The sequence below is a fragment of the Quercus lobata genome, chromosome 2 (assembly GCF_001633185.2).
Source record: "Quercus lobata isolate SW786 chromosome 2, ValleyOak3.0 Primary Assembly, whole genome shotgun sequence".
NCBI lineage: Eukaryota > Viridiplantae > Streptophyta > Magnoliopsida > Fagales > Fagaceae > Quercus > Quercus lobata.
The window spans coordinates 69,246,591-69,317,793 of record NC_044905.1 but is presented as its reverse complement, the minus strand read 5'-3'; the positions used below and the strand labels follow the sequence as shown (position 1 = coordinate 69,317,793).

The following is a 71,203-nucleotide window of genomic DNA, read 5'->3' as shown; positions in this document are numbered from 1 at the left end:
AGAAAATCAAAATATATAAACAACACAAGAAACAAAAATCAAAACAAAAAAAATCAAAATCACAAGACGAATCATGAGAGAGGGACAGAGAGAGATCGGTTCATGGGTGCGACTCGCCGGTGGATGATCGGTGATGAGGGAGGGGTGGATCGATGATGAGAGAGGGCTCGGCCTAGACAACGATGTCGTCGATCTCAAACGTGGGCTAATGGTCGGTGACGGCTAGATCGATGACGTTGAGCAGTGACGGCCAGATCAAGAGAAGAAGCGTTGAGGAAGAAGAGAGAAAAAAAAAAAAAAAAAGCTTGGTCGGAGTGTGATCTGGGCGGTGGGGCGGCGTGATCTGGGTGGTGGGGGCGGCACGATCTGGGCTGGCTAGAGCTTGGCTGGTTGAAGGGGTGTGCTCTCTCTTCTTGCTCTCTCCCTCTCTCTCTCTCTCTCTTTGTCTGTGAGGGTTGGAAACCATTTGAAGGTAAAATAGAAACTGAAATTGATTTCTGGCTTGAGAGGGATATTTTACAGTCAAAGTTTAAATTAATTTCCGTTGACCCTATTTTCCTATGCTTACCAAATACATATAGGAGTGTAAAATGATTTCCTGAAACCCTTTTCAGCCAAAACAAACGGACCCTTAATTACTATATTAAAGTATGTACTATATAGTGAAAATGCTAATGTAATAAACATTCTCATTTGCAAGAAAATATTATCTTGTTGATTCAGGGTGTCCTATAAAGAAAGGGTTACTTACACCATTTAAGGGAGAAAGGTACCACCTCCCCGATTTTCAGCAAGGATGAACACCACAAAATCCAGAGGAGAAATTTAATTATCTCCATTCATCACTTCGTTCTATCATAGATTGAACTTTTGGAATTTGGAAGAATAAATGGAGAATTTTGAGAAATATTTCATCCTATGATATACGCATTCAAGAATGCATTATTGTTGGTACAATGGTTCTTAATAATTTTATTAGAGCACATGAAGACAATGACATTGAATAAGGGCTTTCTAGAGGGGGCACATGTCAAAGTAGCGAGGGAGATTATTACGATGAAATAACACATGTGATCTCTTCTTTAGATAAACTTGAGATGAAAGTGGTTCGGAACAATATCATAGCATCAATATGTGGGATGCCTCCATCCTAGGACTTCCTTTATTACTAATGTTGTAATTACCATTCATATTGTGGTATTTTTTTGTCAAAATCTAAAAACTTGTGGTTATAATTACCATTAACATTATGTTATTCTTTTTTGGTAACCATAATTGATAGCTTTGATGAAATATGTATCTTAATTATGATACACAAACTTGATAGTAAATTAATATCTAAGACAAAAAAAGAAGAAGAAGTTATTATTATTGTTGTTGTTGTTGTTAAATATTTGGCTTTCATATTTGGAAGTCACTTTGTATATTCAAGCATTATAATAGGGTTCAAATTACACAAAAAATAAAAAATAAAAAATAATTCTACAGTAATTTCAGCACTTTCAGCTTTAGCTAGCAAAATAAGTGAATCACAAACAGACCCTAAATATGTTACTCTTATTTACCAAAAATATTATAAATAAATAAGATGCAAAATTGTTGCATCTAAACGCATACTAATGTTCCAAATCTATCAAACCAAAAAATAAAAAAAAAAGTTTCCAAATTCAGGTAGAACTGTACCATGATTACCAGAGAGTTTTCATATTATTTTATCATAAAGATTTTTTGAAACTTTATTTGGATAAAAAACAAAAATCATGTTTTTGTTTTTGGGGGTTATTTTATTCCGGGAAGTACCGTATCTTCACCCAACCAGAAAAAAGTGAAGGGAAAATTAACAAATCTCTACCAACTTTAGTGTTAAATATATTTAATGGAAAAAAGGTATAATTGAGCTGAATATAACCTATACTATATGGTTGTTGGAACATAAGGCATAAATAATGAAGACAAAAAAGACACATCTAAAAAAAAAAAAGAAAAAAAGAAAAACCAAACGAAGAAGAAAAGGATATAACGTTTACTTGAGCACCAAAAAGTCCACGCGATCCAAAGAAAGACTTCTCTACCTCTAATTGGCAATGTCGAATGACGAAACAACAACTCTAATCTAATGGCTCGCTAGTCGCTATCTAAATTTCAGTAGCCAGCCGAGCCGAAACAAATAGACAATACTTTGTTGTTATTATTGTCATTTGGTACTTTTTACTTTGTTCCTATTTTTGCTTTATGGGATTTGATTTCAGAGTGAGCTGTGTTGTTATCTATTTTTAGGTACGAGTATTATTCCTATTTCTTCAGAATTCAATTGTACTTCCCTTTCATTGTGGCTCAAAGTTTTTTTTTTTTTTTGGTAAAAAGGAGACTTCATTCACAACTAAAAAGAGAGCTCAGGAACAGAACAAAGCCTGCTGCTGTACACGCCTTGGCTATCAGCTTCCAGGCAAGAAAATAAGTCCACAGGAGGACTAGAATACAAGATGAAATCAACATCTAAATTAATGCCTAATTTTGCTAACCTATCAGCACTCCGATTGGTTTCCCTGAAAACATGTCTTACTGTTGTTTGGGGAATCATGGCAATCAAGTATCTACAATCCTCTAAAATAGGGGACTGCACAGAATTTGACTTACCTTGGAGGTTAATGACATCAACTATAGCTTTTGCATCTAGCTCTATGTTGACCGCCTGCACCTTCAGCTGATTACACAATATAAGGCCATCACGGAGAGCCCATAATTCAGCGGTAAAACTATTAGTACTGCCTATTCTTCTAGCAAAACCCCCAAGCCAATTACCTTCCTCATCTCTTAACAAACCACCACCTCCAGCCTTGCCTGTGTTCACCAAAGAAGCTCCATCTACATTAAGTTTTCTCCAACCATTAACAGGTTTTTCCCACTTAATTTGCTTCATGATCTTGTGCTTTGACATCAGCGGCTTACCAGCACAGTGGATGTACTCTACTGCCCTATAGATGATATCATCATCAATTTTCGGATTCAGCCTTTTGTTTTCAAAAACTAGCTTATTTCTACCTTGCCAAATCAGCCAAACAGCAAACATAAAGACCTGATTCCAAGGCGCTTGACCTGCCACACAGATATTCTTTGAGGAGCAATTACTCACTAACCACTCCTGAAGGTTGGAAGAGAAAAAGATGTTGTCCATAAGTTGCACACCCAATTGATGCCATATTTTTTTAACCACATGGCAGTCCCGCAAGGCATGCAAAATAGATTCAGAATTGTGGCTCAAAGTTCAAAAACCAGCTGCGGATGCAGAAATATATAAGAAAAACAAATATTTATTTTATTAACATATATTTGATTAATAAAAAAAATATAATGTGAATATGAATTATAATTAGTTTTCTCGTGATTGATTTCAATTTACTTTTCGAGCATAGTACTAGGATTAGTATAATCATCGTTATCATTAAGCTATTTCATAATTTTCTTTTAGAGAGTTTCAACTTATGACGTTTGCTTTTGATGATAACTTTTTATCATCAGACCAAAACACTAATCAGTTTTTGGTGTAGGCGGGGATTAAACCCCAAATCTCTTATACAACTATCTAGGGGTGTGCAGAAAACCCGCCAACTCGCCAAACCCGTTGGGTTGGGTTAAATTTTTTTATTTATTTTTTTTTTTATATAACTGTTCGGGTTGGGTTTGGGTCATAAAATTACAAACCCGCCAAACCCAACCCAACCCACCCATATTTTAATATATGTTTAAAATTGTAGGGCCCGGCCCAAAAATAATGGGCTAGTCTAAATTCAGGCATGTCCGAGGAGCGTCCTGTTCGAGGAGAAGTCACAGAAAGTATTATTCAGGCCCAACTACGATAAAAGAAACCTGTCCGAGGAGTAACTCCTCCTCGGACAATACGAAGTCCGATCAAAGACCACGCCCCTACCATTGCAGTTCATTCTCCCAACATATAAAAAGAATAAAACCCAAAATATCCCATGGAAAGCTGCCACCACCACATTAAATGTGCCACAACCACCCTTTTGGCCGCATTAATGAGGAAAAGACCCCTGAACAGTACTACCTTAGCCACTGCAACTCACAAGGGGGTGATAGGGGTGTCTGATGGGACATGTGCTCAAGTGGAGACTTAAATGATCAACAAGTGTAAGGTTCAGATAAGAAAGAGAGAGATATATAATGTGGTAAAGTCTCTCAAACAAAGGGAGGAAGAAAAATAGATTCTAACTGAAGAAATAGAATCTGTTGTTAAATATCCATCCTTGTGTTCTTGTTCCTGCAACAATATTGTCCATGTATCAGACCGAGCAGGCTCGCTGAGGCTAAGTTCTTTGACCCATTCTCTACAAAGTATTTGTTGTGGGTTGCGTCTTGGGCCAAGGCCTGATAGAGAGGGTTTGGGCCAGGAAAATCGTGCAACCACAAAAATATATTATATATTTAATAAATTTTTTTTAAAAACCAGTTGTAGAATACGTCCTCGATTTCTACTATTATATATAATATAAAATCCTATTAGTTCTTTTAATACATATTTAAATATATTATATAATTAATAAAAAAATTTTAAAAATTTTAGATATATTTTGTTTATAATTGAATTAGGAACTCATGTATATTTTTTTTATCAACTCAGTTAGATACTTAAACATATTTTGTTTACAGCTAAGTTGGAATATTAGTTTATATATTAATGTATATTTTGTTTATCAACTCAGGTGTTAAGTGTGATATTTTTTTTTTGCTCAATTTAATAATAATAGTAATAAAAAATTGTCCAACCCATGGGTTTAACCCGACCCGACCCAACCCAATCCATGTGTGTTTGGTTGGGTTGGGTTAGACTTATGTGATGGGTTGAGTTGAATTTTTTTTAACCCACCGTGGTGGGTTGGGTCAATAAATCTCTTTAAACCAACCCAACATGACCTATGCACACCCCTACAACTATCAGAGATTTTACCAGTTGAGCTAACTGGAATCCACAAGCTACTTCATAATTTAAGTTTTGTTATGAATATATATTTTAAACAAGTAAAAAAAATCAATAAATAGTCATTAATAATGAAGTTAAAAGATTAATCTAAATATAAGATATTGAAACAAGTTATTTAAATACTTAAAAATTAAATAAAAATAAATTAAACTTAGAAGTCTTAAGAATACGATCATATGCTTTAAAATTTTATAATGTTTTGTGTATGCCTTGATTTTGTTAATGATGTTGTATGGGTTTTTTTTTTTTTTTTTGTTGGAATTAACTTTAAAATATCAATCATTGTTTTTTCTATCTTATATCTCATTTTCAACTATCCAATTGCGAATATATTTCAAAAGACCTTAAAAAGTAGTATATAGCATTGTGATTTTTTTTTTAAACCATAAATTTTGGCACATTGGTTAAGGAGATATTTTGATAATATAACATGTTAACATTTTTTCCTTGATTACTTTAGGAGAGTTAAAAGTTATTTCCAATAAAGTAGTTTTGAATTTGGAATATAAATAAATACAAATTGGAGTATAATTTTCTTAACATAATTATGAGCTTTCTTTAGAACCTTGGGGGGGGGGGGGGGGGGGAATTGCCTCTTTCTCTGTCCCTAGCTTAATTTCAAGTGCCATTCAATATATAGAGAGATTATTTCAATATTTTAAAATATTGGTCTTTTGCTTAATCTTTTTGATATGCTCTCACATCCCAATATATATATATATATATTGATAAAAAGGGACCAAAAAATCAAGAAACTAATATGATATCTTGATTTTGATAAGCTAATATGATGTTTTGTTACTTAAATTTAACCATTGATGTCACATGATAAGCTGGGCTAGGAAATAATTCATGAGATGATGACATGCACTTTAGATTAGGGTTTAGCTTAAGGGCTCTAGAGTATTTTTTATTCCCCTTTTCGCAATAATTTTAGGGTCATAACTTTTAACATTGCTCATTTTTTAAAATTATTTTGTTATTGTCACCAATTACCTTTTTTTTTTCATGAAGTAATTTTTTGTTGTTGCGGTGGTTCCTTTATTGCCCATTAATTCACACGAGAAATTGACCATCAGGTCAAGTAGGATGGGTGCTTAATATTTGTTTCATCTTGTGAATTAGCCTCTAAACTTAAATCGAATGATTTAGGCTAGTGTCTTTTCCAAAATAATTTTTTATTTCTATAGTTTGTAACCAAGAGTCAAAGTCTCTCAATTTATTCACTTAGATTGTTTATAGGAAAGAATATTCATATCATTATTCATTTTCTTTATTTATTGAATTGATGTATTTTTAAATAAAATTTATTTTAATCGGGCTTATGGATTTTATCTAGCAAAGAATTATGTGATGAGTCCATTTGTGATTCCCTTAATCTAAATGATAAAATATTATAGTTAAACTAAAATGTAGTGATGAAATTAACTATAATCCCAAAATGTAGGAACCAAAATAATATTTTACAAATTAAATAAATAAGCTTAAACTTTTATTACTATTTTTTTTTGGTTGATGTGTTTATTAATCCTACTTGAGTATATTCCCTACTCCTAAAAAAAAAGGCTAAAATGCAAATTGCACATTCTAATTTTGACTGAAACTCATTTTAGGCTTCTAATTTAACTATTGTTCAATTATTGTGTATTCTATAAAAAAAATTTACCATTAAGTAAGCTATTATTAACTAATAAAAGATTTATAAAATATTTCTTTTAGTGTGAGATATTTTTATAATGATTTAAAAATATGGATGAGCTAAAGAGAATGAGGATGCAGGAGGTTTTTCTCAGTACTAAGAGATACTTGGGCATGGTAAGATTTCTTGAAACCTAACACTTTATTAACTCTTGTCACCGGTTTGTCACTCACTACATGTTCATCTTTCTTGACAGGCTCTCCGGGCAACCTATAGGATGGAGGAAGAAGTGCATGACAGGAGTAAGGCGGCCGAGAACGAACGCAAGAAGCGCATAACGGCCTCAAAAACTCTCGAAACTTCTGAAAAGGAACTTGCCAAAGTCAAGGATGACTTAACAATGACTACCCGCGAGAGGGATAACGTCTCGGCGGGCCTTGCTAGTGCCCAAAAACAGGCCAAGGACCAAACCAAGCGTGCAATTGAAGCCGAGGACTAGCTGCGAATAGCCAGAGATCTGATCGAGGATTTAAATAAACAGCTGGCCGTGGCTCTGCATGAGAAAGGAGTGGCAGAATATGCCCGTGATGAAGCCGTAAGGGCAAAGCAGGAGGCCGAGTTTGCCAGGAATGAGGCAGAGGCTGCCAAGAATACGGCCGAGGACGATAGTTACAACATGGGAGTAGCCGAAACCCAAGCCACCCTTAAGGCGCAGATTCCTGGAGTGTGCAGGTTTTATTGCTCCCAGGTCTGGGAAGAAGCATTGAAGCGAGCTGGGGTGGACGCTTCATCAGATTTGTGGAAGGCAGAGAGCGTATTCTACCCGGCGGCCATCCGCGAGACCACTTCCACCAGCTCTGCGACCACGGATGATCAACTCGAGGAAGAGGTCACCCCGTCGGAAAACTTACAAGCCAGTGGTTCCTCTAGCAAAGCGCCCAAAGAGGGAAAACTTCAGAATGTGATAGTGATATCGCAGCATGCAGATCCTGGGGCACCTACAGAGGTTACTGAGCCCAAGGTTGGCATTCAGGTGTCCAGTACAGAAGAACCAGCCACACTTGCACAGCCGCCACAGGCTATTCCCCTTGCTGTGGTCCCTCAGAGTACTAGTGCTGGCCCTGTTCAGCCTTCCCCAGAAGGAACCGTCATTCCGGGCATCGAAGCTGATCTTGTTCCCATCTCCCAAGATGTCACCGACAAAAAAGCAGAAAAGTAGAAGCCTTGGTTGGGCTTTTGTATTCGTTTCTATTTGAACGATTAACTTGTTTTTTTTCCTTTCACAAACTTCCTAATTTATTGATGGTTTACAAGCATTTGAACATGTATATATGAAATCTTGTTTTTCCTTTTTCCTTCTGATTACATCGTTAACCGCCCTCGTTGATGCGCACTATTTGCTTATGAACTCTGCGCTGATTCATTTTAACATGTACAAATAGCTATGCATGCAATACATTTATCATCATGTTCCCCAAACCCTAATTTACTTGCACCCACAGAGGCCTTAGATTCATTTCTAACCTTCGTCTTACGAAGATATAAGCATCATTTTCGACGTCACGCATAATAGCTAAATCTCGCTTAGTGCCTGGTTTTCCTCATCCAAGTAGTTGGATTCCCCATAGGCTTGAGTCCGAGGACCATGCAATGCCCTGGTTCTGTCCAAAACCTAGTTTTCCTCATCCAAGTAGTTGGTTTCCCCGTAGGCTTGAGTCCGTGGACCATGCAATGCCTTGATTCTGTCCAAAACCTAGTTTTCCTCATCCAGGCAGTTGGTTTTCCCATAGGCTTGAGTCCGAGGACTATGCAATGCCCTGGTTCTGTCCAAAACCTAGTTTTCCTCATCCAAGTAGTTGGTTTCCCCATAGGCTTGAGTCCGAGGACTATGCAATGTCCTGGTTCTGTCCAAAACCTAGTTTTCCTAATCCAGGCAGTTGGTTTCCCCATAGGCTTGAGTCCGAGGACTATGCAATGCCTTGGTTCTGTCCAAAACCTAGTTTTCCTCATCCAAGTAGTTGGTTTCCGCATAGGCTTGAGTCCGTGGACCATGCAATGCCCTAGTTCTGTCAAAAACCTAGTTTTCCTCATCCAGGCAGTTGGTTTCCCCATAGGCTTGAGTCCGTGGACCATGCAATGCCCTGGTTCTGTCCAAAACCTAGTTTTCCTCATCCAAGTAGTTGGTTTCCCCATAGGCTTGTCCGGACCATGCAATGCCCTGATTCTGTCCAAAACCTAGTTTTCCTCATCCAAGTAGTTGGTTTCCCCATAGGCTTGAGTCCGTGGACCATGCAATGCCTTGGTTCTGTCCAAAACCTAGTTTTCCTCATCCAGACAGTTGGTTTCCCCATAGGCTTGAGTCCGAGGACTATGCAATGCCCTGATTCTGTCCAAAACCTAGTTTTCCTCATCCAAGTAGTTGGTTCCCCATCCCGAGGACATGCAAGGCTAATCCAGGAGTTTCCCCATAGGCTTGAGTTCGAGGACTATGCAATGCCTTAGTTCTGTCCAAAACCTAGTTTTCCTCATCCAAGTAGTTGGTTTCCCCATAGGCTTGAGTCCGTGGACCATGCAATGCCCTGGTTCTGTCCAAAACCTAGTTTTCCTCATCCAGGCAGTTGGTTTCCCCATAGGCTTGAATCCGTGGACCATGCAATGCCCTGATTCTGTCCAAAACCTAGTTTTCCTAATCCAGGCAGTTGGTTTCCCCATAGGCTTGAGTCCGAGGACTATGCAATGCCTTGGTTCTGTCCAAAACCTAATTTTCCTCATCCAAGTAGTTGGTTTTCCATAGGCTTGAGTCCGGTGGACATGCAATGCCCTGGTTCCTGTCCAAAACTTAGTTTCTCATCCAAGTAGTTGGTTTCCCCATAGGCTTGAGTCCGTGGACCATGCAATGCCCTGGTTCTGTCCAAAACCTAGTTTTCCTCATCCAAGTAGTTGGTTTCCCCATAGGCTTGAATCCGTGGACCATGCAATGCCCTGGTTCTGTCCAAAAACTAGTTTTCCTTATCCAGGCAGTTGGTTTCCCCATAGGCTTGAGTCCGTGGACCATGCAATGCCCTGGTTCTGTCCAAAACCTAGTTTTCCTCAACCTAGTTTTCCTCATCGATGTAGTTGGTTTCCCCATAGGCTTGAGTCCGTGGACCATGCAATGCCCCGGTTCTGTCCAAAACCTAGTTTTCCTCATCCAGGCAGTTGGTTTCCCCATAGGCTTGAGTCCGAGGACTATGCAATGCCTTGGTTCTGTCCAAAACCTAGTTTTCCTCATCCAAGTAGTTGGTTTCTCCATAGGCTTGAGTCCGTGGACCATGCAATGCCCTGATTCTGTCCAAAACCTAGTTTTCCTCATCCAAGTAGTTGGTTTCCCCATAGGCTTGAGTCCGTGGACCATGCAATGCCCTGGTTCTGTCCAAAACCTAGTTTTCCTCATCCAGACAATTGGTTTCCCCATAGGTTTGAGTCCGTGGACCATGCAATGCCCTGGTTTTGTCCAAAACCTAGTTTTCCTCATCCAAGTAGTTGGTTTCCCCATAGGCTTGAGTCCGAGGACTATGCAATGCCTTGGTTCTGTCCAAAACCTAGTTTTCCTCATCCAAGAGTTGGTTTCCCATAGGCTTGAGTCCGTGGACCATGCAATGCCCTGGTTCTGTCCAAAACCTAGTTTTCCTCATCCAAGTAGTTGGTTTCCCCATAGGCTTGAGTCCGTGGACCATGCAATGCCCTGATTCTGTCCAAAACCTAGTTTTCCTCATCCAGGCAGTTGGTTTCCCCATAGGCTTGAGTCCGAGGACTATGCAATGCCTTGGTTCTGTCCAAAACCTAGTTTTCTTTGGCACTGGAACTTGGTTTTACGGGAGTTAGCTCCTCGGCCAAGCCCCTAGAATTATTCGCGCGATTAACGCTGACAAACGTAGCCCCTAATCAAGAAGCATAGCCCCTAACGGAACTTTACGCTGAAACTCTATAACCAATTGTTAGGAATAAAAAAGGAACTATTTCGACCTACCGCCTATGCCAACACACAAGCCTCCCCACAGACGGCGCCAATTGTAAGGACACGATTCGTGGCGGACCGTAACAGTGTCGGGTTCGCGCGTGAAAAGGCCCTAACAATATCATTTGTAGAGCGTGGGTTTGGAAGGCTAGGCCTTGATCGACAGGTGGTGGGTTTTTCATGGTGTTCGTACAAGTTTAAGTTTTCCTTCACTCCTGGAGTCTTTCTCCTGGAGGTGGGCTGGGAGGCTCTGGTTTTTGGCCATTTTTCCCAACCTCCTGTTGGTGCACCTTCCTTTTTATTATATAGTCCGTCTTAGTTGATCTTGACCCTCCACTTGTAGGTCAGGCAGGAGCTTATTTCTGTATCCATCCCATCAACCGTCCCGTCTAACTTTCTATTAGTTGCATGGATCGAAGTTTACACCGTCCAAACGTCTTTTCTCATTAATCAGCTCTGGGTATTGGCAGGTGCATTTACTGAAGAGGGGACGTATTTTTCTTGGTCCAATTTCACACCCTGCTTCCCTATGGGCCCCATTCCGTTCACATTCCCTTGAGGGGGCTGTTTGGGGATTGCCTACACCATGGTGTTGGTCTTCCCATTGAAGCTCTGGAATGCCGAGGACAGGGTAAGTTCTCAGCCGTTCCCCTTGCTACCTCGGCCACTGATCATTCGTCTTCGGCAAGATACCTCCTCGGCACGGGCCTGGGCCCAGATAAAGTTTGGGCCGGATTGCAGACCTCTCGGACCCACAGAAATAATTCATGAGATGATGACATGCACTTTAGATTAGGGTTTAGCTTAAGGGCTCTAGAGTATTTTTTATTCCCCTTTTCGCAATAATTTTAGGGTCATAACTTTTAACATTGCTCATTTTTTAAAATTATTTTGTTATTGTCACCAATTACCTTTTTTTTTTCATGAAGTAATTTTTTGTTGTTGCGGTGGTTCCTTTATTGCCCATTAATTCACACGAGAAATTGACCATCAGGTCAAGTAGGATGGGTGCTTAATATTTGTTTCATCTTGTGAATTAGCCTCTAAACTTAAATCGAATGATTTAGGCTAGTGTCTTTTCCAAAATAATTTTTTATTTCTATAGTTTGTAACCAAGAGTCAAAGTCTCTCAATTTATTCACTTAGATTGTTTATAGGAAAGAATATTCATATCATTATTCATTTTCTTTATTTATTGAATTGATGTATTTTTAAATAAAATTTATTTTAATCGGGCTTATGGATTTTATCTAGCAAAGAATTATGTGATGAGTCCATTTGTGATTCCCTTAATCTAAATGATAAAATATTATAGTTAAACTAAAATGTAGTGATGAAATTAACTATAATCCCAAAATGTAGGAACCAAAATAATATTTTGCAAATTAAATAAATAAGCTTAAACTTTTATTACTATTTTTTTTTGGTTGATGTGTTTATTAATCCTACTTGAGTATATTCCCTACTCCTAAAAAAAAAAAAGGCTAAAATGCAAATTGCACATTCTAATTTTGACTGAAACTCATTTTAGGCTTCTAATTTTACTATTGTTCAATTATTATGTATTTTATAAAAAAAATTTACCATTAAGTAAGCTATTACTATTATTAACTAATAAAAGATTTATAAAATATTTCTTTTAGTGTGAGATATTTTTATAATGATTTAAAAAAAATAAAAGATCTGGCTTTGAATAAAATAAATTTCAATTAAAGAAAACGATTTCAGTCAAGGTCAACTCAAATGAAATAAACAAATATTAGTAAAATACATCCCTACTTGGCTACTCCCCTATATTAAAAAAAAAAAAAAAAATTAAAAGCAATCTTGTTGAGTGACATCACAGCCACACAGACATACCGACGCCAACCAAACACAGCAACACAACAAAAAACAGAGAGCAAAAGAGACCCACAGACCACACTCCTGACTCCACAGGGTTCGAGCTTTTAGCCAAAAGCCAAAGCCAAAGCCAAAGCCAAAGCCAAAGCCAAATCCAAAGCCAAGCCCCGTCCGTCGTGCGCACCAAGGAAACTATTCCTATTCCAATGTGAAAAACCCCAAAAACGGGGGTTCCGATAAACCAATCACAGTCGTCTGATCTTTTCCTTCCAATCCATCACACACACACACACACACACACACTCGTGTTGCTGCCTTGTACACTCGTGCGTGTGTACGAGACTCCATCTCGGTCTCTCTCTCTCTCTCTCTCTCACACACACACATTCACGTACTATCTCTCTCTTCTCTTCTCTTCCCCAAAACCCCAATCAGATAATTTCATAAATTTATTAGATAATACTCTCTCTCTCTCTCTCTCTCTCTTTCTCACACCTTCTCCTTCTCTCGTTTCTAGGTTTGTTTAACCCAACTGTTATTTTGGGGGGAACCAGGTAAAAAAAAAATATCGGCTTTTACTGTATATCCCAGCTATATATTTGCTACGCTCTTGAAGCTTCGGTTTTTTTCCTTCTTCTTCTAGGGTTTCGCTCTTTCCAATTCCAAAGAGGTACCTTTTTTTTTCTCTTTCCTTTAATATTTTGCACCTAATTTCTTCAATGTATATAAGTTTTTCTTTTGGGCTAGATATTTATTTTTTTATAATTGTATGTTGGTGGGAAAAAAGGGTTTTAAAAAAAAAAATATATATATAAATAAAGTTTTGTTTTTTTGGGGTTATGTCAGTGGGGAAAGGGTTATTTTATTTTATTTTATTTATTGTAAATTTTGTTTGCATAATTGTACTTAGTAGCAATTTTGTTATTTTCTGTAAATGTCAATGGGAACTTTGATATTCATTAAAATAAAGAGAAAAGAAAAAAAAGAAACTTTGAATATGTTTATTTATTTATTTTTGTCAATTTTTTAATTTTTAATTTTTGCTTGAAATGGTTATTACAACTTCTTGTGTTTTAGCTCCAAATAGAGTGAAAAAATTTCCATGTTGTGCTTTGATGGTGATTGTTTCTTGAAAGTTGGTGCCTATCTGAGATATACAATTTACCCGGGTTAGAAATTGGAAAATGACTCTGTTTGTTGTATTTATTCTGTCTATATATGGTTGGGATTGAGTTTCTTTGAGTTGGGGTTGTTGCAAATTTAGGGATGACAAAGGGAATTTGGATTTTGAAGCCGCCGTTACTGCCCCGTGGGACAGGAAGCTTTGATTTTTTGTCAATTTCGGAATTTTGACAGTTATGTGTAGGAATGTTGTTGATGTTCTAGGTAGACTTTTTACAATGGCCTTGTAGGTTATTATTATTATTATTTTTATTTTTTTCTTTTTCCCTGCCATTTAATGATTTAAGGGTTTGTTTTATCTGAAATTTTAGAATAAATGCCACCAGGGAGAGGATGATTACTTTCTTGTGAATCATGATTTCTTCTTCTTTGAAGAATGCAGCTGCTTTTGTGTCAAATCTCCTTCTTTACTCCATTAGGGACTATTTATTAAAAAAAAAAGTCATACCCAATGCACAAAACTTCCACTTTTGTGGGGTTTGGGAGAGGTCATGGTAGGCAGCCTTATCCCTAATTTTTGGAGAGGCTGCTTCCCGGGCTTGAACCTGCGACATGTTCCTTTTGGTGTAAGGCACTTGCCCTCGCACCAAGGCCTGGCCTCTCACGAGGGTCTTTTTGTCCATGCTATAAAATGATAATATAGGAATCTTATTATGGTGTATATATGGTCATTGTGATGAATATATTGCCAGGAAGTTGTTGGTGTGTGTGTGGGAGGGGTGAGAAGCAGCCATCTTAGTCAACAGTCACTGTATTCCACATTGGATCCTGTTTGATGCATGTAGTATTGTGGGATGGGTGAGAAGGAGCCATCTTAGTCAATAGTCACTGTATTCCACATTGAATCCTGTTTGATGCATGTAGTATGGGTGTAAATATTCAGGATTTAATTACCCTATAAAAAGACGGTAGAACGTGATCCAATGAGCAATCTATATTAGCATGGAGTTTATTCATTTTTTTTAAATAGCATGGAGTTTTCACAACAGGGATATGATATTCGAAATTTGCTTAAAAGTGTGTTTCAAACAGCACTCTACATCCTGATTCGGTTACGCTGTGGCATTAGATTGTAATAAAGTCTATTACACTGACTTTGAAAAATGCACTGCATGCAGTTTATAACATGCTTCTTAAACAGCAGCATACTGTGCTCTAAAGGGGATAAAAGGAAAAAAAGAGGGGGGAGGGAGGGGCTACACCCACTCATATTTGTAAATTGTAATTCTGGGGCTTGTTCTTGATGAATTATTCTTTAATTCAAGAATGATGATCCTCTGCCTCTTTTTTTAATACATGATGGTTTCAGGTTGTATATGAAGGGAAGATATTTGTTAAAGATGATGAAGACAGTATTTCACAATTTGTTGGTGTAAATTCCTGCGGTGGATTTTTTTGACATCTGTGCCAATGGCGGCTGATCAGCGCAGAAAACGTTTGCATGGTGCGAGCATTATAGGTTCCAGTTCTAGGGAGCAACATAAAGTAAAAAGGAAGAATCTAGGATTGCCACACAATGAATCAAATACGAAAGCTCATATTTCACTTCAGTGGGATGGCAATCAAAAAAGGGTTGTTGCTAAAAGGGAACAAATTGGTGTAAGTCGGAGAGATTTGAGGCCATTTAATGGTTCAGTTCCTGAGCATCACAACACCATAGCAGATATTTTTGCTATTCCTCAAGAAATTTTTGAGTTAGAAGATTTGACAGAAGTTCTTTCGCATGAGGTACCCATGGTTCATGGTATACAAAATGTTCTTCTATTCTGAGATTATGTTCTATTCATTTGGTTTGAAACTTATTACAGGTTTGGCAGAGTCATCTTTCAGAAAATGAGAGAAACTCCCTTATGCAGCTTCTCCCTAGAGGACCTGAGCCACAGCAAGTTATGCAGGCATTGTTTGCTGGGGATAACTTTCACTTTGGGAACCCCTTTCTCAAATGGTAAGTATTCATATGTGATAACTTATTTTGAATCTGCTGAATTGTTTCCTCTTTAGAGACAAGGTCATATGATTACATAATTAATTATATCAGTATGGATAAATGATTTTGTAGAAAAAACATGTGTGTGCATGTGTGTGTGTATCGTTATACACATATTGTGTTGGTAATATATGTCGAACGGCTTACTGATAAAAAAAAAAAAACCAACAACAACATTGAATGGCTTAACTACGTCACTTTTACACACATGTTGCATCTATAGATGTTTATTTTTAGAGCACTTGAACTTTTATAGTTGTGAATATTTTGTGAGTTTTTGTGCGTGGATCTGTTCTTTTGCACTGACTTGAAATAATTTGACCTTAAAGATACAATTCTATTACGTCTTAGTATCTATGTAGAGTAGGGGTGCTCACGGATTGGGTTTGGTTGGGTGTTTGTTCAACCCGACACCTGACTGAATCGCTTCAGGTTAAGGAAAAAAACTGCTGCTGACTGACAACGATTGGATAATCAATTGACTGGTATCTTTGGATATCAGTCGGTCAGACCTGGTGTATTTAATTATTTTATGCCATCTCTTTCCACTGCCTGACTATTGATTTCCAAAATACTATAGTTTTGCTCTTATTACACTGAAGCCTCAAAGATAGCTATCTTTTTCCCCCCTAAGTTTAGAGTTTAATTCAATGAATGTCTTTGGAACATTTGTTTTCAGGGGTGCTTCACTTTGTTCAGGTGGTCTTCACCCTGATGCAATTCATCATCGGGAACAGTGTCTAAAGGCTGAGAAGAAAGCATACTACTCAAATTTGCAGAAGTATCATTCTGAGTATGTGAAGTGTTACCCGCTTTTCCTGAATATTTGATGTCGTTTTAAGTGTTACTTTTTATTAAATTCTTTGGTTGCAACATCTTTATTCTTCTTTTGGCAGTATGGTAGGATATTTAGTGAAGTTGAAAGAAAGATGGGAAAGCTGCAAGGATCTGGAAAAGGAAACTGTGCAAAAATTATGGAGGTTATATTCACCACATGTTCTGATTTATTTATAGCTGTCAATGTTCCATAATTTAATTTGCTCAACCCAGTCAACACATTATAGTGGCAAAAATGTGTATTTTGAGGGCTATGTTTCTAAATTGTCACTGCTTTTTCTTCAGATCAAAAGAATGCGCTGCTCAAGAGCTTCTAGTTTAGTATATAGTGTTAGTAGAAGTGTGATATGCTGATGATGGATTCTTAAATTTGATATATACTTTACTCAATGGTGTCTGATGATATTGCACTTGCCATATATCCTCTGTTTGCATATCAATTCTAGAAGATTGGTAGAGCTTAAGAGGGGTTTTGTCTGTATTTGTGTAAATAAGATTGCATTATAATTCTTTGGAAATGATCCAGCATGTATAAAAATAGGTAACCTTTACAGTTATTATTTTTTTCTTTTTTCCAAATAAATGGAGTACCAAAGTGCAAAAATTCTCAAAGTACTGTGGAGTGATATATATATTTTCCCCTTTTTAAAATTGTGTAAAACTTGCATAAATATTAGTACTTCTAGATCTATCAAATGCAAAAAAGTGAATGAACTCTTCTGGGATATTACTTTGAATCATGATTTGGTTATTGAGAGGTTATGTTGCATCCTCATTGACTTTCAAAGATTTATTGTAATTTATGGTTTGTATTGTTCTATCCCTCTCAATCTGATTTCTTAAGGTGATATATTTTGAATTTCATTTTGGTTTCCCGAGCAGGTCAAGAAATGGTGTGGAAAAAAGAATTACCTCACATGGAAATGAGTCAAGATTTCCTGATCCTGAGGAGGATTTGACAGCTACATCTGAATCTTGTTCCTGGGCTGCAGATGACAAAGCATGTAGTAGTGATAACCAGAACACCTCAGGGATGAAGGGTGCAGAACTCATTAAGAGGTAATTCAGCTAAGCTTTTCACAATGAGCCATATTAGTTCATGTATATATTGCTATAGGATGTATTGTCATCCTGGTAGAAAATCTGATGCTGGATCTTTAATTCATTTGAATCAGCATTGTCTTAATGGTATTTGGGATTATGGATTGATGTTGGTGGCCTATGGTTATGCTTCTGAAACTGCCAGAAAATCTCTCTGTTCCTAAATAAGGTGGCAGATTTCGAAGGCATTAGGCTGGTGACAAATCTTTCCTATTAGGAGTAGGGTTTTTTAATTAAGAGGGACAAAAAATTATAAATTAAGCTGGAGACTAATGAAAGAAAATCTTTCCTGTTTGGCATTAGCTTATAAGTTCAGTTTTTAGCTTTTATGTAGTATTTTAAAACCTCAATTTTTCCTGCCTTTTCTCACTTTTTCACAATTTTTCAAGGTACAAGTATATTTTAGCACACTTTTAGTAAAAAGTTTTCAGCAACAATTTATTTCAGTTAATTTGGAAATTACTAGATTGCACTTAAATTACATAAGTTTAAACTTTAAAGAAAACCAAATCAGCTGCTTTTAACTTTTAAGAACATAAATGAACCCTTTGAGATGCAACTCCAAGACTAGAAAATTTCCAACTGGGCTTGGTGTCAATGTAAACCAAATTTGAAGGTTTTTCTTTGTTGATAAGTAATAAAATTTAGTGGTGTGAAGTCTTTTTGATGTTTGGGATTCAGTGGGTGATGCCAAAGACGGTTGCCTCTCTTCTTTTTGGATGGAGGAATTGGTTGGGAAAATATTTTTCAAATATTTGGATTATAGCTCTAGCTTGTCTAATGTGGTTAATCTGGTGGGAATGTAATACCCATACTTTTGAAGATACGGATAGACCTTAAGATTTTTTGAAGTCTATGCTAGTTGGGACTTTGTTACAATGGTCTAGAGTTTGGGGTTTCACACAATGTATTTCCATTTCTGATATTCTACAATCTGTCAGTTTCTCTTCTTGAGTTACTTGTAATTGTTTTTAAGCATAGAGTGTTCATCATGAACACAATGTAATTTTTATTCAATAAAACTTTGATTACCTATCCAAAAAAAAAAGAATTTTTTTTTATTAAAGATGAAAATGACTTCATGCTTGCAATGATGAACCCAAAATGTTTAAAAAATTACAGAAATCATACAGAAAAGGAAAGAGTCTCTTGGATTTAACAAAGAATTACAATGAGTAACTCCCCACACTTAGGACAATCAAAGAAAGTTCAAATTAGCAGGGATTGCAGTTGTTCCTAGGTGCTCTCAATATTCTCAAATGTGCATTTACTGTATTCCTTCCACACAATCCATATCAAACATGAGGGAGTAAGGTTCTAAATGGATGAAGATTGTTTCCCAAACCAATTCCTCCATCCAAACAATAAAGCTGCCACTGTAGAAGGCATTGCCCAGTGGATCCCAAAGATCTTAAAAATGACACCCAACAAATTTTAAGCTCCACTGCAATGTAATATTAGATAACCAACATGTTCTGCCATGAGATTTTGCTGCCCTTTTCAAATGTGCTCCATTTCAGAAATGTTTGAGTGAAATTTAAACATGGCCACTTTTTGTGATATGAGAAGATAAGAGATTGCTTTAATTAATCTAGACTTTTGATATTCTCTCTCTTTCTCTTTCTCATGCTTAGTTGCTGTAAAGTGAATTTCTTTATAAGTGTGCATGGTTTGAAGTCTGATTATATTGCAGCTATCTTGAAAGATGAACTTTTATAAAAAATGGAAAATGATTTTTTTGGGGGGTGCAATGGATACATATTGTTGCTTTTTTGTACTTTAAATATTATGTATTTTCTTCCTTTTTTAATGAGAAGGCCATCTAGTGTGTATCTTTAAAAAATGTCCTTAATTTGTACTCAACTTTTCTAGAAAACTGGAAAAAGGGGTTTTTTTTTTTGGGGGGGGGGGGGGGGGTAAAGCTGATTTTTTAATAAGATACACTAAATCAACATAGGGAAAAATATACACTAGACACTGATTTAGTGTATATATTAAAAATAGTCCTCAATTTGTATTTCTATTTTTTTAATTTTTTTTTTATTCATTAATTATGTGCAAAAGGGGCAACCCATGTACACAGGAGGTGTACATAAAGTACACCAACAGTAAGCACAAAACCAACACCTATCAAGCATCTCAAACATATTAGCAAAAGAAAAGAAAAGAAAATGTTGTTGTCCTTGATGTATACTTCCTGTATACTCAGGTGGCTCCCTTCTTCTTTTAATATATTCTTATTACTTATCAAAAAAAAATATTAGCAAAAGAAAATACAGAATCGAGATGTGAAGGTTAACTCTTGGCAAATCTGTGAATTTGACTTTCAAAACATAAATTTGACCATGCATGAACTAGTTTCTTGAAAAAGAATGAAACAAGGGGAATTTGTAGGAGCCATGGGGTTGAGCATGGGACCTAAACCCTAGAACAGCAAAACACAGTGCAATACTATTAGGCCAACCCTCTTGTTTTGTATGCTGATGGTATTTAAATAATATTTTTCCTTAACAAAACAGAAGCTGGACATAGTACAAGCACATAAAAATGTCAATTTAATATATATATATATATGCTCTGGACCTTATAGCATTTGTAATTAGTGCTCTCACTTCCACTCCACGATCTTTATCCTGGGTTTTCACTGGTGTTTATTTTTTGGTCTATTAAAAAAAAAAAACTTTTTGTGACTGCTAATATTGATGGAAGTTTTAAACGATATGTTTTTGAGACCATGTTATGACTTCCTTTTCCATTTTAGAATTTCTTTGATCTTTTGAACTATAGATTGTAATTATTTGGAGCAGTTATTTTTAAAATAATTAAATTGGTATGTTAGACATGCAGCCAGTGAATTTTGAACCCACTATCTCACCCTTGACCACTATTTTGAGAGGAGGAAGTCTCATTTGAGTCAGAGTTCATTGGCAATTATTTGAAGCAGCTCATGTACATCCAACCCCCTTGTACTTTATTCTTCTCTCTCTCAAATGGATTTCTCTATTTGCTTGTGGAAGTTTCTTCAGTTCTACTATGATTGGCATATTATTCTCTTTTTTGCTTTCTTTTGTTGGTGATGCTGCTTGTTTCAGATTTTTATGGCTCTGTACCTCATCTTAGAAGATGAATTATGCTCAATCAGTGGATTCATTTGCTTGGTTTGACCAATTATGTCTCATGGTTGTATTATCTGCTTGTAATAGCTATTTTGAGCCATAGTAGTTTCTTTATGATGACAGGTTGTCTGAGAAAGGCTTCATGAAAGACAAAGGTAGAAATCCATTGACTGCTTCAGATAATGTGCTTAATATAGGAGCAAGGCCCAGAAATGGAGACAAGATACACAAGCGTAATATTCACTGTAGTGATGGTGCCAAATACATGTCTTATTTCAAGGTTGGTGTTTCCTTTTTGTTTCTTAGTTTATTAAAAATCTTGAAGGGATAATAACTAGGTACTTGATCAGTCACTTCTCAGATAAAAGCAATCCATCATCATTTCTATTGTAAGTTATTACTAATTTGCCTATTACGTATCCCAAGCATGTGGAAGCGAACTTGTTCTAGAATTGGAGATTTGGAGGCCAAGTTGATTAGGAATAATACTATTTTTGCCTTTCAGTTCTTTTTTCAAAAACATGGATTCTTGGTGGACATATGAGTCTCCTATTATTCTTTCACTTTATTTTAGAAACTCTTTAATGTGGTTTACAATGTCGAGTCTCAAATCTATTAAGTTGATATATTTGCCTCTTACATGTTCATGCAAAGTTAATGATTAAACCTCTGATAGGGTATTAAACTGGTATCAATCATTTCCATGATTATAAATACTGATCACAATCTTATGCAGAACAATAAGATATGATACCCAAAATTTTATGTAGAAAGAAAATTGCAAGTTAAAAAAAACGTAGGAGTCACCAAAAAGTTAGATAGAAAACTGAGGAGTCAATACCTAGGGTTGGCTGAAGTACACCAGACCATGGGAAAAATTCCCAAAGAAATTTTATTAATCAGGCAAACTGTCTCCATAGAAGTACAATAGTGTGCTTATATAGACTACTAGGACCAAACACTAATTCCAATTGCCTATGATATGTTTCAGATCAGCAAGAAGCAACATGAACTTGTCAAGAATATGAAGCAGTCTGGTAAAAGCATCCAGTCTAGGTCTCTTAATCGTGTTTTGGGTAATCTTGATAGTTTTCATGTGCAACCATATGAAGTTTTTGTGGAAGAAGAACAGAAGAAATTGCATCAGCACTGGTTAGTGGATTGTGAAGGAAACATGTCTTTTTTAAACTTCAGCCTACTGTTCTATCCTTCCTCATATTTCATTCTTGTTTATAGGTTGCAATTGGCAACCAAAGTTCTCCCAGTGGCATTTGATAACTGGAGAGGGAGACAGCTTCAAAGATCGCTAGTGATTAATTCTTTGACACAAGAACTGAAAGATTATAAAAAATCTCTGAAGAAGGTTTATGACTCTGCCCTGTCTTCTTTATTGTTGTTTTATTATTGGTGTTATGCATATCAGTGCTATTATGTTCATAACAACACCATCACCATCACCATCACCATCACCATAATCATTATTATTATTCATATTTTTTCTGTTGCCATTTAGTATATGTGAGCACGTGAGTTTGTGTAATGTTTTATTTATTTATTTTATAAGTCTGTTTGTGTAGTGTTAATATCCAGCAGATTTTGATTATGTCTCTATTGTTGTACCACGGCAAGAATCATCCTTAGGGGTATGATGTTGAATCTATCAATTTGTTATTCAGGATAAGAATAATGTGAACCTTGAGAGCATGCTTGAGGATGAGAAGGAAAACAAATTGATAAGCAATGTATCTAGTGTGGAAGATGATGAAGAGCTTGTTCCTGGTTCCCCATGGAATCAGGAGTCTGTTCCTTACTCGCCAGGGAATCAGCAGTCTGTTCCTTACTCGCCAGGGAATCAGCAGTCTGTTCCTGGATCACCACAGAATGAAGAGTCTGTTCCTGGATCGCCACAGAATGAAGAGTCTGTTCCTGGATCGCCACAGAATGAAGAGTCTGTTCCTGGATCGCCACAGAATGAAGAGTCTGTTTCTGGATCACCACAGAATGAAGAGTCTGTTCCTGGATCGCCACAGAATCAAGAGTCTGTTTCTGTCTCCCCTCAGATTCAAGAATCTATTCCTGGCTCCCCTCAGAGTCAGGAGTCTATTCCTGGCTCCCCACAGAGTCAGGAGTCTATTCCTTGCTCCCCACAGAACGAGGAGTCTATTCCTGGAACCCCACAGAATCCGTCTCTGCAGCAGATTTCTTCTCCTAATGGTGACCATGAGATCGATCCCATTGACATGGATGCTGAAGACAATCATATCATGTCAAAGTCAGATAATGCTCCTGCTGACAAATCTGGGTACTCAGGGGATTTGAACACTGCAGATGATGTCATTTGTCGGGGAGTGCCTCTTACTTCTGGAGAAGACATTTGGCCAGCTGTTAATGTGTCCCATTCTTTCTATGATTCCACTGCAAGCCATGAGTTCACATCTGCCAGTGGGTTGCCACTTGAACATTCTCAAGTTAATGAACATCATCGGACCCATATGATTGATCTAGAATCTGACTTGCAAGTGGAAGAGAGTGGGAAAGATTTTCTGCAAAGACAATCAGGTGATTGTTCCTTCAGTTCTTACCCAAACCAAGACAGAAATGAGTTACTTCAATCTCTCTTTAAGAGCCAGGGGATGTTGTACCATCAGGAGCAGAAACAGACAGGTTTGGAATTCCAGCCACAAGTCAATTTGTCAATGGAAAATGGTCAGTTTCCTGGGCATTTCCAGGAGCAGCCGCAGCAGTCACTGCCACTGGAACTGGAGCAGAAGAGACAGAACGAGGTTTATATGCAACGAAACATCTCAGGGAACATGTACTCTGATGGAGGTAGATACTTGATCCCAAGGCAAGAACACTTGGCACCAGTCAATGTGCAGGATTTGCCAGTCAATACCATCTGCATGCCAGCACCTCTGCCATCTGGCTTAAATGGTGGAGGATTGTTAAGTCAGAACTGGTTTCCTGGTGAGCATCAAGTTCATGGTGGCTGGGCTGGTTCTGATGGTGCTAGCGTCCGGAGTCAGAGCATTGGGAGTGGAAGTGGTGCAGATCAGAGTTTATTCCATGTTCTATCTCATTGTAACCAATTACGTTCTAGTGGTCCTTATGATTCAGTGGGTTCCACAGAACAGTTCATTCCATCGAGGAACTATGGAATGGTGGGTGGGGGTAATGTTACTCCCCGGATCAGCAATGTTCTACCACAAGCATCTCATCCACTAGACTTCTTGAGTGGGCGTGAAGCAGCTACTACTGTGATGCCTGATGATATGGGATGGATGAGCTTGTCACATCAAAATTCTGTTTTACACGATCCAATGGGAAAACCATACTTGAGGTCATGGAACCAGTAAAAACATCTTTTCTCCCTTTTCGGCGATTGAGTTCCAATTTATGAGCTTGGTTGGAAGACAAGGTAAGAAAAAATGCTGCGTTCAAGATTCATGTGATGGGAGTTTTGGTTTAGGACTTCTCCAAGCATACAAAGATAGGTTTTTGTACATACTTATACAAGAGCCAAACTCAAACAACATGTATATATCTAGATGTTAGATGGGCAAGTGGGAGGGAATTTATGGGAGGTAAAAAAAAAAAAATCCAGGTTTCCCAAAGTTGTTAGATTAGTTATAAATTTCTTTTTTATTATTGTTGGATTTTTTTTTCTTCTCTTTTTTCTGAAAAATGTCTTTCAATAATTTAGGAGATCGTAAATTGTTAGACAAAATGCTTTACATGACTATGATCTCTATATATTTGAAAAAAATTTCTTTTATTGTTGATATATTTATATTTTAGGTCGAGAAAAGTTATTTCGTAAGTCTGAGCCACTCTCTCCTATGTGCATGGGCCATGGGATGATCGACCTCACAATGCATTTGCATGGTGTCGCTCTCTTATGTCTCCCCCTTGATTTTTTAGTGTTTGCATATTGCTTAATAATTTGATCTCCCTTTCAACAGTTTGTACCAGATTTGGTACATTTAACTATTAATCATGTGATGTGCTAGTGGGCGTTATGGTGCACCACTTAACATTTTTATGACGGTGGTGTTTGGCAAATGGGAAGAAAGGGAAGATATGAACTTGAATGTCTTTGTTGGGAATATTAAAAAGTCTCAGTCGAGTTACAAGGCTCTTGGTGACTTTGTAGTGAATTATATATATCAAAAAGAGACTTTCAGGAGATGCTGCATTATCGGTAATATATTTTTTTTTTAATATGGCTTGGACCCGTTTGAATGATTTTATAACTTGGAATTTTTGGTATTTCACCACGTAGTGGGTGACGATGTTTGGTTGGAGGGACTCCACGGATCTCTCACCATTTATAAAAGTAGCTTGATTCACCTTTGTCTCAAATTAGTAGTTGGAGCAAGAAAGGGCACGTGATATAAACAATATTGGAGCCCGGTTGGGGTAACTTTGTTCTGTTTAGTAATTGGTCATCAGGAATTCTATTAAAAATGTATAAAGGTTGATCATGGCAAAATCTGGCTGAGAAAACAAGAATTACAGCTCTTTTTTAGTTGGCATAATTGCCATAAACTCACATCAACTGGATAAGTATTCAGAACTAGTACAATTTAGACTGTTTTTTTCTAGAGCATTTCAAACATTGAGGGAAGGTAATAATTTATCTTAACTTGATAATAAGAACACTAAACATATACATTTAGATTAGGTTATGGTAGAATTTTTATCTTCTATAAAAAAAAAAAAAAAAAATCAAGAACACTAAACATCAATTGAAATGATTAGGTTTGAGGTGCATGTGGTGAACATGATACGCTACGTCAGTGATAAGGCAAAACTTTAGCTCAAAAAAAAAAGAAAAATAAAAAAAGAAAAGTAATAAAGCAAGCTGTTTTTACCTATAGTCAATAATATTGGTTTTAAATTTTAATGAGTTAGTGGTTCTTAAATTCTCTTGAAATTTATGAGATTTTGGATTGAATATCTTGAAGCAATTTCAAAGGTTTTTCTTGTTATTGATGTGTGTGGGATAGAAAATTAGACACTGAAGCTAACAACTTTGACATGCTTGTCGTACGAATAAAAGAAAAAAAGGCTATTGATATTAGCTAAGTAGAAAGAGTGTTTTGTCTCCATCAACGTTTCTATTTATGTATAAATGCAATAAATTGAAAATATGATACTGACTACCGCATATCCTTGATGTGATGATCACTCTACAAGTATAAGTGCTTGTGAGATGTGGGGGACAAGGGTTGGGGTTCAAATCTCTAGGAGGGAGTTTTACATACATATACACTTAGATTAGACTAGAGTAGAAATTCTATCTTGTATAAAAAAGAAAAAAAGAAAAAAAAAAGAAAATATGATTCGTGAAAGTGATGTGAAATAATTACAAGGTGGATAATTAAATTGGTGGATAACATGTATGAGGTGGACCATTTTAATTCTCATGCTTAAATGTGTGACTTTTTGTTGGGGCCCCTCTTTTTAAGCCGTTATAAAAATGGGTCTTCAGTTACAATTTTTTTTTCCCTACGTTTTACTTTTTTTTTTTTTTTTTTGGGATGATTACCCTTTGCAAGTTTAATCAATAAACTTGTTTATTCTTATAGAAAAAATTTTAATTGTTTATTATTAGTGCCTAATTTTTTTTATGAGAGCTTAATTACATTTTGAGTTTTCATTAAAAAAAGGAAAAAGTTAATAGACACTTTGAGAATATTAGTTTAAGAATTATTTATAAAAACTTTTTATGAAAGAAGAAGTAACAATTTTTTTAAAACATTTTATATTTCTCATAAGAATAGTATTAAATTTTTTCTAAAATGATCAATTACCAAATACTCTAAGAACACCTAACAAAAAAAAAGGTTAATTTTTTACCTTTTATGTAAAATACAAAAAAAGTGGTACTTGGCATTTATTCAAAAAGAAAAAAAAAGGAGAGTTAAAGTTGGTATTAAAACATAGACATTGTCATTTGTAAAAAGTTAAGGGCTCGTTTGGTAGAGGGGTTTGAGTAATATTGTTTGTAGTTTTTTGAAATACGTGTGGGTGAAAAAGTATGTAATGTTGTTTAAAAACTGAAAATATGTTGTTTAATTACTTTATTAAACAGGGCCTAAAACTCTGTAAATCAAAAATACAGATATTTTGCAATAGTTATAGAACAAATGGTTTTTTTTGATAAATTTTTATATTTTTTATAAAAATAATATTAAAGTTATTTTAAAATTATCAATTAGAAAATACTCTTAAGTACACTGACAAAAAAAAAGAAAAAGAAAAAAAGAAGTTATAGTTTTCTACCTATTATGATTTTATTAAAAAAAAAAAAAAGTCGGTAGCTGGCATTTATTCAAACAAAAAGAATAAAGGGAGAGTTAAAAGTCGGCATTAAAAAACAAAACATCGGCATTTGTAAAAAGTAAAAACTCTGGAAATCAAAAGCACAGAGATTTCTTGTGGCAGTTACAGAACCAAAAACAAAAAAAAAAAAAAAAAATGTGGCTTGGTCACAGAGAAATACCAATCCCTTTCATGATGGAAATGGATTTTATCACAAAACCCTCTAGTTAATCTCACGAATAATTCTACTTTCTACCTTTTGTTTTCAATAAGCCTTTTTTTTTCTTTCAGTTACTGTATCCTTCCTCCACTGTCCTGTCTCTCTCTGTCTCCCTTTTTATTAAACTGAAGCCTCTGACCCTCTGAAACACAGAGAAAGTTCAGTGTGATATTTTTCTTGTTTGCACAGAATGAGTGGAAAGACGAAAGATGTGATTCGCTTAGAGCGTGAATCAGTGATTCCAATTATCAAGCCCAGGCTTGTCATGACGTTGGCCAACCTCATTGGTATTCACTTTGTTCTATTCCTTTCTGGGTTCCTCATTGTTCAATGTTTGGTGGGTTTTCTTTCAAATTTGTGTTTGTTTCTCCGTAATTCAAAATGGGTTGTGGTATTTTTTGACTATGTATTGCTGTATTTTGTCTGCTACTAGATTTTGAGTTTGTTGCTTTGCTTCATTTTGCTATTGAGTTTTTTTTTGTTTTTTTTTTTTTTTGTTTTTGTTTTAATATGCAACAGGTTTGCTAAATATTTTAAGTGTCAATCAGTTATTTGCTAAATTTGCTGTCTTGCACTTTATCCATATTTACTTTTGGGGTTTAGGTAATGTGGCAATATAGGTATAAGCTTTTGTTTAGGTCTTAATTACATTCAGCCTTAGTATGAAAATCCTCCAGTTTTTGAATCACAAATGAGTAATCTTGAATGAGTTTGTTTCTTGAAAACAATATATGGGTTTGAATTAGATTTTCATCATAGAAAAATTAAATTTAACTTTCACTTTTTGTTCCCAACATTTATCTTTATCTGATCACTTGAAAAAAAAAGAAAAAAAAAATTTAATGCAAGGGTTTATTGGCTCATTTTTTCAACATGCTGTTCCTTTTTAATCTTCACTGTACCTTGCTTTTTGAACACTTTGCAGAACAGGATTCTGACCGGGCTGAGTTTTTAAAGCTCTGCAAAAGAGTTGAATACACAATTCGAGCTTGGTATCTTCTACAATTTGAGGATTTGATGGTATTATCTTGTTTCTTGGTCCTCCTGGCAGATAGGCTCCATTGCTATATTTATTATTTGATTTCAACCCCTATATTTTTATATTTTCTTGTAATTTGTGTTTACAGCAACTGTACTCCCTCTTTGACCCTGTACATGGGGCTCAGAAATTGGAACAGCAGAAACTATCACCTGAAGAAATTGATTCACTTGAACAGAATTTCTTGACTTACTTATTGCAGGTATTATGGTGACTTCTTTTTGTTTTGTTTGTTGATTGTATTTCAACCCAACCAAAAGATAGAAAGGGTAAAAAGCATGTATCATCTTAAATGATTGTCTTTCTTAAAGTAAAGAAAAAAAAATTCACTCATAGTATGTATATTGAGAAACCCTTACCAAAGCATTAGTTGTAGTGATGACTCCTAATCATAAATTGCTACATCAATATTATCAATTATAGTATGGACATGTTGACCGTCATTGAGCATAGGAGATTAACACCAAAGCAAATGCATTCTTCATAGAACAAGAAATCATGCCTTGGGTAGCATCCCGTCCTCTCCTTTATTATAAATTTAGATCTTTTGAACTTGAGATGTAATTTTTTAGGAGTGATTTGATACACGAAATGTATACTTGAAGTCTTGAACTATCTCCTCTTTTGAAATCGAATTATTATTACTTTTGAGCTCATACGTGAGGGGGAGTGTTTGAGGTACGTGGTTAAATGATTAAATTTACCAAATCCCAATAGTTTAAGCTTTTGGGACAATCGGTAATTTAACAATTTGTTTGCAATAAAACCATTCAGTTCTGTTGGGACATTTCATGTCTATGCGACATGCCTATAGTGTTAATTTGTGACTCGTTTTTTCAAATAGTCTTGTTTTTTTCTTAGACATCAGAGTATTTTGAATTCTTCAACATTTTTCATTTCCATCCTTGATCAGTACATATTTCTGATAAGTAAATTTTTCATTAAAATAACTCAAAAAGGTTAACCATCTACACAGAGTACACTGACACTAAGCACAAAATAAACAACTATCAAGCATCTCAAACATATTATCAACAGAAAGTAGAGGGGGAGGCATTCAACAACTCAAATAAAGATTTGAGTAAAGAAAGCTTCATATTCAAACTCTAAAGGAAAAGCCTATTTATTGTTTGCACAGCATAGAAAATTAGGGGTAAAAAAATATGGTTGGGGTAAATAGGTTAGTTTTAGGGTTATATGGCTAATAAAGTTCTGGATAATCATTGAGAACTTATGCTGAGTTGAGAACATTGCATTCCACTAAATGAAACCATACAATTTTATGTATCTAACTTGGCTACCAATGTACTGCTAGAAATGGATTTTTGAGAAAATTCTTATTATTTCTACAGGTGATGGAAAAGAGCAATTTCAAGATAGCGACTGACGAAGAAATTAATATTGCTGTTTCGGGGCAGTATCTTTTAAATCTTCCAATCAAGGTTGATGAATCTAAGGTTTGTACTTAAACATATCTATTTAATATTACCTAGTTGAATGTGTATAAACATGCACAATAACTGTGTCAGGAGGTACCTTTGGATATTTTCATGTGCTCTTTACATTAGCTGATCCTAATGTTTTTTGTTTTTGCTGGGTGTAGCTTGACAAGAAGCTTTTGAAGAAATTTTTTGCTGAGCATCATCATGAGAACCTTCCAGATTTTGTTGATAAGGTATTGCTTTAAGTAATTCAAACAGGGAAATTTTGCTGGAAATGACTGGTTTGCGAGTCTCAATTGTTTGTAGGGAAAAGTTTCCCTATTGACAGGTTTGGAAGAAGGGACGGGGGAATGGGGAAGAATTTGATGCATTATTGGGTCTTGCTTGCTCATATGTATGATCTTAAGAAAGATAGTTGAGCTAACCACAAAAATGTTCCATAAAACTGCTAACTAATATTGTGGTTTGATAAATTATCGATTATCCTAAAAACTTAAGTTGTCAGGATTCAAGAATTGGTGAATTTAATCATTTAACCAAATATTTTAACACTTTCCTTAATAATTGTGGCGCTGCAGCCCAACAAGTGGATTTTTTGACATTTTAAATGAGAGGTAGAGTGGAGACAGAGATTGAACTTAAGACAACTTGCTTTGATACCATGGTAAATTACCAATTATCCCAAAGGCTTGAAATGTCAGGAAATGGTGAATTTAATCACTTAACCAATATTCTAACATGGTTGAAATAAATTCAAGGAAAAACATTGTTTTTCTTTATTATACTGCTTCCTACTTGTGCTAAATGTAAGTGTCCATCTTTGAATCTTGAATGAACCAAGCAGTCCGAAGTCAAATGTCTATAGATCACAATGCTTGCAACCAAGGCGTGATACAGCATCATGCAAATCCCATCATAGGATGGTCATCATCTTATCTGCTAGAAGGATGGAATGAATATTATATAGGAAAAATACCCTTTAGTTGATGAAACAATAGTCTTCCCCTCCCCACCCCATCCCCCAAACTTCTATTTAACTCCTCCATTACTAGAAGAATGACTCTCATTCTGAAGTTAAAGCAAAGAGTGAGATTCCCTTGTTCTCAGTTGGAAGGGTGATAATAGAACCATTCCTCCCCTCTCCCTTTTCTTTTTTTTTTCAGAACAAGATGATAATCCCTAGCCCCAAAACCATAATGCATTGAACAGAAGACCTCCTTAAAAAGGGGAGACACACCATGCATGGGTTGTTTCTTTCTTAATCTTCTTTAATGCTTATCTTAATACACAGTCCCACTGAAGTTGGAGAGACACCATGCTTGGGTTTTCTCTTTCTTATTCATGTTATATGCATGTCTCAATACTTAGTTTCAAGTTGTTTGGTCTTTCAAGATGTTAATGGCTAAGAGGATTGTGTAATTTGATGTTATATCAAATTCTTTCTTTTCTTTTTTTGATAGGTAACAAAAAATTTTATTAAGAGAAAAAATAGCCAACCCAAGTACATTGGGGATGTATTGTGGGGGTGAAAATCAAGAGACAAAATTACAATGAACAAGTAAAACAAGAAGGGAAAAACAAGAAAAATGTGACAGAGCCACACTCCAAACAAGGAGAGTATGTAAGAAGAAAGACTTAATCTCTAGCAAGGACTGCTCACAACCCCCAAAACATCTAGCATTTCTTTCAATTCAAATACACCACATCAAGCAATGTGAAAACTAGAATCAACCGTGTTTATTCAATCGGGCAACTTGATTGTATTGAGTGTTCTATTTTTCTATTTTTTTATTTTTTTAATGGTAGTGATGTAGACTTTATTTGAATACATGTTCTTAGAGAAGTGGCAGAGTAGGATTTCTGTTTCTGGATTGAAATTATTGAAAGATGACATTTTATTTGGATTGGTACTTATAAAACAAAAATTATTTTACATAGGTAAATACTATATATAGAAACCCTAGTTTTTTGCTACTCTTTATACATGTTTGATGCTGGGTTACTAATTGACTCTTCTCTCTCTCTCAAGCTAATATGCATTGTTTTTTTTTATTTACTTGTAGTACATTATCTTCCGGCGTGGTATTGGAATTGATCGGACCACTGATTTCTTTTTCTTGGAGAAAGTGGATATGATCATTGGTCGCTTCTGGGGATATCTTTTGAGACTAACTAGGTAAGTAATTTTTTGGACCATATTATAAACAAACAAAATCTGTTGATTGGTCTTAATATATTAATGGGGGCAGAACATTCATGGACTCATAAAGAGCTTTGATATAAATACCCAACATTTTAAGGTCATTTAACCATGTTTAATATTTAATATGAAACATCAGTTGCACCATATTTGGGATAATTTTGTATGTGCTGGCATTGGCACTATTGAGTAAATAGCTTTTACTCTTAGTAAGTATTATGGTTCATAAGCTGTTAACTTGTAAGATTTGACAATTATTTTAGCATGTGAATTAATTCATTTTGTATTTACTTCTAATCCTTTTGAATTTAACCTGCTTTAAACATATTTTTAATCTTTCTGGGTGTATGGCGCATGCAGGCTGGAAAAGTTTTTAAAAAGGTCAAGTGGACAGCATAAGAAAGATCCAAAGAAGCAAGATGATATTTGTCCTGAAGCAGATGTGGAAGACCTATTTGTTGAACGGATCCGTCTCGAAAATATGGAACTAAGGTCTTATATAACTTCTCAATGTTGCATTATTTTTTTTAATGAATACCATATTGCCGTTATTATGCTGACAGAGTAATTATGGAACTTGTTTGAGTATTATAGCTTTGGGTTTTGTTAAGAGCCTTGTGTTTCAATGGCATTACTATGTTCTCCCATGTAGCAGAATGTGGGTTCAAATCCCCCCTCCCCACTTGTTGTAAGGCAAAAAAATTAAAAAAAAACTCTGGGTTTCTATGGTTGCCATCCTAAGCAGTTTGATTCTGGTCTGCCCTTGCTCTTGATCACTTGGGATTTCTTGAGTTAATCCAAGAATTGCAATTTCCATTTAATTAGTGAGATAGGCAATTAACGAATAACTGTTGACTATCCTGAAACTTTTCTCTGGAACTGGAATATTTGGGAATATTTTGGTCTTCTTGTCTGTTCAACATGCTTTAGTCACCTCTGGATCAAGGGTTATAACCTCTTCTCTGGCTTTTATTGGTCACTCCTAATTAACACTAAGTTGTGTAAGTTAAAAAGCTGAAAGATCAATTGCATACAAGGTTGTAAGATTTTGATTTTGGTTAAATATCAGTCTAGACTCTAGAAGCTGAAATTAACTTGCTGACATGTTTAATTTTGTACTGTCCAGTTTTAGAAATTTGCTGGGCAAGATCACAATCCAAGAACCTACATTTGATAGGATCATTGTTGTCTACAGGTACTGCTTTTTTTTTTTGGTTTATATATATTGCTTCTCAACATGTTATTATGAAGAATTCCTTGCATCGTTGAATCAATACATGTTCTTATGCATTCTAAATTAAATCAATTAGGTGATTATCTTATTTTAATCTTGAGCATGTTGATGATGGATATTGATGGTGGTGGTTAAATTGTATCAATGAAAGTGTTAGAAATCTCAAAACTTTTTTACTTGAGAAGATTAATCTTCTTGAAAGAGGCAATGGGCAGGATACATTCAATATTGCAGAAGATTCTACTCTTAAATCTCAATAAGATATGGGATTTTCTTTTTCTTTTTTTTTTGGGTGGGTGGTTGGGGGGGGGGGGGGGGGGGGTGTGGGTGTGTTGGCTATGGATGTGAGGTGAGGGTTGGGTTGGGTTGAGGGGACTAACTAGATCTTTATATGGAATTGATGCACTCTGAAACTAATCTGGAGAAGACCATGAAAGTAATGTATTGACATCTAAGGAGGAAATGAATTCAGGCGAGAAAGTACGAAACCAAAAACAGAACGAGGAATATTTGTGAAGCATTTCAAAAACATTCCAATGGCTGATATGGAAATAGTTCTTGTGAGTTACTGGCCTGCACTCACTCTCTCTCTCTCTTGTTTATTAACTACTCTGCAGCCTTATTTTTCCTCTGATGTTCATCCAACTGTTGACCTAATATTGGAACTTTTTTTCCTTCTACAGCCTGAAAAGAAAAATCCTGGGTTAACTCCAATGGACTGGGTCAAGTTCCTTGTATCTGCTGTGGTTGGGCTGGTCAGTGTAATTCATTTGTTGTACTGTTCTTATCTTTCCCCCATTTTGTTTAAATGGCTTACTTGTCTTTCTTTACAGGTTGCAGTATTTAGTTCTCTTGAAATGCCTAAGGCTGATATGTGGGTCATGTTTGCTGTTCTATCAACAGTGATTGGTTATTGTGCTAAGACATACTTCACGTTAAGTATTCCATTTTATTTTTTTACTTTGAGTTAAATGCATATGGATGAATATGAATGTTGCACATGGTAGTGAGTCTGAATTCTGATTTATCCTATTATGGTTCCATTGAGAAAATCCTTGTGTGAGGAGTTAATCTGGTCAAATAATTATCTATCTTTTGTATATGTTCTCTCTCCTTGAATGCTGTATAATAGGTTAGTCAGATTAGGATAATTTCTGAGCAAAGAATTATGGGTTGGATTCACTGATTATGTATTTTCCCTTGAGTACTGATTGCATATTCGCTGGTTCCTTTATGCCACTGGCTGGCTGTTTGTGTAATAACTTGGTGCCGCTGTTTCTTTTAATGTTTAGTTAGTCTTCATATATGAATTTTAGAATTACTAATGTGGCTATCATTTCTTCAACTTCCTGTAGGTTTCAAGCAAACATGGCTGCGTATCAGAATTTGATAACACAGTCCATGTATGACAAACAACTGGATAGTGGAAAGGGTACTCTTCTTCACTTGTGTGATGATGTGATTCAACAGGAAGTAAGTAGCTACTTGATGAATTTTTATTTTCAGTAGTACTTGACTGCATCTCTCTCTCTCTCTGTAGTAGGCAATAATGGTTCAGATTGATTAAAATACTTCGTAGGAAGAGTAATTAACTAATCAAAGCCTTGTAAATTATCTACTCTTAAAAGAGAGAGAAAGGCGTGTACTAGCACGAATGCTTCTAGGAAGGTGCTGTATCTATGTCAAATGATACTTCTTGGATACTCTCTTCTCATTTTCTTCTTTTTGGTAATATTGACTTATCCAAAAAGAAAATGAGGAGTGCAAAGCCCAATTAAACGATTCTGAGAGCATCCAACTTAAAAGTTTAAGCTACAAGATGGGGAGACCCAACAAGTATATGTGCCTATAATTGAAGAACACATTGACTGATATATGATTTCTCAACACTTCCTCTCCCACCCAGGCTTAACAGAAACCAAAATCCAAGACGAACTTTCTGATGACCCAACATGCAGAGTCCAAAAATTAAACAAACTGAGCTTTGATACCATGTTTGGGCATCTAAACCCGTAAGCTTAAGTTACTAGATAGAGAGAAAAAACAAGTACATATACCCATATCAAACACATACCCAATCAATGTGCAATTCTTTACTTAGGTTTTGTAATCACATTCAATCTTTCTTGAGGGAATGCATAATCGTAAGGGAAAACATGAAAGTCTTTTCTGTTTGGAAAAATGGGAAAAATGTAAAAAGACCCAATGGGGTTTGAGTTAATTTCAAGTAGGCCTTTTGACTCTCAATTTAAGGGCATGTTTGGTATGTTGTAATAGGTCCTATAATGGAATGGCTATTCATGTGGAATAGCTATTTGATTATTTGGTTGCATATTTATTACAACTAATAGTTATTCCTTAGGAATAGTTATTTCTATCTAAAAGGTTGTAATAACTATTCCTTAGTAGGTGTAATCATTTTCAAAATTAATATATATCCTAAATACAAAGTTTCATATGCACATAACAATTATAAAAATAAAAATTCATAAAAAATAACCTCTATCTCAAATTTGAAAAAAAAAAATATTTAAGTAAATATAATTTGTATAAGATATTTCCTAAATATAGATCTTGAGTGTTATTCTAATGTTACAACTTAGAACTAAACCTATAAATAGGTTTAGTTATTCCATTCTAACACCTTTTATTCCCAGTAATAATGATTATTATTCCTATTATAATTTGCTACCAAATTGTGCCCTTAGTGTTATTGACGCTTGAGGTATCGGAAATGAAAAAATCGACCATTTTGTCTCATTTTCGCCAATTGTGAGTGACAGAAAGTGCTCATGTGAAAAATACATTTCTTAAAAAATAATTTTTAATAAATATTCACTTTAAATTATAATAATATTATTTTAAAATAAAATTTAATATTTCTTCTAAAATTGAATTAAAAAAAAAATGAGAGAGAGAGAGAGATCTGTTTGGTTGGTGGGAAATTTTGGGAAAGTGAAAGAAAATGATATTAAAAAATAAGTATCTAAAATGAGAATGCTAAGATGGATACATGGAAATACATAGAAAGATACAATTCAAAATTAGGAAATTCGCTTAAAGATTGGGCGGGCGGCCCCATATGGATGAAAAGATGAGGGAGAGTCATTTGAGTTAGTTTGATCATGTTCTGAGGAGAGTGACTTATACATTGGTAAGAAAGAGTGAGTTGATTCAAGTTGAAGAAACAAAAATGGGTGGAGGAAGACAAAATAATATCAATAGAAGTAGTAAAAAAATGACATGTCAATCAAGGAATTAACATAGAGTATGAATTCGGATAAAATAGAATGGAGGAAAAATTACATGTGGCTGACCCAAAATTTGGAACTAATGCTTTTTGTTGTTGTTGTTGTCAGTGGTGGTGGTTTGGTACTATATAGTATTAATTTATTAATTTGTTGATTGTTGAAGTAAATTTTTTGTGGTTGTTGGATTCAAAGTTGTGCTGCTAGTCAAATTTGTTGAAGTTAATTCTATTGTGGTTTTTGGCTTCATATTACTGTTATTTGTAAATTTTTCTGTACCTGCAGTTTGAAGCTCAAGGTACTTCTTGTATCTTTGGTGTTTAATGAAAAAATTTCTCATTCATTAAAAAAATAAGATGGGGATATATTTTTCAGGAAAAAAAAAAGTTGTTCCTGTTTTTATTATTATTATTATTTTGTAATCAATGTTTCTATCAATATTCAATTGTTTTTTAGTGATTCAAAGTTTATTCCTTTATTTTTTCTTCATTTTCTTAATAACATTTTTTTCTTATTAACGAAACACATTTTTGTTTCTTAATTTAAAGAAATTTGTATTAGATTATAATTTAAGATGAGTATTTTCTTAAATCTTATTAAAAAAATGAATTTTTACCGCTTGTGAACACTTTTTCATGACTTGCAATTGACAAATTGAGACGGGGATTAATTTTGTCATTTACGATATCTGAGGGGTCAATAAAACTAAATTGAGAGTACATCAATTCGAGGTATCTTTTGCATCAGGTATATGCATCTTTCCTATCTCAACATGTGGGCCCTCCGTAGTGGTGGGGTCCTCATATTGTGAGAAGAAGGATGTATAAAATAATTATTGAACTTCAGGGGGTATTTTTACATTTTGCCCTTAAATTATTGTCGGTCATATTTTAGAAATTTCAAAATAGACACAGACAGACAAATAAGCACACATGTTAAAGTTGTTAAACTTCATTATAATGTCATACATTGGATCTTGTATTTCATATCCATGGTTCATGTTGGAACTAATTACTAGTGTAGAACATGGTAATCAAGATAAATAATTGGAATTAGTTGTCTGAACATGCATGAATTCAGGGTTTGATTTTTGAGTTTTGTTTTGCATATAATGAGTAGGAACTCGTCATATTTGACATAATTAACAAGGTTAGACAGACTGATGCCATTATAATGGGACATGCTGTCATTACATGATACATTTGTATGCTCATTTTAACATTTTGAATCTCTTTATTTGAGCATTAGTCCTGATTGAGGAATATCTTATATGCAATTATACATTTTCAAATTCTTACAGCCCCTCATTTATGATCATGCAGGTCAAAGAGGTGATCATTTCTTTCTTTGTATTGATGGAACAGGGCAAAGCTACAAGACAGGCATGTATCACCGTGGGCTCTCTGTACCCTTTTTAGTCATTTTCCCAGTAATCCTAGGATATAGGATGTGGATTCTTTATGGCATTATTGATGTAAGTTTTTGTTAATGTGAAATAGGATCTTGATCTGCGGTGTGAGGAACTAATAAAAGAAGAGTTTGGTGAGAGCTGTAATTTTGATGTGGATGATGCTGTTCACAAGTTGGAGCAGCTAGGGATTGTTTCTCGGGTGCGGCTCCCTACAGTTTATTCCCTTATCAAAATTGAGTGTGCTGTTAGTGGATATTTAATTTTCAATAAAATTATCAATATGTTGTTGACATCATTCTGAGTTATATGATCTTAAAAAGACCTTGAAAAAAGAGCGGGTGGATGATTGGGACTGTTTATTACACCTATTAGGTGTGAAAAAATCATCATACTAAAGTTTATCAAATTTTGCATTTCATTGATTGCAGTGATAGTTTCTCCAAGACTATATGTGGAGGACTAAGAAATGTTACACATTTTGTTGCCTATGGGGGTTTAATTTAAATGCTGCTTTATTGTGTGAATCTTCTCTGACTTGACACTTGATTTCAAATTCAGGATAGCATTGGACGATATTTCTGCACGGGGCTAAAACGGGCTAATGACATCATTGGCTAGGTTGTCCTTATGACATCATTGGCACCACCACTGAGGAGGTTGTCCTTATGGCAAGACAGGGTAATGCTATTCCTTGATGCTATCTTGGAAATGGTGAGCTTCTGTTGCTTATATCTGTAAAACTTTGCTTCAAACTAGTAATGCTCTAAGACTTAATTGTAGGTGATTATAGAGCTTCAGAACGGCCCATGAATGGTTCTCTCTGATGGTGACAACACATAAAGAGTGCTCGGTTCTCTCTGGTGGTGACGACATAGAAAGAGTTCTCGGATATAGGCGGCTTTACACAATCATGCCTTTCAATTGATCTTCTATTTCAACCGTTTGTTAATATATATAACTTCATTCACAAACTCCCCCCCCCCCCCCCCCCCCTCCTTTTAAATTTGTGTGCCTGTTACCTTGCCAGTGTCTGAGAATGTAATGTGCTTGGAATGTTAATAGAGGAACAATGTTGATTTTTGTCATTGAATCTTATCTATATGTAAACATATATTCTGCTTTATTTTTTTTAAAGAGAAAAGTCACCATTTTCATATCCAGGGATTCCAGTTAACAACTTCCAGATAAGCAAAGCTCAATGAGTGTCTTCTATGTATAGAAGTGAAACAAGTGGCAATTGCCTTGGGGCTTAAATACAAGTGCGAGAGTAATTATTCAATATGTTGAAGTGTAATTATGTGGTTCTCTTTCCTCTCATATACTAATAGTAGTCATGCTAATTAATGTCATGGTGTGGGATTCACCATTCATGTGACATGAGATAATACTACATAATTAATAATTTTTTAGGAGAGTGCAACTGCAAAAGTAAATGTGACAATAAATAAAATTTTGAATTATTTTTATAATTTTGTGTTTAAAAATTGACATGATAAATTTATTATAGGAAATTTGTAAAAGAGAATTTGTTAATAGGGTTATGCTAATGAGTGCCCTTAGGGCACTCGTTAATAATCAATTTTAGGAAAGTTTTGATACTACTTTTATGGGAAACTAGCCGCGGACCTGCGCGTTGCGCATGATAATTATTTTTATAGTGGTTTTATTAATTTTTTTTTTTATACAATTTAAACTAATTCAATAAAGAGTAATGCATTTTGTAATTATATTTTTATTTATTTTAAGAATAATCATAAATGTAATATAGGAACAATCATAAATCATAAATTTAATAATTTTTGTTGTACTAAAATGAAAAAAATACAATTTTTCTCAGAAATTCAAAAGGCAAGCTAACAAAAATATTTATTTATTTTTATAAAAGTTATAACATTTTGTGAATCATTTAAAAAAATATAAAATTTGGAAATTATTCTTTTAGTTTTAAGCAAACTTTCTCAAACTTATTTTTTCTTCCTACAATCCAAAACATTGAAAAAAGTAACTAAAAAAATTAATAAAACTTAACTATGATTAATTGGACCAATTAGGAAAACAATTTGTTGTTTATAATCTACTAAGGTTATTTTCTTTGCAGAAATTGTAATTTCATCCACCCAAAACATATTATCAAATAAACAATTATTAGCAAAACCTAAGAATTAAATTTCTATATATGCATTGTTATAAAATAATGATAATAATAATTAAAGTAAAATTGCGAAAGATAAAATTTGTCTCTCAGCCAATAATTTTTGTTTAGCCAACCTTTGCTTTTCTCTAAATAAATGGCATTATAAAGTACTTCTAATACAATTATTAAGATTACTTTGTTCACCACAAAGGATTAAAAAATAAACAAAAATGATTAAAGTCTCATAGTTTAACATCTAAATTGAATACTATAAAAATCATGCTATCAAATTACAATAACTACCAAATTAAATTATCCAAATCATGCTATGTAGTAGAATAATATTATATTTTTATATATTATATTTAATCCTTTATAATGTAATAGGATAACATTTAACAATCAAAGAGAGAGAGAGAAAAAAAAAACCACAACAATTAAAAAAAAAAAACTGAATCGCAATAACCTAAAAGATTAAAGAATATATAAAATTATCAACCTAAAGTGAAGATGCAAGAAAAATAAAAAATAAAAATCCACCCAAAAATTGAGAGAGAGAGAGAGAGAGAGAGAGAGAGAGAGAGAGAGAGAACCTTCTTTTAGTAAGGGAAAACTATGCATAGAATGAAAGAGACAATGACAAATTTATAGGAAGAGGGTGTGAATAAGAAGAGACAAAAATATAAGAAGATGAAGGGAAATATGAAGAATGATATTAATGTAGAAGGTAGTGGGGAGATGAGAAGGTGAGGGAATGAGAAAGGTTGGAGAAGTAGTGGGGAGATGAAAAGGTAAGGGATGGAGAAAGGTTGGAGAAGTGTAAATATGAAATAAAAAAATATTAAAAATAATTATAAGAAAATGGAAAGAAAAAAGATAATGACGTGGATGCTGATGTGGCTCAACATGAGCGCAACAGCATTAAACGCTACGTTTCAGCTTTTAGTAATAGTTTTCAAAATATTAATTTTTTTTTTTTTCATTTCCCATAAAAACTTTCTTTAAATGGATTATTAACCAGTATCTATAGATACTCGTTAGCATTTACCAATATGCGGAAGCTTTTTTAGTTTTAGAGCAAAAGACACCTTTGAAAGTTAGTACCAGCAACAAACTAAAACCGTTCGGAGTGAGTTGAGAGTGTCCGAACCCGTAGGAAGACACGTGGCAGTCCAGTTTGTTCATTACTATGTAACAATTAGCAACTACCGAGAAGAATTTCCCGCCGAAAAGAGTGGCTGTCTCTCTCAGACAATGCCTACTTGGCTTCTTCTTCTTCTTCTTCCTTTTCTCAAGGCGGTTGAAGAGAGAGAGCTTTTGCCAATTAAGGTTGTGGGTTATGCATGTTGTTTATGGTGTAATAAAACAAGAAGATGGGAAAAAAGAAAAAGGATATCATACAGTTGGAGAGGGAATCAGTGATTCCAATCCAGAAGCCAAAGATTATAAGCTCCTTGGCCAACCTCTTAGGTATTTACTACAAATCTTTAACACTACATTCATAACTATATACTTACCATTCGAGTTCCTACATACATTTATATACATATATTCGCATGCATGGGATTGTTCTTCACCATCTTTAAATGGGTGTTGTGATCTTTTTTGTGGGTGGCTGGAATTAATTGCTTCTTTTTCTTTTTCTTTTCCGAATCATCTGATAAATGGGTATTGTCTGTTTTACCATGTTAGAAAATTTGAGAATAGTTATTGTACACAATCAACTTTATATAATCTGGCTAGATAGGTTTATTAGTTAAGGTAGTACAAGGTAAAAGCAATACAAGTGCAAGGTACAACAGACTATTGGGCTCAACCGACCTAGACATATTAACATGTTTTTATTTTATTTTTTATGCCTGAACTCCCTTTTTAGTTTCCAAGGATGAATATTTTTTTGGTTTTCTTAGCTGCAAAATTGATTCTTAAATGTTTTTAAAACGTGGGATATAAGATTGTTTTGACAATATAGAACTTAGGTAGATGCTATTTACTTAAACTTGATTATGCCTTTGTATAGGAAACCACTAAATGATTCCAAGAGCAACAAGGTTCAATTATATCTTCTCTTCTGCCATGCCAAGTTGCAATTTTTTTTTTTTCCAATATTAATTTATGATATCCTATTTATTGTATAACTGAAATTGAGTTCTATATGTTGTGCAGAACAAACTTCTGACCGAGCCGATTTTTTAAAACTCTGCCAGAGAATTGAATACACAATTCGAGCTTGGTATCTTCTACAGTTTGAGGATATGATGGTATTGTCATTTTTTCAAGGCCTCATTGATCAAAATTTTTATCTATTTTCAGAACTCTTAAATCAGATTAGTTATGTTGCAGCAATTATACACCTTATTTGACCCAATCCATGGGGCCCAGAAATTGGAGCAACAGAACCTAACTCCTGAAGAAGTTGATGAATTTGAAATCAAATTCCTGATGCACTTATTTCAGGTAATGTGGCTGCTGCAACTTTTTGTGAAATTCTTAAGGTGTCTTCTTATTTGCTCTTTGTTTGAAACTATTGTTTATAATTTGAAAAAGATTAGGTCGTCTATGTACCAGTAATGAACCAAATCAGGCATCATAAAAAATTACAATAATCTATTGTTTGGAGTTTCAGAGTCCACTTGGCTTTCATCTAAACTTTCCAACATTTCCCTTCTATTAGGTGATGGATAAGAGCAATTTCAGGATAACAACAGATGATGAGATTGAGGTTGCTCTTTCTGCACAATATCGCCTAAATCTGCCTATCGTAGTCGATGAATCTATGGTGCGAAACTACTTTAACATGTCTATTGAGCCGCCCATTACATTATAGACACAGTTCAACATTTCGAAACATCATGCACAGTATAGTCAAGCATCTGTAAATACGTTTATTTGGGAACTGTCACGTTTCTTTGCATTTCTGATTTCATTTTCTATTATGGCTGAATATAGCTTGATAAAAGGCTTTTGACAACGTATTTTACGAAGCATCCTCATGACAACCTTCCATACTTTGCTGATAAGGTATTGCTTTCAATCCAGTTTAAGATATTGCAACTTGATTTATGTGCCTTTTGGTTGACTATTTTTGTGGGAATTGATCTTAGTAACCACCCCACCACCCCCCCCCCCCCCAAAAAAAAAAAATCTGTATGGAAATTAATAATTCATTGGATTTTATTTTGTTTGAGAGGTGGTGGGAGAGTTTATGTTGGCTTAAGTTGGGGAGCCAATATAACTCAGAAAACCTGATTATCGCAAAATCACGTAAATATTGCAAAATAATCTTAGTTTGATGAACTAATAAACCAACCATAGACTCCTCCAGATCATCATTAAATTTTTTGTATGATATCAAACTACATTAAAAGCTGTGATGTGTCAAATACTCAAATGTCATCTTTACAAGATAAAAGCTTATTGCCAGACGAAAGTCATGCAATCAAGTTTGGCATGTTGGTGACTAGAATCTTATTAATGTGTACACGAGGTCTCTCCTCTTTTTTTCAAGAAAACTTTTACTTAAATATATAATAAAAAAGGACTATATAGTTCTTTGTTGAATGCAAGTTTTTTTTATGAGTAATTGCAAATGCACTATGGTTGGCCCCCAGATAATTGGAGGCACAATAGTTGTAATGAATGTAGTAATGGAATACCATTCTCCTTTTTTACCTTATATACTTGTTTGAAGTCAGGGGTACTCTCTCTCTCTCTCTCTCTCTCTCTCTCATAGAACTGATGCGATCCATCTTTTTCCTTCTAGTACATTATCTTCAGACGTGGCATTGGGATTGATCATACAACTGGTTACTTTTTCAAATCCAAAGTAAATACGATTATTGTGCGTGCGTGGAGATGTTTTCTGAAAGTGACTGGGTACGTACTTATATTGATGTATCTGAAAGTGACTGCTTCTATTGGATTGCAAAACAATAACCTAAATGTTCTACAATATTGCTTATTTCATATGTTTAGCTATACTGGAATGTTATTATTAATATTCAATTGTTTGTGTTATTGAGCTATTACATCGACCTAGGGAAATTAGTGATCAATATTTGTTCTTGAAATCTGAACTTACCTGATTTGAGAGTTGTATTTAGTATGTGAATCTGCTTTCACTATAAGTCTGAGCTTTCTTTTTTTTGCATTTAGGATGTGAACTGTTTTCAATATAAATCTGAGCTCTCATCCTTCTGTACTTATTTTGTGAATTTCTATAATTATTCTGTTTCATTTTTGTGGCAGGTTGAAAAGAGTTTTGTTCAGAAAGTCAAGGCCACAGTTTAAAAATGATAAAAAAGAATCTATTGAAATTAGCACTGAAGCAGAGCAAGATGACTTATATGTTGAACGGATCCGTGTTGAAAATATGAAACTCAGGTTCAAATGGCAACTTGATAATTCAGATTTAGTTATTTATGGTCTGATTTTGGCTGAAGTGTTAAAAGATTGGGGTAGGTCTTAGGTTTAAAACTTACCAACCAGGAAAGAAAAAAGTGATAAAGAAATGCCAACATGGAAAATTTCCAATTGACAGAATTGGCTTACTTATAAATAGTTTACACTTGTGTTCAAATTATATGTGGTTATACATCAATTTTGCTGAGATTTTTTTTTCAAAGACTAAACTGCAATTTTTTCATGGAAGATTGCAGAAATTTAAATCCTTCCATTGGTGCTTATATACATATATAGTCTAGCCTGGCAATGATTTCAGCAATCTGGTTTATCAACCTGAAAATGGACATATGTGTTGTTGGAGTTACTTAACTACGATTTCTTATAATTTATGATGTCTTTCTTCTGTCTGTCCCAGTATTTTTTCAAAGCTGCTGAGCAAGATTACAATTCAAGAACCCACATTTGATAGAATTATTGTTGTCTACAGGTATTGGCTTTTTTTTATGTAATTTTTCTTGAGTTAGTGGTTTTAGATGGCTGTATGGAAGCATATATTTATCTCACTCAAATCAAGTTGATTTTCCTTATTGAACAAAAGAGCAATAAACTCGTGGTTGTCAAAAAAATTATCAAAAGCATATTTATGGTTGTCTCTTATTTTGAGAATTTTGTATTTTCACTTTGTTCCAAATGAAGGCACTTTGAGAAGGATTTGTTGCGTAACAGAGATACTTTTATAGATGATTCAGTCATGAGGCCTGGAATTCATTCTTATTTCCTTCAAACTTACGGGCTCTTTGTCTATGATATGCAATTCTAATTTTTAAAATATCATGAAAAATAAATCACTATTTTCTAATGGAAACGTAAATCTGTAGGCGGGCAAATACCAAAAAGGAAAATAAACGGGGTATATATGTGAAGCATTTCAAGAACATTCCAATGGCTGATTTGGAAATTGTACTTGTGAGTTTTTAGTTTTATTCTCTTCTCTTGCTCTCTCTCTGTCCCCCTGCCCTTCTCTCTCTCTAACCTGGCGTGGGAAGTTTATCCTTTAACAGCCAGAAAAGAGAAATCCAAGTTTAACTCCGATGGACTGGGTCAAGTTCCTTGTTTCTGCTGTAATAGGACTGGTCAGTTATTGCATATCCATGAAATTTAATGTACTTCATGGTTGTTATTTTTTGGTTCTTCTTCCTAACATGCATAATCTTTTTTATCAGGTTACTGTTATTAGTTCACTTAGCATGCCCAAAGCAGATATCCGGGTCATATTTGCTATCCTCTCAGCAGTGATTGGTTACTGTGTCAAAACATATTTCTCGTAAAGTATCTTCCTCTTCCTATGTATTTAAATGTGTGCATGTCAGTGATTGTGTTTCTGGATCTGGATGCTATGGATATATGGCATAGATTATGGGTGTTGATCACATCTGACATCGAATGGGACTGCTCAGAAAATACACTCAGCTGGACCTTTTCCATATGTTAGATGTGTACAACTAGATCAGAGTAACTTGCTGAGGAGGATTTCTCCTTGGTTGGACATTACTCTAAATCATGTTTGGGACAGGGATTCTGCTATATATTTCCTAGTTTTTCTGTTATATGCCTTGCTATAATTGATACATACCTCTAATTTTTAATATTACATGCAGGTTTCAGCAAAACTTAGTTACATATCAGAGCCTAATCACACAGTCTGTGTATGACAAACAACTAGACAGTGGAAGGGGAACTCTTCTTCACTTGTGCGATGAGGTGATTCAACAGGAAGTAAGTAGTATGCTAGAATTTTTTTGCCATTCAATATTCAAAAAATATATCTTATAATTTGTATATAATATCACAAAATTAAGGAAACCAATTTTTCCAAAAACACAAGTTATTATGAAACAGTCCTGGCAATGTATATCAAGCTAACACCAAGGCCAAGCACATGCATATGGAAGAAAAGAAATGGGGAATTAAGATAAAAATGGCAAAGCCAAGACTTGAGAGTCAATTGCTCTACACCGTGTTAGTAAACCTATTGTTCACAGCAAATTTTGATTACAGACCTATTTTATTTTATTTTTGTTCAATTTACAGGGAATTTTAGGCAACAGGGTTATAATTTCCTTATGTTAAGGGTCAAAATATATAATCATTACTAATTTGTGAGAACAATCATATTCTGCACTTGGTAAACATGCTCCACATATTTGATCTTTTAGCTGTGTTTCAAATTTAAGTTATAGTGATAAATAAATTCCAAAAGCATTTTTCGTGATATTTTTTCTCAAATCCACCAAGTCTATTACTTGTTTCTCAAACTTGATGAAAAGCAACCTCCAAATGCTTACACTAGCTCATTTGTATGTCCAGGTCAAAGAGGTAATCCTTTCATTCTTTATGCTGATGAAGTGGGGAAAAGCTACAAGACAGGTAAGCATAGCTTTGATGCTGATTTCTTTTCTTCTTCTCTCTTTTTTATTTTTTTTTTTCAATTCATGATTCCTAGAGGAAATGTAGGTTCTTTAAGGCATTGCTGATTTGTAACTTTGTGGAAATCTTAAGTAGGATCTTGATGTGTGGTGTGAAGAACTTATTAAGAAAGAATTTAATGAAAGCTGTAATTTTGATGTGGATGATGCTGTTCAAAAGTTAGAGAAATTAGGTATTGTTGCTCAGGTGAGATTTTCTTTCCTTTCTTATTTTTCTTTCACTTTTTTATTTTTTATTTTATTTTTATCAAATTGACAATTTCAGTGCAATGTTACCATCAGTATGTTGAGTCTGTCTTCTACATGCAATAAATATTCACTGATTTAATAAATTTCTTGAAGATCTCATTTATTTGGACCTTTGATTTTCATTTAAAGTGATTTTATAAGCAATGGAAATAAGGAGGGTCTAATCAATTTTTCTTTTGCTCATATCAGTGAGAAGTTATTATCATATAGAGTAGGCAGATTTATTCTGGCATTCATGTAAATGATCCCATTTACACGAATAGTTGATTGTTATTGCCTGTGTGAAAATTGTACTTTTCTCAATGGAAGTGTATACTTTATAGTCTATTCCTCCTTTCATTGTGTGCCTATATGAGGGTTAAACTAATTTTACTTAAGTGGCCGTCACACAATTTTGGTCCTGCCAAAACAAGATTGTAGGAAGGAACGTCTAGCGGCAGTTCTAACATATTTACATTAAGGCCTTTTCACAACAGTTTTAACATATCTATATAAAAGGCCTTTTCTCAACAACCAACTTGGGCACTAACGCTTAACAGCCCAGGACTTTCAACATCATACTAGACAATGAACCCTTAAACTATTTCTTATTATTAAATTAAAATCTACACAAGCAATAATGGTGTCCCTACCAGAGGATTTAATTCTCTCCACTCTATTCTTTGTAATGCATATTTCCCTCTCTGCTTGTTCGTTGTGTTTGTGTTGTGGGCTTAGTGCCTCTTCTAACTTGGAGAGTAATTGATCTTAGGATTCTAAGGGAAGCTATGTATGTGTAGATTTGAAGCATGCTAATGAGATCATCGGCACCACCACGGAGGAGGTTATGCTTACTGCTAAACAGGGTGACAGCACTCTTTGATGCTGTCTGGAAGGCTTCTTTCTTTTTCCTCTTCTGCTTTAGCATAGAGTCTAATGGTCTAGAGGTGATATTCTGCTTTCAAACAGCCCAATACTGATAAAGAATGTATAAAGTTTTTGGTACTCTTTTTGCTTGGTGAGATTGAATCTAAGACCTTGCCTAACCCATCCAACCTACCACCAACTACCAAGCCAGTGCCCCAGGGACTGGAAGTTCAATTTTCATGAGTCTATATGTACAAAATTTCATTGTTCATTTGAAATGTAACATATTTTGTAGCACATCAGTCTAAAGTTTCCAGAATTTTGATTCTATTAGCAATGCTAAAATCTATTTGTTTGAAAAGATGATATTTGGCTGAGTTTCATTCTTCATTTATTAAAGAATTGTAACACCTTAATGGCTTCAGATTGGATAATATTGCTGGCCGCAGATCTCTTTATAATGGTTGATACATTATAGATTTGATTAGACAACCAAGAAAAGAGAAACAAAACTATCACTTGTTGTGCATATGATGTGGATAATCTACTTAAGTAAACCAAAGCCATGCACATTGATCTTAACTCAGCCATTTTAAAGCTGACTTGGGGTAAGAAATTGCATAGAGTGATATTTTATTAGGGAAAGTAATTACAAAGAGATTTTCTATATACAATGAGTATTTAAATGTTGACAGTTCAAAATTGTTGAATCCTGTGAATAGGTCCATTGCAATGAAATAAATAGGCCCACTGCAATGGTTATAATGAGTCCCAACGACTGATTTGTACACCACAAATTTCAGGTGAAGATTTCATAAGCTCTACAAGCTGCAATAACCTGCCATTGATTTCGCAGAAAAGGGGTAAAAAGTTTTAAGAACGAGGCTTGAGAAAATTATCATAGTACAAACTAAGATTAAAGACTAAAAAGAAAGTTCATGGAAACCATTTACAACCTTAATGGTGGGCAAGATGGATTATGAAGACATGAGTCCTGGCAGCCACAATTCCACTGGAATCTTACCTATAAACAATCCCAGAAAATTCACAAAGTCACATCTCATTGCCCTGTCAATATATCCCAACTTTAACATAAGAAGTGAACATTGTGCAAGCACACACACCAACAGATTGTATATAATGAAACATGAGCAAGATTACATGTGCATTTATTATACTGATTTGAAGTGAGAAAATAAGCGGAATACTTAAGGTATTCGATGTCATTATTCACGTGAAATTTGTTAATAAAGATTTTCAAGTTTATCTTCATGTATATAATGTGTATGTATGCATGCATGTGTGGCGCGTGCACAAATATTGCATTATGACATAAGCATTTTCTAAAATGAGCTTCTAGATGAGGTTGATCACCTCAATGAAAGGAATATCCTGTAGACGTGAGCAACTTCACCTTCCCATCACAATCCAGTGCTAGTTAATGTGTGTCGTTTTTAATTTTTCAACTGTCTCAATTTATCAAGAACCTGCTTCATTGATGGCCGAACAGAAAGTGCCTCTGCTGTGCAAGTTGATGCAATCCTCAACAGTCCTAACAGGTTCTCCTTAGGCCCTGTTTCCCATAATTCAGGAGAGAAAAGCTCAGAAGAACGACTTTCATTGGTCAACAACTTGGCCCATGCCACAATATTGAACCCATTCCCATACTCAGAAAATGATGGGTCAAGTGACTTTTTCCCTGAGATCAGTTCCAACAGAACAACACCAAAGCTATAAACATCTGATTTGTCAGAAACCCTGCATGTGGTTGCATATTCTGGTGCTACATACCCAAAGGTGCCAGCAACATCTGTAGTGGCATGGGTCTCAGATACTTCAAGAAGCCTAGCCAACCCAAAGTCCGACAGATAGGCATTAAGCTCCTCATCAAGCAGGATGTTGCTAGGTTTTATGTCCCGATGAACAATCCGAGGAACACAGGAGTAGTGAAGGAAAGCAAGAGCCTGTGCTATGTGAATTGCGATCTTGTAGACAACTGGCCACTGTACATTATTGGCCGACCTGTTGTGAATGAAGGTTTCAAGGTTTCCACCAGAAAGATAATTGTAAATTAGGAACATTTCAGCCTCGCCCCCATAATATCCAATAAGAGTTACAAGGTGCTTGTGTCGAATTCTTCCTAATGTTCTTATCTCTGCATCAAATTGTTGAATGCCTTGAAACCTACCTATAGAGAGCCTTTTCACAGCTACAAGGAAACCTGGGACCAATTCTGCCTTGTAAGTTGACCCAAAGCCACCTGCACCTATAAGATTCTGCATGCTGAAATTCCCAGTAGCTCTAACCACATTATCATAATTCAGTTCAATTGGAGAATCTGCAAAGGTCACTACTACTTTCCTTCTCAAGCTAGCGAGTCTACCAAGCTTTCTCCTCCCAAAAATAATGACAAGAACTATTACTAGGAGTACACATAGTACAAGAGAAGCAGAGGTTACAGCAGCAATTATGGCAGACTTCAGTTTTCTTTGTTTGGGCGAATTTTGAACTTCAGGTGAAACCGGAAGCCCAGCAGGTGAGGCAGAGTATAAATCTGGGCAAGAATGCAGATATCTATTCCCTCGGAAGGAATCACAATCACTCAGGAGCTGAAGATGTGGGATATGACCAGAAAGGTTGTTGAAAGAAACATCCAGTTTGGTAAGATTAGTTAGAGTTGAGAAAGACGAAGGTATGTCCCCATAAAGCCCATTGTGATCGAGCAGCACGATTTCAAGACTTGAGGCATTTGTCAAACTTGCAGGGATAGTTCCTGTTAGAGCATTTCGAGATAAGTCCAAAACCATAAGAGAAGTCAAATTACCTAATTGAAAAGGGATTCCTCCTGTTAACTTGTTTCCTCCTAGAAGCATCCATCTCAGATTTTTCAGATTCCCCAATTGATAAGGAAGAGGTCCAAACAGTTTATTTCCACTTAAGTCAATACGTTGAAGCATCATAGAGCCACCAATACCAGGGCTAATTGATCCACCGATCTGATTCTGTGCTGCTTCAAACTCTTTCAGCTGTAGACAGTCAAGAAGTAGTGCTTGATGAAGTTCACCAGATAGTTGGTTTGCACTCAAGTTAACCAAAAAGCTATCCAGATCATTACAGTTTGAAACTATCTGGCCAGGAAGTTTCCCATTGAACTTGTTATCATTCAGTAACAATCTGTATGTGAACTTTAAATTGGTTGCCAACAACCCTTCGCCTAGAGAGAACAAAGGTAGTGAACCAGTGAGGCTATTCCAACTAAAATCATGAATGATTTCTTTATTCTCTCCCAACCCCAGTCCATAAAAGGTATTCTTCTGAGAACCCCAAACAGGAATGTTAAAGTAGGCATTTTGAATATCTTCCTTATCTAGGTTATTAGGATATTGCCCATAAGAGATCATCATGGAAGCATCACAACTGCCATTCTCAAACCTTGGAAGAAAACCAGATATGTTGTTCCGGCTGACATTGAAGTACACCATACATGGAACCCGCATTTGAGTAGGGAGGTATCCCAGCAAACTGTTTGAACTCAAATCCAAGAAACTGAGATTCTTACACAACCCCAGACTTTCAGGTACCACACCAGTGATATAATTCTGCCCCAAATTGAGGACTCTCAGCGAGCACAAATCACTCCAATTACCAGGTAACCGGCCACCAAGATTCGCTCTAGGCGCCCACAAAACCTGTAAGCTGGGAAGCAACAAGACCTCAGAAGGAACACCCCCAAGAAAGGCATTGAATTCAACTCCATAACTATCCACCAAGCTATACTCATTGTAACCAGACCCAGAGTCAACCTTAGTCAACACAAGAACAGACAACTTCCTGCAATTGCCAAGCTCTTGTGGGATCTTATCAGTTAGGCTATTTCTAGAAACATCCAGAACCCGGAGCTCAGAAATCTGGCCAATCGTGGCCGGGATCCGGCCTTCAAATATGTTCCCATCAAGCAAAAGGGTCCTCAAATTCCAACAATTTCCAATCTCAGGTGGAATAGAATCAGTCAGAAAGTTGTGAGAAAGCCTCAAATGATTCAACAACTTACATTTACTCAAACTATCTACACTAATTTTAATCCTACCAGAGAGCTGATTATGGGACAAATCAACATCTCGTAAATTTCTCAAACCAATCAGTCTATTGGGTATGGGACCCGAAACCGAATTATGGGACAAATTTACCAAGCTAAGATAGTAAAGACGGGTTATCTGGGTCGGAATATTTCCTGAAAAGTTGTTACCTTGAAGCTCAAGAACCTCCAAAAACCGAAGCTTTCCGATGCTGCTACCTGGGATTTCACCAAAGAACATGTTGTGGGGAATGGACAAAGTTCTGAGCTGGGTGAGGTTTGCAATGGAAGCTGAGATTGTTCCAGAGAGAGCAGAGTCTTTGGCCAAAGTGTTTGTGAGGTTTAAGGAGATGACTCTGTCCCTGTGGCAAGTGATGCCATACCAGTGGCAGTGGTTGGTGGATGGGGTCCATGTGGAGAGGAGGTTAGAAGGGTCAAGAGTGATAGAGTTTTTGAAGCTCAGGAGGGACAATGCGTCACTGGGAAAGAGGATTGAAGAAGTGATGAGAGGTGGGTTGGTGAAGGAAGAGAAAAAAAAGATTAGAAGCCATGGAAGAGGCATTGTAATTAGTTGTCAAGAAAGAAAGAAAGAAAGTAGTGTTGCAGCAAATGTCAGCAAGTACTTCTTTGTTGTGAGTGAGAGAGCAAAGTGAGAAGCTGTAAAGCTTTGTATGAAAGAAAGAAAGAGATTATAGTAAGATTTGTTTCTTGTTTGTTTGGTGTTGCTGTGTTTGCTAGTGTGTTGAGTAAAGTTTTGCAAGAGCAGAAAGAGTTTTGTGTCCAGAGAGAAAGAAAGAGAGAAAGAAGTTAAAGTTGGGATAAGCACTTTTTAGCAGAGGCTAATGTGCAACAAGACAAAGAATAGCCGGCGAAAGGACCGGGAAGTTGTACAGAACGGTGTTTGTCTCACATGCATGACCCCCTTTTTTTTTCTTTTTTGCCTTTTAATATTTCAAATTCATACTTAAAATAATACCACTAGAAACTAGAAAGTATAAAAGTTGGGTTGCATTCACATTGGTTTATGTTACATTTTCTCTCGAACCTATTTTAATAATTTAATTAATTATTTTTCAAAACACTTCTAAATTTTATTTTTGAATATTCATTTTTTTTTATAACATTCAATATTTTTTCCCTTTAGTTTTCCTCTGCCTCATTTGCAAACAAATAGAACCTCAGTCTAAATCCATGCCCAAATCAAGCCCACATATCAACTCACAACACAAATTAAACCCACGGATAAATTAAGGGAAATAATACTTTACCACTCTAAACTATACTTCATATTTTACTTTGCACCCTAAACTTTTCGAATACACAATATATCTTAAAATATGACTATTATTACACTTTGCACCCTTGATGTTAAGTTTACTATGTAACTTGGATGAAAATTCAAAATTTAATATGCAAAGTGTAATTAAGATTATAGTTTAGAGAAGTAAAATATAATTTTTCATTTGTTTTTAAGAGATGACAATTAGGTATTTTCATGTGGTACCATATTTTTCTATCCAAGTTAACAGTAAATTTGATGTTAGCGTGCAAAGTGTAACAAGAATCATAATTTAGGATGCAAAACATATATTTGAAAAGTTTAGAGTGCAAAGTATAAGGAAGTATAGTTTAGGTTAGTAAGGTGTAATTTCCGCAAAACACCATGTTGCTGATAAAGAAACTCACAAATGCTACCTAAAGGATGAATGACTTAAATATTGCCTTAAAACTAGAGCCACTACCTCCATCGTCGTTGAAATCATCATATCAACTGTCGATTGTCGGTGAGGTTTTGATCTTCCATTGTCCTTCAAATTTCAAGATGAGAGAGAGAGAGAGAGAGAGAGAGAGAGAGAGAGAGAGAATAAATAAATAAATAAAATATTCATGTAGAGAAGCTACAATGTTCTCTATTTTTTTAGAAGTATTGTAGCAAAATTTTATTTTGCTTAATGGGTGCATAAGCCAATGTGAGTTTTTTTTTAGGGTTTATTATACGTGTATTTGGGCTCATCTAACCTAGTGTGAATGTTCTCAAGTAGTTTATTACATTCATGGACTGGTAATTGAAGGGATTTACCATAAACCCCCCTCTCCCCCAAACAATGATAATATTAATTTAGGCATGTGTAAGCTGATAGGTGCATAGACCTATGTGAATTATTTATAGGGTTTATTATAGGTTTATTTGGGCTCGTCTAACTTAGTGTGAATGCTTTCAAGTGGTTTATTACATTCATGAACCGATGATTGAAGGGATTTACCACGAAACCCCCTTCCCCAAAAAAGTTATAATATTAATTTAGGGATTCCCTACTCACTCTTTTACTATTTTTTTGTAAACTATTATGAGCTTGCTCATTTAGTTACATTTTTTTTTCTCTAGGTTGCTCATTTAGTTACATGTCTAGGGGTTTCATGTAGTTTTAATGTCCTGGTTGTCACCACAAGAAATGTCCTGGAGTTCAAGCAAAAGGCAGTGCAACTTGCTGATTGTCATAAAGGATTGGGTGGATTTCTTGCTTCTTGCTTAGAAGGCTCACGTGACCCACTGTGTGCATAAACAAAATAATAAGGGTAAATTTCACAAACCTACCCTGAGGTTTGTGATAATACCAGTTAGGTCCAGAACATTTTAAAACCCACCAATTTGGTCCTAAAAAGACAACTTTGCCCCTAAACATACAAACTCTCTATTCTCTCTCGTCTCTCTCACTCTCAAACCTCTCTTTGACCGAAAATACCCAACCCAAATCTATGAATCCAAAAGAACAATACCAAAATCCCACTGAAAGTCCCCTGAAAATGCTACAAAAAAGCACATAAAAATCACTCTTTCAAAACCCATTAATCTGCTTGTAAATCCCATTAAAATCTCCAGAAAAACTTAACAAAAATCCTTATAACTTTGAATTTAGCTCTAAAAGGCCTTTTTCCCGGTTGACCTTCCTGGAATCTGGCACAACCACAACCACAATCACGGCGGTGGCACTGCAATCTCAGACGTCCACCAAGACGTCATCAAGACCCACATCCTCACCAGGCTCGACGGCGCCACCCTCGCCTCTGCTTCCTGCGCCTCCTCTCACTTGCACGCTCTCTCCATCGAAGAACAGCTCTGGCAGGAAATCTGCTCCTCCATGTGGCCTTCCATCGACGACCCACGTGTCTGCCACGTCATCTCCTCGTTCCCTGGTGGTTACCATTCTTTTTTCTCTGACTCATTCCTACTCCTCCACCATCGCTCTCCGCCGAATCATCATCATCATAACCGTTCGTTTCTGGCCGAGATAATCTCCGCCGTTGATTTTCACTACAAGGAGAGTCTCATTTTCTCGAAGGTCCAAGAGAATGAGACCAAGTCCGATTGGTTTCACCGGTTAGAGAGAGAGTTCTAAGAAAGAGAACTCAGAGAAGAGAGTTGACAGAGAGGGAGACTAACGAGACAGGAAAGAGAAAGAAGAGATAATAAAAATTAGGGACAAAATGGTCTTTTAGGATGAAATTGGTAGGTTTTAAATTGTGTTGGACCTAATTGGATATTATGACAAACCTCAGGGTAGGTTTGTGGAATTTACCCAAATAATAATGGAAGCCTCTATTTCCCAAGATGCATATATAAACAAACATATCAAAAAAGTTCCTTCACTTTTCGATAAAAAGGCGACCATTCCAATCCCTTTGTAACCTGTCTTCAAAAACAAATGACTATATATACTTTCTATCTGATTGATTTTTCGGGTCCCTTATTGTATATAAAATGCTTGCATGCATTATGCATGAATATCTTATACTCCCCCAGAAGCATGCATTACAACTTACACCATTGCATACATGATGATACAAATCTAATAATCAATGTGTGTGTCATCTGGATATGGATTTGCATGATAGGCATTCATTTTTCTAGGTCCAAAAAAGAAAAGAAAAAGAAAAAAAAGAAAATGGGAGAGGTTTTGTTTGGATTTGTGTGAAATGTAGCTTACAATAATCGAAATGAGTGGAACCCAAACCCAAGGCCAAGGGAAGCTGAACATTTCCTTGGGGACACAAGAGACCATGAGCCAAGAATCGAGCTGAATGTTTGTCAGCTGCCAGTTTCTTAGTATTAATTCAAAAAAGGAAAAAAAAAGGAAAAAAAAAAAGAAAAAAGAAAAAGAAATCTGATTTAAAAAATAATGAAAAAAAAAAGTTGGGAAAAGAAATAAGAATCTTTCACCTACTAATATAGGCCCCCCCAAGATTGGCCTTTTCTTCAGTGCATCCCCTCCTGACCAAAATAAATTGAACCATTGAGGTATTGACCACTTGACCTGTAACTTTCTTTTTGGAATTTTCACGCCAATCCAATTTTACAAGGACTTTAAAACTCGGTGAGTGAAAGGGACCCTGATATGAAGTATATTGATTATTGTCTAGTGACTGTGACTTTAGAAAACATAATTTGGCAGTTGGCATAGACTTTTAACTAACTGAAGAGAGAAATTAAGGAACTACACTTTACTGTGATACGTGTGATTAATAAAAAATATTCATTACACTATTTGGAAGAAAGAATTTAAGAGATTGGATGAGATGCTTAAAAAATGTACTAGATATGGATTTGCATTAGGCCGTGACACTAACTTCAAGGACCTTTGAGTCAAAGGAAATGTCATAAACAAAAATAATGAAAAACAGGTTGTCATGGAAAACGACAACAATAATAAACGAACAATAAAGGGAGACAGGGCTTTGATCCGATGGACTCATGGATCCATCGGAAATCCCCCCTTTAAATTAAGGATTTTGTCAAGAACTCAGTTTTTTTTTTTTTTTTTTTTTTTTTTTTAATTAATAAATTATTTTAAAAAAATTTTATATCATTTTTATTAAAAATATAAGAAACCATCAAAATAATAATTTTTTTTTTCATATACAATATTTTAAAAATATTTTCTAAACTAATACTTTTAATACATTCATTAACTTTTTTTTTTTTTCACTAGAGGATAAGTAACAAGAGGGGGATCACTTATTTTTTACCCACAATATCTAAGATGGTAGATGATGGTTAGTGCGACATCAATTTCACATAGGACCATATATTACTTTTATTGTATCTTAATCATAAGACTTTTAAACTTATATTTTAGAACCAAGAGGTGCATAGTATATTGAAGGCTTGAAGCTAGAGTTCGTTGTTTAAGACTCAAAATGAGATTTGGGAAAATCATTGGTTTGGTGGTTTTTAATTTTAACAATGCTACGTACATTACAAAATTTACAACTTTTTTCGTAATATTTGAAGTGACAAATTATGATTAGTGTAACATCATTTTCAAATGAAATCACCATTAACATTACTTTTATTATACATTAATTATAATATGCCACATTTGGTTGTGAAAAAAATTGTGTATCTAGACTTATTATCAAACTTTTGATAAGATTGACTTAGCATAATGTCATAAATAATTTAATAATTTACTTTTCCATATTTTGTTATTATTGTTCTTTTATTTTATTTTTAGATGTTTTATGATGATGCCGAAAAATTAACAGTAAGTCATGCGGCCTCACGTGCTAGAAATAATGCTTGCACAATAAAAAGAGAAGACCTAACAGAGAGCACTGATGTAGTGCCGGCTAAATACCCTCCGAAGGTCAAGTTAGAACTTCTCACAACTCTAGAATGCCAGAGCTAGGGTGAATTATGCGTACCTTGGTTAGTGAGGGTATTGAGACTTTTATAGTAGTAGAGAGTTGACATTTTTTCTTTAGTTTAGAAGTCTTTTCCTTATAGGAGTCCTTATAAGCGTATTCTACGGAACCCTTTCCTTGTAGGAGTCTTTCTAAACATGGGGCACAAGATATTTCCTTGTATACACATGCGTGGAAGCCAAGTTTAGGTTATGTCAGAACCGTTAATCTCGTGCATACCCTTCAGCTTAATGTTGTCAGCTTTTTCATCTTTGCCCAGGTTGACATAGTTAGCTTGGAGCCGTAGACTCCATACTATTGCCATATGTCAGTGGATACAAGGCTGACGGGTTTGTCTAGAATGTCGCTCTTTGCCTCTATATCAGTGAGTATATTTATAATTTTATCCTTATCATTTTAAAATATGATCACCTTAAAAAGATTAGTAGATAAAATATTGATAATTTTTTCAAACATATCTTAGGACTAAATAGATAATAAATAGTTATCTAAAAAAAGAAAAATGATAATCAATAGCATTGATTGAGCAACTCATTTTGCACCCAACTGACTACCTCAAGCAACTCATCTTGCACTAAACCGACTGCCTCAAGCAACTTTTTAATGTTTGAGACGGTGTGGTTTGGTTGTTTGAAATACATACTTATTGTTGACTAATGCGGTTGTCAATTAGAGGGTGCGAAAACTGCTAAAACAAAACCAACCAATCTTTATTACTTATGTGACAAGTATATTCAAGCAACTTCTAATGCTTGAGACCAGGGGCGGAGCTATAGCAAGGCTTGGGGGGCCATGGCACACCCACACCCCCCCCCCCCCCCCCCCCCCCCCCCCCCCCCCCCACACACACACACACACACAAAAAAAATTAAAAAACTATATTATATTATGTGTAAGTATTAAGAAGTTGAAATATTTAGCTACAAAATAGAAGTTGGTCCCCCTAAAATTTTAAAAAACTATTTTATATTATGTGTAAGTATTAAGATTTAGCTACAAAAATAGAAGTTGGTCCCCCCAAATGTTTGAGTTAGTCCAATGATACTCTTAAAAACCAATAGAATTTGTCAATTGGTCTAGTAGTTATAGAGACAAGATAGTTTTTGTTTTCTCTAATTCATTTTTTTTACATGTTTAATATCAAACTAGACAACTTTTGTATACTCGTTGGTGTTTAAAAGATGATAAATTCCCCTAAAAAATTATCTTGCAAATATACATATGTGAAAGTTGTTAATTTTATATACAATATATTTATAAATTATGACCTACTCTAGTGTCAAAATATTAATGTCTATATTTGTATATGTGCATTTACGCATGTGTGTGATGGTTTATTTTGACTCAAAACTAATATATTAGTACCAAAATTTGGCCCCCCAAACAAAAAATCCTAAGTCCGCCCCTGCTTGAGACGGTGTGGTTTGGTGGCTGAAATGCCTACGGATTGTTGACCAATGCGGTTATCAATCCGAGGGTCTGCAAAAACCACTAACACAAAACCAACAAATCTTTATTAATTATATGACAAGTATAGTAAAATGATGTTGTTTTTAAATGATGTTGTTTTTATATATAAAAAATTGAAATAATATAAATATTAAAAAATGATATCATTTTGAATCACAACTTGGACTTTTTCTAACTCTCTCTCTCTCTCTCTCTCTCTCAACGAAATCCTTGAATCTCTGTTGATCTTCCAAGTCTTCACATTTCCAATGCTTCTAAATCCTTCAAGAACCACTCCCACCACTATCAGTTTCTCACTCTCCATAGGCGGTGGACTTGATGTTTGACAACAACAACTAGGCTAGCTATCTATTTTCTATTTTTTAAATTTTGTAATGTTTTAGTCAATTTTGGTGGCTTTTTTTTTTTTTTCGAAAATTTTAATTTTTGGGTGAGATTTATTTAGATTCCCTCATATTTGTGAACTTAATTAAAAAAAATGGATTTTTTTTCTTCTTTTCAATTATGTGCAAAGTTTGTAATAAATTACTAATTATCTAAAAAGTTTAAACTATTTAAAAATAATGAATTTAATTATCTAATTTACACCCTCCCTTCTCATATGGGCCGCCTGACCTGCCCTTCTTAAGTGGAGCACAATTGTCCCAAAAACTTAAACCGTTAAGAAATAAAGAATTTAATCTAATAGTTTATTTGGTTTTATGAAAGGAACAATGAAATCATTTCATGGTTTTTTTCTCCTCAAAATTCTCACTTATAGAAATGGTAGGTAATTATTTACTCTCTTTTCTTACTCTTTTGAAGCATCCTAATATGAAATATCTATGTGATTGGATTTCCTGGGATCTTTTGTTGGTCATTATGAATTTATGATTGATCACGTTTGCTTGATCCAATTCTAAAGTCGTTGGAAATTGTCAGACGGACAACAGCTCGTTGGCATGTATTGTTGGTATTTTATAGTGAAAATCTGACACGTAGTGAGAAAGAAATGTGCTCTCACATGCCTTTGGCAGTTTGGCCCATTTCCTTTGTATAAAATCCGAACTTTTATTTTCTTCCCAAAAAAAAATCCAAACCTTTATTTTATTTTAATGAGTCATTTCAAAAACCCCAAATTTTAACGTTTGAACCTTTTTATGATATTTAAGTGGAAGGAAAAAGGAATGGAACCCATTAATCAAATTTTTTATTTATCCTTCTAATACTATGTTAGGAGTTTATAAAAAAAAAAAAAAAGGATAAAGTTAAATATTCATTTCTTTTTTTAAAAAATGTTTGAAATTATCAATGAAATAAACTTAACTAACTTAGGAGTCGAAAGGAAATGAATAATTTTATAACATCATTAGGATTGTGTGTAGGTCGGATTAGGTGGGATGAGAGAAATTTTTTTAACCAATTTGCCATTGGCAGGTTAGAAAAATTAAACCATTGTAGACCCACTAACCTCCAAAAACAACTATTTAGTTGAAAATCTGGGAAATTTCAACTCAACAGATTGTACAAGTTAGCTTTAGTTATGTGTTGTATATTAAACTTTAAAAAGTATTTTATCATTTTGATAAATTTAAGAAATTATATTTCCTCTAACTTCTGTTGAGGGCCATTTGTGAGAAAGAAAGCCCAATAACAAGGGCAACAAAGAATTGACGAAGTAGACAGCAAAATCATTAGGCCCAAGCGGCAAGAATAATGGATCACAGGCCCAAGAAATAAACAAATGGGTCTTGAAGAGGCAAGTGGGCTCAAAGAAGCCCGGAAAGAAAGAAAGAGCATCCCATAGGCAGTGTATGAGGTAGAAAAGCGAGAAAAGGCCACCGCAGGCCTAAGGTAATGCAAACTAAGAAAGTAAGGGATTTATGGCAGACCCATAAACCCTAAGGATGAGAATAAGGTTATTGGGCCAGGAAAGCCCAATGAAGTTAGTAAAAAGCCCATGGGAGTGTAGGATTAGCAAAAGGGTCGAGAAAACCCAAAGAAAGCAAACGGGCCAAGGATGCCCAAAGGAAAGCCCAAAGGGACATAGGAGCCCATAAGTAAAAGCAAAACAGTGGCCATGCCAAGCTACTGAGAGAAGGAATAAATGGCTGGCCCAAGAGAGGCCCAGCAGGATTAAAGTTATTACAGCAGGAATAACCGTACAACATTGCAAGAAATAAATGAAACCAAGGAATGAGCCAAAGAAATGTAAGGCCCATCATCAGACAAAGCCCAGCTCTTGAATGGAGCGGGAAAATAAAGAACAGCCCACATAAGAAGTCAAAAAACACGGATGGCGAGCCTCCAGATCACGGCAGACGAATGAGCAGCAGGCAAGTTTTGGACACATATGGAATGGAGGCACGTGCAAGGCCCAAGTACCACCAGCCTGTACCCAGCCAATACAGAGCATGGTGAGGTCGAGGGGTCAAAGGATCAAAGGGCATGGTTTGGTGGTGGGGAGAGGGGAAAAATCTATTTTTATGGTTCTGGCTCAGGCTCTTTCGGGGAGGTGTCTTGTTGGGATGGCTTACTACCCAAAGGAGGCAAGCTGAGTTGGAACCATTAGGTGCATGTCATGATGGATAGGGAGAGAGAAATAATCCAGATTGTGGCAGGAAAGGGTGCCACGGCAGACTAGCAAACAAAATACTCTTCCTTGTCTGGTGATGGGAGGGCGACACACAGACGGCACAGTGATGGTTGGCCAGTACACCCAGACCAGACAAAGGGAGTTAAGAGTTAAAACAGTAAAATCGGGTCACGGTAGGCACTATAAAAGGAGGGTCTTGACGTGAACAGGAAAGAAGGAACGAAACTTAGAGAAGGAAATAGAAAACTTAAAAGAAATAGAAAAGGAAAACATAGGAAAAAAAGAAAGAAAGAAATAGTGAGAGTTAGAAAGGTGGACATGCACCGATAGATCAATCCCTTCTTTCCCTCATGAAATCCGGCCCTCTGTAAGAAAAAACTCGAAAGTACCTATGCAGAAAATCACTCAGGCCCGTTTCCCTCAGGGCTGTTAACCTCTACGGCAGGATTCTTTCCTGAGAGATTGACTGCTTTGAGGAGGGACGTTCTCCCCTTTGTGTCTGCTCCTGCAGATTGAATTTCCAGTCGAATTCCTCCAGTATTCCGATTAACCCATGATTATAAACATTTGATGTTTCTCTGTTATTCTTTTTCCTTCTCTTCCGTAAAAGGAAAACAAATAGTGTTGTTATTTTAATTGATGTTAAGGGCTATTCGGTCAATTCCCCATTAAAAGTGGCTAGATATTTTCTGTTTATTATATTATTATTATGTCTGCCTACCACAATTTGTCTGAAACAGTTTTGCCTGCCGTGAGCACGTCCCTGGCAGATTTGGCCTAGTTTGCGCACAAGCCGGACCAACTTAAGCTGAAGCTGGGCCGGTCTCGACTTTCTTATCCAGAAAACTTGGGCTTAGTGCAGCAGGAGGCAGCCCAATACCACTAGCACAGCCCACCCCCTTACAATTGGCGACTCCACTGGGGAGTTGGGAAGCAGATAGGGGCAAAAGAAAAAAGAAAACAGAACTCCTCGCAAACAATGCCACCAAAGTCTAGGACGACACGGAATATGAGTGTCGTACCCTCGCAAGCAGAATCCAAGCCAACAACGCCTCACCAACAGTAACTTAACCAAACAGTAGGTGCCAACAGAATAGGGGATGATCCTCAGTCTTAGACAAGAGTCCCCGCAGACAATGTCAACACTTTCATTGAAGTATTGCAATCACTGCAGCACTCGCAGCAACAAATGATGGAAGAGATCCGTCAACTGAAAGCAGACAAAACAAAGGAAAAAGATAGCCAGCATGATCCAGATCATGCGGCAGATAGAGAGGAGACACTGGCAGGAGGTGTCCCACGGAACGCTGAACAACGCTTCATTACTATGGCTGAAATAGCGGCTCTCCTGGAGCAAGAGAGAGCCAGAACACCAAAGGAGAGGTTCTACGCACGAAGACCTCCTTACCCTCTAAAGGTACTTAGCAAACCATACCCCGAGAGGTATGAGCCAAGGGCCTTTGCACAGTACGATGGCAGGAAATGAAGTGCAGTAGAGCATGTGAGTAAATTTATTGATACCCTTGGCCCTTACGCAGCAGACGAAGACTTATGTCTGCGGGAATTTTCAAAGTCACTATGTGACCGGGCATACACCTGGTACATTGGCTTAAAACCAGGATCGATCCCAACTTGGGATGACATGGTGGATGTATTTTACACTAAGTACTTCCACGAAGAGGAAACAGTAACACTCGCAACCCTATAAGCGACCAAGCAAAGGAATGGTGAAAATTTGATGGAATACATTAAGCAGTTCAGGGACATAGCACTTGACTGCTACGACTACTGTGAAGAAAGGACCTTGGTAGAAATGTGCATGACCAACACGATTCGGGAATTCAGAGCTGTCTTGGAAAATCTAGAGATTTCCCAGTTCGCAAAACTATTGCAGAAAGCTAGAAGGACGGCTCAATTTGTAAAACCCAGTTCAGACAAAAGGAACGCCCCGTAAGCTATGGTAGTGTCCACTAGAGAGCGGAGAAGGAAAACAGAGGGGAGGGAGTATGATATGCCCCCGTCCCTACTATGTACTCCAAAGGAGTTGGATATGTTGGTTGAAAAATGGATAACGGATGGGATCTTTAAACCCAACCAGATTTCCAGAGAGCCCATGGAGGAAGAAAGGAGAGATCCTCGCTTCTGCTGCCTGCACAACTCTGTACAACATCCCACCGCAGAATGCTGGGCGCTTCGTAGGCTGGTGCATCGCAGGATTAAAGAAGGCACATTGGAGCTAACCCAGCAGGAAGTCCAAAGAAACCCGCTCCCAAACCACAAGGGAAAGGGTGTAGCAGCAATAGTAATATATGCAGACCCGGCAGAAAACGAGGAAGAGAACTTGGCCTTGCCTGCCGCGGCGATTACCACTCTACAGCAGAGTGCCAAGTTCAAAAACCTATTTGACCAGTTGGGACTTACAACAAAAAGAAAGGAAAATAGCCACAGAGGCTTTGGTAAGTATCGCCTCCGAGGCAGGGGTGGAATGCCTGTTAGTAGAAATGCTAGAAGATAGAGCCCTCCTACAGGAATCAACAGAAATCACGTTCAGCAATGAGGATATGGAGGTGAGACACCCAGATCACAGGAGGTCTCTCTATTTAGCAGCATCCATAAATCAAATTCCCATCAAGAGGGCCCTGGTGGATACAGGTGCTTCCGTAAACCTCATTCCGTTGAACACCTTGCAAGCAGCAAGAATTTTAGAAAGAAATATCTAAGGATGCCCGATGGAAGTAACGGGGTTTGGTGGAAGAGGTGAGTACACACAGGCCACATTCAGTTGTGGTTGAAAGTAGGCCCTATAGCTTCTTTTGCTCGTTTCCATGTGGTCAGAACAGAAGTATCCTATCATGTGCTTTTGGGAATGCCCTGGTTACACAAACACCGACTGGTCCCATTCACCTACCACCAATGTGTGAAAGGAAGATTGAATGGCAAGATGATACGCATAGCTGCAAACCCCTCGCCATTCGAGCAGGCAGAAGCCCACTTGGTGGAAACCATGTTTTATGACCAATGGGCTCCATCTGGGGAAAACTCGGTTTCAAAGCCACGAGGTACCTTCGTGCCTAGGTGGGAAGATGTCTAAGACGACCCAGAACCCGATTTAAGAGAACTACTGTGCGAAAGAAGAAAAGAAAAGAAGCGCCTGCCGTAGAGCCAGACGAAACAACTCAGTACATCAGGGTCCGAGGCCTTGATGGCAGGATTGTGTATAAACTATGAAGGTGTGTGGGGCCCACGGGTGAGATGCAAGTGGGTCCCACCCAAAAAGGGCAACACAAGAGTTTGGCATGTTGTGTCGCTGAAGAAAGTTTGGGAAAAGAAGAAGAGAAGGATGAGGAAGTTATGGCAGAAAAGGATGCACAGGTTGTGGCAGAGGAAGAATTGGAAGAAGTTGACTTAGGGTTTGATTTACGAGAACCGAGGCCTATCTCAATCAGTGCAAGCCTGATAGAAAAAGAGAAGTTAGAACTCATATTGTTGTTGAAAGAATTCAAAGACGTTTTTGCTTGGGACTACAATGAAATGCCAGGACTGAATCCTGAGCTAGTTGCGCATATATTGAATGTAGACCCAGAGGCCAAGTCGGTGGCCCAGTCTGCCAGGATATTTCACACAGAAATAGAAGGGCAGATAGTCAAAGAGGTGCAGAAGTTACTAGCCGCAGGATTCATCAAGCCTATTCAGCATCCTCGCTGGCTATCCAACATAGTACCAGTGAAGAAGAAGAACAGCCAGATAAGATGTTGTGTAGATTTCAGAAATCTCAACAAAGCTTGTCCAAAGGACGAATTCCCATTGCCGAACATGGATTTACTAATAGATTCCGCAGTAGGAAGTGCCATGTTTTCATTCATGGATGGTTTCATAGGATACAATCAGATCAGAATGGCATCAAAAGATGGGAGATTCTGGCATTTTACCCCTAATTTAAAAAAAAAAATTAGCAATATGCCCCTGTTTGCAAACTATATAGGAGCGTGCCCCTGTTTCGATACTCGATTATCCTAAAATCGAGTTCAATTAAATACTCGATTTGTAGAAAATCGAGTTATGCCTGATCAAACTTAAAAAAAAATATATAAAAAAAAAAAAAAAAAAAAAAATTCCATGGAACTCGAGTTTCAGGAAATCGAGTTCCATGCAAAAAAAAAATTTTATTAGTGTGATTGCCCTATATTCAGGGAGCCCCTAGTGGCGTTTTTAAGCCCTATAGTGACGTTTTAAAGCCCTATAGCGGCGTTTTCCTGCAAATTTTTTTATAAGTGTGATTGGCTCATATTCAGGGTGTCCTATAGTGGTGTTTTTAAGCCCTTTAGTTCAAGGGGCCCACAGTGTAGTAAAAATTTTTATAAGTCCCATACCAAGTTCAAGGGGCCCTTTAGTGGCGTTTTTAAGCCCTATAGTGACGTTTTAAAGCCCTATAGCGGCGTTTTGGAACTCGACTTCCCTAAAATCGAGTTCCATGTTTTTTTTTTTTTTTTTTTTTTTTTTTTTTTTATTCAGAATAACTCGATTTTCTACGAATCGAGTATTTCATTGAAACTCGATTTTAAGGTAATCGAGTATCGAAACAGGGGCATATCCCTATATAGTTTCGAAATAGGGGCATATTGCTAAATTTTTTAAAAATTAAGGGCAAAAGGCTAGAATCTCCTCAAAAGATGCAGAGAAAATTGCTTTCAGAACACCCATGGGCAATTTCTACTACACTGTGATGCCCTTCGGGTTAAAAAATGCAGGCGCAACTTATCAACGAGCAATGACGGCCATATTTCACGATATGATGCACCAGGAGCTAGAAGACTATGTGGATGACATAGTAGTTAAGTCAAAGAGGAGAGAAGAGCACTTTTATGTGTTAAAAAGGGTATTCGAAAGATGCAGAGCTTTTAAGTTAAGAATGAATCCCCTCAAGTGCACATTCGGAGTATCCTCTGGGAAATTCCTAGGTTTCCTGGTTCATAGCAGGGGCATAGACATGGATCCGGCCAAAACCACGGTCATAGCAACTATGAGACCTCCGGCCACAGTAAAAGAATTGAAGAGCTTCTTAGGAAAAGTCTCATATATCCGAAGATTCATCCTTGGATTGGCATCAATCACCTCTGCCTTCACCAAGTTGCTCAAGAAGGGGCAAAGTTTTTAGTGGGGGGAAGCGCAACAGATGGCTTTCAAAAAGCTACAGCAGATAATGATGAACCTCCCCACGGTGCAGGCCCCTATTCATAAAATACCACTGCTACTCTATTTGGCCACCAACTCGTATGCCATCGGCGCGCTAATCGCTCAGGAAGATGGAGGTGGTGTCAAGCAGCCAATATACTACATCAGCCACGCCTTAAAAGATGCAGAAACTCGTTACCCAAGGGTAGAGAGAGCGTGCCTGGCCATTGTATACGCTTCGCAGAGGTTGCGTCACTATTTCTTGGCCTACGAAGTATGGTTGATGATTAAGTCCTATGCCATTAAAGTTTTGTTACAACAGTCGATCCTCTCCAGCAGAATATCCCAGTGGTTGTTACAGTTATCACAATACGACTTAAGAATGGGGACACCTAGGACAGTGAAAAATCAGGCTATAGTAGATTTATTGGCACAGTTTCTAGGAGAGGAAGAATTCCCACTGGATGATGAAGTTCCAGGGGAAGTAGCCATGGCAGAAGAAGTTAGAGAACAGTGGGTAATGAAATTTGATAGGTTTTCTACTACTCATTCTGGAGGGGTATGAGTAGTTTTGTATCATGAAGAAGACAAGGCAGTGGCGCTGTCATTTAAGCTGGAATTCCCCTGTTCAAACAACACGGCGGAGTACGAGGCCTACTTAACTAGGCTTGCCACGGCTCTCGAAATGGGAGTCAAACATTTGAAAGTATTGGGAGATTCGAACTTGGTTGTCTACCAGGCCAAGGGAAGCTTTTCCTTAAAGGAGCCTAGCCTAGCCCCATACAGAGCGATGACCCAGAGAATGGAAGAAAAATTCTCAACCTTTGAAATAGAGCATGCTCCGAGAAACGAAAATCGGTTTATGGACGCATTAGCTGCACTAGGTTTGCAAATAATCTTCAAATGGAGTAGCACCAGGATAGAAGTCAGCAAGAGGAAAGAATCCATCACTGAGGTGTTGAAGGAAAAGTTCTGGGAGGAATAGGGCGAAGGGGATTGGCGGATCCCCATAAAGGAAATCTTGGTAAAGGGAGACGATGCAGCAGAATTAAAGATGTTAAAAGACTATGCCTTGATAAAAGAATAGTTGTACCGCAGGATGCCAGGTGGGGTTTTATCCAGATGCGTGGGGCAGGAAGAAGCCCAGAGAAAATTGAAAGAAATACACGACAAGACTTGCGGGTCTTGCGGAGAAGTCAGTCTTTACCGCAGACTTCAGAGAGCAGGCTTCTATTAGCCAAGTATGGGTAAAGATGCAGATCAAGTCCAAACCCAGTGTGGGACCTGCCAACTTGCGGCAAACAGGGAGGAAAGTTACGCTATATTTGTCAGCGAGGATTGGAGAAGCCCTTTCATACAGTACCTAACAGAAGGCATCCTGCCACAAAAGCACAGTGAAAGATACAAGCTTAAGAGGTTGGCAATACGTTACTTATTGCATGACATGGTCCTTTTCAAAAAAGGGTATGATGAGGACCCTTTGAGGTGTTTAGGCCCTGAAGAAGCAAAAGAAATGATAAAAGAAGTGCATTCAGGAGAATGTGATGAGCACCTGGGGAAGAAAAAGTTTTACAGATGCCTGCTGCAGATGGGCTATTACTGGCCAACCATGAAAAAGGATGCGGCAGAATTTGTGAAAAGGTGTCACAGTTGCCAAGTACAAGCCAACTTGATTCATACCCATCCACAGGGCTTGCACAGCATGGTCACCCCATGGCCCTTCCACACTTAGGGGCTAGATTTGGTAGGGCCAGTCAACCCACCATCATGTGGATACATATGGATATTAGTGGCTACAGAGTATTTTACTAAATGGGCAGAAGCAGTGCCACTCCGTAAGGCCACAGGGGGAGTAGTGGCAAACTTCATCAAAGAAAATATAATTGTGAGGTTTGGGGTGCCCCATAAGATCATTAGTGACAACGGAACACCATTTGTCAACAGTGATGTAAGGAGAATGCTAGAGTTCTACCAAATCAAGCACCACAGGTCGTCACCTTATTACCCTCAGGGGAATGGGTAGGCAGAGGCAACAAACAAAACTCTCATAAAGATCATCAGCAAAATGAGTCAAGAGTATACGGGAGGATGGGTGATGCACCTGCCAAATGCTCTCTGGGCTTACAGAAAATCACCAAAGTCAGCCACAGGCTTTTCACCCTTCTCCTTAGTCTACGGAACTGAGGTAGTGAATTTAGCAGAAATAATGACACCGTCCCTGAGGGTCATGTAGACGCGAGAAAAAGAAAATGAGGGAGAAGTCTTCGTGGCAGAAAGGTTCGAGGACCTAGAAGGACTTGATGAAAAGAGAGAAGAAGCCCAGGAATGCAGCCGAAGATACAGGCAAAAGATGACTGAGGCCTACGGCAGGATGACGAAGGAAAGAGTGTTTGCAGAAGGATAACTAGTGTTAAAAGTGGCAGACCATGTCAGGTGAGGCTTGGCAGGACCATCTAAGTTTGTACCAAAGTGGGAGGGACCCCTTGTGATAAGGGAAACACATCAAAGTGGGTATTATCGCCTAACTCAAATGGATGGCAGGGACTTAATGGATCCCATCAATGGGAAATGGCTGAAACGTTATTTTGCTTAGGGGAAAGAGTTATGTGGTTGTCCCTTTCTTTTGTTAAAAAACTTTTATGTTTCCTTCACTCTTTTTTTTATTCCTCCAAGTGACTATGTCACAAAAGAAAAAATTGTAACGTGCTTTCATGAGTATGTAATGAAAAAGTACGAAGTATTAGCATCATGTTATAACAATAGTAAAAAGAAGTAGCAAAGTGTAGTATCATGATTACAAACCCAAACTGTGGCAAATACACGCCAAATAACTACTGTAGGAAACATATAAGTGTTCTGTGCGACATAACGAAAACAGGAAAGCAAAGAAAAGGGAAGGGAACTGCGCCATCATCAATGGAGTTTGGAAATGAGACTCTAGTCTCCAAAACGACTAGGCCCATTAACGCCGGAAAGAAGGCGCTCATGACGACCCTCCAAATCCGCCACCTCTTTCTTCAAAAGCTCGATACGGACATCTATGACATCAACGGCTGGCTGAACTCTCCTCATAAAAAGGGCTCGGGTAACTTCACGAAGATGATCAAGAACAAACTCCACAACAAAGCCCACATTGATAACCTCCTGAATCACGGCCCTCCATTGCAGGATTCTCTCGGCAGAAATAGAATCGATGAAGTTATGCTCAATATCGTTCAGCACGCATCCTAACATCTTCAAGAAATGCTCCCTAGCAGAATGGCCAAGACGGAATGCTTGCATAAAGTTGCCACAGCTGCTGTAGATCATCACCAAGTGAGAAACACAATTCTCAGGGACTCGGAAATCATAAAAATCCACGTAAGAAGGACCGGAAGCCTAGAAGTCTGCTGGACCAAGGTCGTTAACCTCCGGCTGGTCAAAGCGGGCAAAAAAGGTCTCAGGATCATCCGGGATGGCGGAGGAACTGCTACCCACCTCAAACTGAGAAGGGGCAGTAGGAAGTGGACCTATATAAAAAAAAATGCAAGGAAAAATGAGAAACCGTGACTTGGGAAGAGAGGATTTACAAAAAAAGAGAGAGGATATAATAAAAGGAAAAGGAAACTTGCCAGAGCTACCAGGAATGGGGGCTGCAGGTGTAGCAGAAACAAGTACTGTAGGCACAGCAGAAGCAGGAGCAGTAGGTACGATTGAAAAGGGTGCTGAAAGTGCGGTAGGAATGGGCGCTACGGGTGTGGCAAGAGCAGTCATTCCCACGCCTGCTGCAATTCCTGGCCCCTCAAAAGTCTCTACAAGCAAGGAGATAGGCATGCAAATGAAACGCAAGTACAAAAAAGAAGGGGAAAGAGCAGGGGAGGAAAGATACATACCCATGAAGTCAGGCTCGGGCGAAGCACTCTCCTCTTCATCGGAATCAAAAATCCTCTTCTTCAGGATGGGCGCATCATCGGGATCCTCAAGAATGTCATCGGACCCCTCAGAGGATAAATCCATATCAGGACCACGGGTAGCGGAACCAGGAATGGAGGAAGTGGCAACAACAAGGGAAGCATCGCCCTTTGCAGCCAGGGAGATAGCTGTAAAAGGGTCACTGGTCGAAATAACAAGCGGCAGAACGGAAGGAGCAGTCTTGGTTTGAATGGCGGTGGGAGAAACGACTCTCTCTGGAGGAGTGGGTGTCTCGGCGGACAAAGGTGTAGTCTCACCAACCCTTTCGATATGAGTACCCTCTCTGGGTACCGGCTCGGCGGAAGGAGTGGGAGTTT

General features: G+C 36.5%; 4 protein-coding genes and 1 long non-coding RNA gene across 8 annotated transcripts; 4 read left to right on the top strand and 1 right to left on the bottom strand.

Annotated features, from left to right (window-relative positions):
- The first annotated feature begins 12,903 nt into the window (after nt 1-12,903).
- Nucleotides 12,904-24,299, top strand: LOC115976344. Its single transcript, XM_031097567.1, has 10 exons — nt 12,904-13,147; nt 14,969-15,387; nt 15,468-15,604; nt 16,326-16,439; nt 16,543-16,626; nt 17,366-17,542; nt 20,824-20,980; nt 21,692-21,852; nt 21,937-22,063; nt 22,377-24,299. Exons 2-10 carry the CDS (start codon nt 15,070-15,072, stop codon nt 24,054-24,056), a joined length of 2,955 nt encoding a protein of 984 aa, XP_030953427.1. The 5' UTR covers nt 12,904-13,147; nt 14,969-15,069; the 3' UTR covers nt 24,057-24,299.
- A 2,842-nt stretch (nt 24,300-27,141) lies between these two features.
- On the top strand, nt 27,142-38,439 carry LOC115969415. Its single transcript, XM_031089055.1, has 15 exons — nt 27,142-27,534; nt 28,173-28,267; nt 28,375-28,488; nt 29,639-29,743; nt 29,890-29,961; nt 31,792-31,904; nt 32,289-32,420; nt 33,055-33,123; nt 33,635-33,722; nt 33,846-33,917; nt 33,996-34,096; nt 34,518-34,635; nt 37,733-37,741; nt 37,910-38,020; nt 38,380-38,439. Exons 1-15 carry the CDS (start codon nt 27,438-27,440, stop codon nt 38,437-38,439), a joined length of 1,356 nt encoding a protein of 451 aa, XP_030944915.1. The 5' UTR covers nt 27,142-27,437.
- Nucleotides 38,440-38,448: 9 nt separating this feature from the next.
- Nucleotides 38,449-38,975, top strand: LOC115976343. The gene is made up of 2 exons (XR_004088301.1): nt 38,449-38,532; nt 38,602-38,975. It is a non-coding gene; the product is annotated as an uncharacterized LOC115976343 (long non-coding RNA).
- Nucleotides 38,976-41,235: 2,260 nt separating this feature from the next.
- On the top strand, nt 41,236-48,047 carry LOC115978324. Of its 3 annotated transcripts, none has more exons than XM_031100343.1 (15): nt 41,236-41,425; nt 42,122-42,216; nt 42,299-42,412; nt 42,630-42,734; nt 42,905-42,976; nt 43,719-43,831; nt 44,204-44,338; nt 44,775-44,846; nt 45,238-45,325; nt 45,421-45,492; nt 45,583-45,683; nt 46,018-46,135; nt 46,727-46,786; nt 46,922-47,032; nt 47,846-48,047. In XM_031100343.1, the coding sequence occupies exons 1-15, from the start codon at nt 41,329-41,331 to the stop codon at nt 47,954-47,956; spliced, it is 1,464 nt and encodes a 487-aa protein (XP_030956203.1). In that variant the 5' UTR covers nt 41,236-41,328; the 3' UTR covers nt 47,957-48,047. The 3 variants fall into 3 exon arrangements, with proteins under 3 accessions (XP_030956203.1, XP_030956204.1, XP_030956205.1); XM_031100344.1 differs by having other exon boundaries at nt 47,874-47,948; XM_031100345.1 differs by lacking the exon at nt 47,846-48,047 and having other exon boundaries at nt 46,919-47,010.
- A 483-nt stretch (nt 48,048-48,530) lies between these two features.
- LOC115976342 (LRR receptor-like serine/threonine-protein kinase RPK2) lies at nt 48,531-52,913 on the bottom strand. Of its 2 annotated transcripts, none has more exons than XM_031097566.1 (3): nt 49,315-52,913; nt 48,897-49,008; nt 48,531-48,778 (listed from the first exon to the last, which is right to left on the bottom strand). In XM_031097566.1, the coding sequence occupies exon 1, from the start codon at nt 52,575-52,577 to the stop codon at nt 49,395-49,397; it is 3,183 nt and encodes a 1,060-aa protein (XP_030953426.1). In that variant the 5' UTR covers nt 52,578-52,913; the 3' UTR covers nt 48,531-48,778; nt 48,897-49,008; nt 49,315-49,394. The 2 variants fall into 2 exon arrangements, with proteins under 2 accessions (XP_030953426.1, XP_030953425.1); XM_031097565.1 differs by having other exon boundaries at nt 48,897-48,964.
- Between the last annotated feature and the right edge of the window lie 18,290 nt (nt 52,914-71,203).

Bases quoted from the DNA above. Each gene is read 5' to 3' on its own strand.
- LOC115978324 (XM_031100343.1), top strand. From the start codon at position 41,329: ATGGGAAAAAAGAAAAAGGATATCATACAGTTGGAGAGGGAATCAGTG. The intron at 46,787-46,921 runs GTAAGCATAGCT...AATCTTAAGTAG, and splicing joins GGGGAAAAGCTACAAGACAG to GATCTTGATGTGTGGTGTGA. The intron at 47,033-47,845 runs GTGAGATTTTCT...AATTGATCTTAG, and splicing joins AATTAGGTATTGTTGCTCAG to GATTCTAAGGGAAGCTATGT.
- LOC115969415 (XM_031089055.1), top strand. From the start codon at position 27,438: ATGAGTGGAAAGACGAAAGATGTGATTCGCTTAGAGCGTGAATCAGTG. The intron at 29,744-29,889 runs GTTTGTACTTAA...TGCTGGGTGTAG, and splicing joins TCAAGGTTGATGAATCTAAG to CTTGACAAGAAGCTTTTGAA. The intron at 33,124-33,634 runs GTACTGCTTTTT...AAATGAATTCAG, and splicing joins AGGATCATTGTTGTCTACAG to GCGAGAAAGTACGAAACCAA.
- LOC115976344 (XM_031097567.1), top strand. From the start codon at position 15,070: ATGGCGGCTGATCAGCGCAGAAAACGTTTGCATGGTGCGAGCATTATA. The intron at 15,388-15,467 runs GTACCCATGGTT...AACTTATTACAG, and splicing joins CAGAAGTTCTTTCGCATGAG to GTTTGGCAGAGTCATCTTTC. The intron at 17,543-20,823 runs GTAATTCAGCTA...TTATGATGACAG, and splicing joins GGTGCAGAACTCATTAAGAG to GTTGTCTGAGAAAGGCTTCA.
- LOC115976342 (XM_031097566.1), bottom strand. From the start codon at position 52,577: ATGCCTCTTCCATGGCTTCTAATCTTTTTTTTCTCTTCCTTCACCAAC.